This window comes from Symsagittifera roscoffensis, chromosome 3 (assembly GCF_963678635.1).
Source record: "Symsagittifera roscoffensis chromosome 3, txSymRosc1.1, whole genome shotgun sequence".
NCBI lineage: Eukaryota > Metazoa > Xenacoelomorpha > Acoela > Convolutidae > Symsagittifera > Symsagittifera roscoffensis.
In genome coordinates this window covers 69,007,107-69,079,195 of record NC_087064.1, presented here as the reverse complement: position 1 = coordinate 69,079,195, position 72,089 = coordinate 69,007,107, and the positions used below count along the sequence as shown (strand labels likewise).

Below are 72,089 nucleotides of genomic sequence, written 5' to 3'. Positions count from 1 at the left end.
CCTTTCTAATTCGCATAGTTGGTGAAGTGTTTCTAATTCAGAGAGTGACATTTCTTGAAAAATTCGGCTAATTGTGTAGTCTAATTTCATATCTAAGTGAATATCATAGTGGATATTACCGAAATATGTACTATTCATTAGTGATAGTTCTTGTAAACGTGTGCTTCTAGTGTCATGGGGCTTTAGATGTCCACCAGGTTGACCTTTACTTTTTTGAAAATTAACTGGTATATATGATGTTCCTTCGTTTATAGGATGACTTGTGGCGTATGGGTCAATTTTTATTTTTCCAGTGGTCATGTCGAATCCTTTTTCGTATTCAACTAATATTTCAGAGTATTGTGTTTTGTGAAGTGGGTTTCTGTATTTACATGCAAGTTCTGTTTCTTGATATATTTGAAAACCTGTCAATTTATTTTCTAAATTGTGTATGTTTCTAAAATTAGAACTTTGTTTTCGTGATGGTTTTACTTGTTCATATGGAATTGACTGTATAAAATATTTTTCGTGAAATTTTATCATACGAGCGTGTATTTTTGCTACTTGAAATGTTGTACATGTGTCTTCGGGGAACCAAACAATTGTTGCTTGTGTTCGTGTTGTAGGGTCCCAATAGCCTTGATCGTTTTTACAAGGTAATCTAATTCCTTGATAGATCATTGTGTTGTCAGATAAATCGCGTGTGATTTGTATTTTTTCGAGTTGTATTTTCCAATCGAAAAACATTATTTCTTGATATCCTTCATTTTTTGTGTCTGCTTTGCAGTTTGATGGGTTATTTATACAAATATGTGGTATCCAGTGTTTATCGTGTATGTCATAAGTTAATCTTCCGTGTGCGCCGTTGTATGGGTATTTTTCATCTAATTTTATATGTCCTTGATATCTTTCAAGTTCTGCTTGATGTACAGAATCCGAAAAAACTTGGAAATATACTAACTTTCTATCTGTGTTTTTATTTCTTGTGATATTTAGTCTGAGTAACTCGTTTTTACAATCTTCGGGATTGAGATGTAAAAATCGTTCGATATTACTCTGGTAGAATGATTCGTGGTCAAGTCGGTTTTTATTTCCATTAGAGACTTGTGAACAATGTACTTTCTTTTCAGAAATTGTTGCTGTGAATTTATATCCTATAACTGTTGTTGCTCGGGCTTTTAAATAAAGTGTCGCTATTACATTTGTAGTTTCTATAGCTTGTGGTTCTGTTTCGCATTGTGATACCTGATTTATTGCATATTTGTGTAGTGTTTTTTGTTCATTTTCTTCACAATCGTAATGTGTTACTAAAAAATCTTGGGGTCCTGTGCGGGGGGAAGGGTTTATGTTTTGATTGGAGATTACTAGAAAAAAGAGTTGGAGAAAAATTAATATTTTTAGAATATACATGTGTATGATAATCCTGAGTATGGGTTATAAAATGTGATGTAACCAATTGTCTTTTTGGTATATCTGTCGTATTTGTATATTACTTCAGTTGTTATAAATGGTGGTGGTAATGATTGAGCTGTTATATTTGGTGAGTTTAATGGGTAGGGATGTTGAGTAATGTTGTTTAATTTAACCGTGATTTCAAATTTTAATTGTAGACTATTTTGTTGGAGTATTTGGATGTTATGATCACGAATGTCTTCGTGGATGTCTTGTCTATATTGTAGTCTATTGAGTGACCAGTTGTGGAGTCGGTTACTTTCTGGGTGTTGTCCAAATAATGGTGGAGGTGCTGTGAATATATTCCAGTCTAGTCTTAAAGGAATATTTGTTGATGGTTGTTCTCGATATCTAGCGTCGAGGTTATTTGGGAAATTGAAGTTAAAAGGCGTTGGTGAAATCTGGCTTATTGATGGTGTTGATGGTAGTGATAATGTTTCTGGTAGTGATGAGGATGTTGTTGTATCCGTAGAAGCATCTATTGGATCATTGATTAAATTTGGTTCACCTTGTATGAATGAATGTGTTGTCCAATATGGTAGTCGTGATGTTTGGTTTGTGGGGTTAAAGGGATTTTCACGTGTTTGTTCAGATGTTGGTGTTGAACCTAAGTAATCTGAGGGTAGGCTTGAGGTGCTACGTTGTGAAAGAAGCGTAGGGGTTTCTGGTAATATACCGATGGGGTTTTCTGGAGTACTTTGTGATGGGGATTGAGGTATATCAAAATGAACTCGGGGAGTTTGAAAATTTCTGTTTCGTCGAGGATGTATAATTTGTCTATTTATTTCGACTGTATTTTGGTTTTGACTAGGATTTCGTATTCTACTTAATTCTTGTGGTAGTGTTGGGTATAAGTTATATGTTGGTTCACTTAGAGGTGCTTGTCGTTGAACTGGTTCTAGTGGTTCAGATAAGCGAGCGTGTCGTTCTCCAAAGGTATATGGGTTATCTTGAAAGGAAATTCGTGTAGATGTTTGGGGGTTTTGGGTAGTTGAAGGTGGTGTTGGGTTATCTTAGGATGATGTCGGTGAAGACTGACTGTGTGACTGTTGGTTAGCAATTTTTGATAGTTTTTGATTTATTCTTTTAGTGAAAAAATTTATGTTTATTATAGTATTCTTCTAGAAAAAGAATTAGGAGAATTGTTGCTAGGGCGAATGTGATGATTGCTTTCTTTATACATTTGCATATTGTCAAGATGAGGGATGATAGAAATGTTATAAAAATTACAAATAGTAAAAAAATATCTGTTCTACTAAAAATGGTTCGTATCATTTAGATAAGTTTTGTGAATCGTACCTGTGGATATAGTCAATAGCTTTTGAAAGTTGGAGGTATAGTTCAAATATGGTATAGAAAATTTAAAAAATATTGCAAAAAATGATTAAGATTATTACAAAAGATTCAAAGGTATCAAAAAGAAATATGATTAAAAGTTTAAATATCGTTAAAAAGTTTATGAGAATGTTAAGAATTATGTCGACTGGTCGAGAGAAGAGCATTTAAGAAATGGCTTCTCGATTGAATATTTTTTGTTGTTTGAGGCAATTTTCAAGTGTGGTCGAATTATTGATTGGTTTTTTGACAAGTGGGTTGAGTTTTGTGAAAAATTGTTGGGGGCAAATTTTATGGTGATCGGGAGGTCTTCTTTTTCTTTATTTTTATTTGTCAAATGATCTGGGGTATTTTGAGATTTTTATACTTTAGGCTAATTAAAATGGTCGTTCTTTTACTTTAGGCTAATTTAACATATTTGTTTTGGGGGGTATTTGAGGTCTGAGTTGGGGAAATATTGTTGATCTTTGGGTTATTAGATAAGGGAGGGTTATGATATTATGGTGATATTTATTTTAGTTGTCAAGTTGGAGTGGTTTGCTTATTTTTGACCTGGAGGTCGCAAAGTTATAGTTATAGATATGCCTGGAGTTTAATATCGTTCGTCTAGTTGATTTGTGTTAGAGTTAGAGAAGGTGACGGATTGGATGAATCCTATTGGCTAATTATGAACTAGAATCGCTGCGTGTTTGTCAGCATGTTATTTTGAAAAATGAAAGTTCAAAATATTTCAGAGGTGCAAAGATTATTAAATATAAAATTAAAGCTGTTTTTGAAATTCGACTTTCTTTAATATTTTAGATTGTGGGATGAATGTTTTATAGTTTTTACGTGGTTGATTTCTAAGTCGTGATGACTCTCTATGTTCTGATTTGTCGATTTGTTCTTGGGGTATTATTTTTTCTGTCATTTTTCTATTTTTTTTTCTTTTTGAGGTATATTTTGATCTAGCTTTTTTGTATTGTTTTTCGTTGTAGTTGATTTTTTATTTTGGTTTTCGAGGTGAATGTCATGTTGTTCCTTTGTTTTATTTTCCGTATGTGGGTTATTTTGAATAACTTTTAAACCTGTGAAAGAATATAATTGAGTTAGTTCGCGTAGTGCGTATTCTTTTGGGTAATAAGGTAATAGGTTGTTTCGATGTTGAACAATTCCTTTTTGGTCTGAGTCGGTGATTTTATATGTGACATCAGTGGGTTTGGCAATTATTTGGTATGGTCCTTTACGAAGGGGTTGTAGTTTTTTTGAGATTCCTTTTTGAGTGTTAAAATTGGGTATTAAAACAAATGTTCCAATTTTTAAATCGGAGGCTGGTGTGAAGCGTGAATTTATTTGTTCATTAATGTTTTGCCTTTGTAACAACTTTTTTGTTACTTTTTGGTAAATTTCTTTGTGTTTTTTATCTCTGTTTAAAATCCATTCGGTGTGTGTACCGGAGGCTAGTTTAAGAATTTGTGGGTGATGAAAATGATCTTCATCGTGTGTGTGTAAAGGTAGATTATAACAAATTGAGTCTTTATTCGGTTGACAATAACTTTGGGCATTTTTATGAGAGTTTGCTGTAAACATAATTGGTTTGCGTGGCTTTTGATTAAAAACCAATTCATATGGTGACATTCCTAGAGTTGTCGTGATTTGTGAATTATATGCTAAGGGAAATAGTTTTACATCTGCTGACCATTCGGTGTATCTTGTATCATTTCCATTGATGATATATCTAAGATATTCTTGTAGTGAACGGTTCATACCTTCGACTAAGCCGTTTGTCCAAGGTGCGTGAGATGTAAGTGGTTTGTGTTTGATGTTATATAAATGACATAGTGTGATGATTTCATTATTTATGAATTCCGTACCGTTGTCTGTAACTAAAATTTCTGGTAGTCCGAATTTGGCTATCCAGTGTTCATAAAGTGTTGTGTAAGCGTAATAAGCGTTACAATGTGGTACTGGGTTAAGTGCTACATAATGTGTAAATGCGTCAACAATTACCATAATGTAGGAGTTTCCTTCGGATGAGGGTGAAATTGGTCCTTTTGTATCAAATGAAATACGGTGGTTAAAGTACAAACTTTGTCCTTTAAAATCTTGTTTTTGTGCTATTTGTTTTTGATTTGGATAAGGTTTATTTAGCTGACATACTATACAATCATTGCATAGTACTTTTATCCAAATTGGTGCATTTGGAAAAAAAAAGTTTTGTATGAAATTTGAATATGTTTTCTCTGATCCAGAGTGTCCTTTAATGTTTTGTGTATGTGAAATATTAAAAGCTATGAGAATCATACTTAAAGGGAGACAGGGGACTGTAGATTCATTTAATTGGTATTCTAGAAGGTCTGTGTTTTCATTAATTGTTGTACTGTTAAATTTTCGAAAATATCGGAGGAGTGTTTTATTTCCTAAAATAGTTGTATCTGCCTTTACGGGTTTAGTTTTATATTTGTGCCATGATTTTAGTTGTCTTATTACTGGGTGAAGATTTTGATATTGTTTCGAGGTTGAAATTGTAATTTTTTCTGTTCGAGGGAGAAAAATGTTTTCAATTTCTAATTTAGATAAAGGAATTGTATCAAGTGGGTCATGGAGGTCAAAAACTTGATTTATTGTGTATTTTGAATCGTTTGTTTGTGGTCCTGATAAATTTATTTTATCAGTTAGATTTTCTTTTTCAATTAACGGAAAAAGGTCTTTTTTATGCGGGTGTTGTTTTACTCTTTTTTGTTGGGTGTTATTTTTTATCCATTGTGAATATGGAATTGGTTTAAAAGTTGATGTTCCAAGTAGTGGTTATTCGTAGTGGTTATTTTGGCAATCTAAATAAAGTGGGAAGTGTTGTAGATTATTTATCTGTGATTGTTCAACGTCAGTTTTCACTGCATATTTGCATTCTAGTCGGGGTGATGTTTCGTTTTCTGCAAGGTAGAATTTTATATTTTTGGGTATTTCAACTGTAGTTTTACGTGTAAGTAATTCAGGTAGTGTATTTCGACTTAAAGTGTCTGGTAATGCAAGATTCTTTCCTGCTGTCCAAACTATATGTAAGTTTGGGAATTTCATTAGAATTAATTGAAATCTATAAACTCGGTGATTTGGATTGGATTTTTGTGTAAAGAGAAAAATGATTGGTTTGTGATCTGTGAATAGAACTGTTGGATGTTTTGATCCAAGTATCAGAAATTCATATTCTATAATCGTATAGATTATGGCTGTACATTCTCTCATTAGAGTTGAGAGTCTTAGCTCTGCTTGAGTGAATAATCGAGAATTTGCTGATATAAGATTCATTTTGTTTGTTCCATTGTGTGATTGTAATAATGCTGCGCCGATGCCAAAATTCGAAGCATCGCACATTGCATAGAATGGTTGATTTGGATCTGGAATTGTATTCGAAATTTGTTCAGTTAAGAGTTTTTTAATTTCTTCAAATCGTGCTTGATGTTCTGTGTTCTATTCAAAATTATTTTGTTGTCTAAGTATATTATAGAATGGTCTTAGATATAATTGCATTTTATAGACATATTTGCTTAAAAAATTTAACATTCCAAGGAATTCTTGGATTTTCTTTTTGTTTGTTGGTGGTTGGAGCTTCGGAATAGCATCAATGCGTGATTTTAATGGAGTGATTGTTTTTCTTTCTATATTGTGTCCTAAGAATTTAACTCGTGTTAAAAAGAAGTGTGATTTATCGGGGGCGGCCTTCAGATTTTTGTTCTGAAGTATTTTGTGATAGTGTTCTAAAACATTGAACATTTCTTCTTTTGTCTGTGATTGCATAAAAACATCGTCTAAATAGGTGATTGCGTTTTTCTTGAGTGTTAGTGGTCTAAAAATTTTGCTCATAAAAGCTGAAAATGCTGCTGGTCCTATGGATATTCCATAGAATAGGCGGTTGAATTCATATTGCTGATTTCCAATAACAAATTGTGTTAAGCGTCGCGATTGTTCATCTAGTGGCATTTGATTATATGCACTATTCATATCTGCGGTTGTAAAGTATTTTCAATTTATTTTTGTTAAAATAACTTGTATTGGTTCAATAGGCCAATTGCATTTTGATTAGTCTATTAGTGAATTAAGATATCTAGCGTCTAGAACTATTTTTAATGATTCTCCTTTTGCTAGGATGATAACAGGGTTGATAAATGTGTTACCTTTTGGTTGTTTTTCTTTGTTTACCGGTGATATAATTTTGTATTGTTCTAAAATATCGAGTAATCTGTTCACTTTATCGTGTAAATGAATTGGTACTTTACTTGCTCTTTGTTTTTTGAAAACTGCGTCAGGTTTTAATGGGAGATGTAGTGATGAACTGATTTTGCCAACATCAAATTTGGATGTTGCATAGACTGATGAATATTTTATTAGCTGTTTGGCTAATTTATCAAATTCGTCTTGTGTTATTTGTGAATGTTGGAAGTTAAACATTGTTTAAAATTTCTGTTGATTCTCTGTATAGTTTTTTATGTTGAATGTATGTTTGAAATATGGGGCTTTTGTGAAATAATCTGTATTTCTTTTTTCATTACTTATTATATTATTTATGGATAATTCTTCATTAAGAATTGTGGATTGACAAATATCTAATAATTGGAGTATATTATTTACGCGGTATGCTTTTTCGTGTATTGGTGATATCGTAGCGTTGGTTTCGCAATATCCCAAAAGTCCTAAAGGTAATGTTACTTGATAGGGTGTATTGTTGTATACATGTAACGAAATAATATCTGAATTCGAGTTTTTCAAATATTTTATTGATGAGGTTGTGATTTTGAAAAACTTATGGATAGGTTTGAATTCAAAATCTGACATATAGAGTTGTTGTTTATTTTGTTTTTTATCATATTGGTGAACTTGTTTTATTGAAAAATTATATATGTTTCCTGATAGTGGTTTCAGGTGTTTTCTTTGTTGGTTATATATTGGATAAAATTTTGAAAAGAATGGTGGTTGTTTATTTAATCTTTGAAAAAATGTTAGGGATGTGTCTTTTGTTTTTGTGTATTTATCTTTGATTAGTATTTTACTATTCAAGATGTTGATTGTTGGTATATATTTAGAGATAAATGGTATTCCAATGATATTGTGTTTAATATCAGTGATATGAAATATTTGTTTAAATGGTTTATTTAAAATTTTATTTTGCTCTATTGTTCTTGTGGGGAGAAGAAATAATTGAATTTTTCCGTAGTTTACCAATGTTGATCCTTGTGCTGTTGCTAGTTTACTGGAGGTTTCAAGAGGTGTTAGTTTTGGGTGTAATGTTTTTATCTCATTCCATGTGGGAATGTTTATTATGTTTGATTCTGCTCCTGAATCAATTAAAAAATCAATTTCAAGATCTGGTGGTTGAAATTCTTTGTTTCTTGGACTTTCTAAAAGAAATGGTATTGTCCAAATTTTTTCTTTGGGTTGTTTTTTTTTGTATATTTTGATAGATGTGAATTGTATTCAAGCATTTTGTTTTGTCATTTTCATTGGATTGATTTGTAGTGTTGATTTCGTTAGTTTCTTGTGTCGTTTGTGTGGAATGGATGGGTTCAATATAATAATTGTGAAGGAGTTCTAATTGATTTTCATATATATGTGATGAAAAAAGTTGTTCATATATAATAGGTTCGTAGTCATTTTCGACTGCTATCATATTGATGGAGATAGTGTTTTCTATATCACTTTCTGAATCTGATGATCCACAGTTTATTTGATTTAGTTGTAGTGTGTCATTTACTGTGTCATCAATACCTGGGGGGTCTGATGTTGTTTCCGGATTTGATTGTACTTGATTAATATGTCTTTGATGTTTAGGTGTACTACTTCTGTGGCGATTGTTAGAATTATTATAATGGTTATTATTTCTGTGTGGTGATTGGGAATAATTTCTATAACGATTATTATAACTTGAATGTCGATTTTGTGAATTGTTTCGTGATCTGTTTTGATAATTATCGTTTGATCTGTTATAGTTTGATCTGTTATATGAGTTATTCCTTGATGGATTGTTCGGGTAATTCTGATTTCGGTTGTGTGAATAACTTCTATTTCGATTATTGGAGTAGTTTCTATTTCTATTATATGATGAGTTTCGTGACTGATTGTTTGGATAGTATTTATTCCTTGATTGGGAATTAGATCTAGAAACAAATTGTGTTGTATTTGAATTTGATCTGGAGTAGTTATTTTGACTATTTGGTCTATTGTAATGATTTTGTGACGAATTTTGTGTATTTCTTCGTTCTGGTGATTTTCCTCTATAACTTGAGTTATATGGTGATTGAGTTCTCGTGTAATTGGTATTGTTCGGAAGTGGTTTTCCTGAACTGTTGTTGCTGTATACATTTTTGTTTGGTAGATTTTGATCTTTCTTCATGTATTGACAGAATGATTTATTTGGTTCTTTATATTTTTGAGGTTTGTTTTGACTGTCCTGTTGTTTTTGTCTACATTCAGAAATACTATGTCCGTATCGTCTGCAATAATTACACCATTTTTTGAAAGATGTTTTGCCTTTAAAGTTTGGGTGTTTTTCATAGATATTGAGTATTTCAGTGATTTTTTCAACGAGGTCTGTATCTGATTCCTGTATATTGTTGATATTTGTGGTATTTGTTTCAATTCGGTTAACATATTGTAATTTCAGATTTTCTGTTTCTTCAAGTTTCATTGTGATTTCCGCTTGCTCTAGTTTGTCTACTAGTTTTCGAAAATCTAAATCGGGCTCTCGAATTGAGGAGGGATGGGATGCTCTCTTTTTTATTGCTATTTTCCTTAATTGAGGTGTTAAGGTCATCATTAAGATTTCTGTCATTTTTGTGTTTTTATAGTTGTGTGTATTTAATGAATATGCTTTTCGAACTAGTGTTTCGATACGTACTGCTAATTGTTTGATGGTTTCATTTGGTAATCTGCGAATTTCATTACATAAAACTCTTTGTTGTTGTTTGTTTCTTTCGGAGTCAAACATTTTTGAAAATTCTTGTGTAAATCTTTTCCAATTTGATTTTATTTCTATAGGCAATACTGAAAACCATTTTTGGGCTGCGCCGTCTAAGGTTGTCTGTATCAACGCTGTGCGTCGATGTATCCAATTTTGATGTAGTGGCGTATTAATTGGTTCAGGTCCTATATTTAAAATTAAATTTGCTGTTACTGCATTTAAATAATCTTCTACAGAATATTCAGGGTCTGTTCCTGTGAATACCATTAATGGTTTGTTTGATGTTATTGATGATCCACCCATAAGGTATGGATTCATTGTCATTTGTAATGATTCTGCTGCATTTGGCATTTGTGAAAAATTTGAAAGTTGATTTTTTGTTATTTCGTGTTGTTGAAGGTAATATGGGAGTGGTATTTCATTTTGCATTTGTGTTGGTTGATACGAGTGTGTAATCATTGGGTTTTGTGGCTGAATTGGTTAAAAAGATTGTGTATTAATTGGGTTTTGCATTTGTATTGGTTGTTGATTTTGTGTATCTATTGGGTGTGGAGAAAAAATTCTATGATATGTATGTGGTTTCTGCACTCTTTGTCCACGATATTCTTGAGTGTATGGTGCAAATATATCTGGTTGTAAATAATCATCATCAGAGGATAGATAATCCGTTTGATGAGGTGCTTGTTTTTTATTTTTATTCAGTTGAAAGAATGGGTAATTTTCACTACGATCCTGTGGAGGATGTGAATTAGTTTGAAAATTTACTGAGTTGGTTGTTGCCATTGGATTATCCCAATATCGAGATCTTATCTGATTATTATTATTTTTTTGTGGGGGATAGTTTGTTTTTGATGAATGTGTGTAATTATAATTGTGTTCCGCAAAAGTGTTTCTTGTGAACGTTCTGCGTGTTTTTGACGGTATTGTCATGGGTCTATATGTTTGATAATCCATTTGTGAATATTTTGGAGCAACCGAAGGTTTAACGGTTGATTGTAAGGTTACCTGTGCTAGTGAAGTATTTGTATTTCTTGGTGTTGTTAAATTTGGACGTATCGGTGAAATGCTTTGTTGTGTAGTTGTTGTTGTTTGGACGATTTCTTCATTTATGAAGTGTGATGGTGTCTGAATATCTTGTTGAGTGAGATTCCTAGTTCCATTAAGGTTTTCATTGTGTATGACGGTCGAATTTAAACTGTTATTTCGCGTATCAGGTAAAAATGTATTGTAGTTTAATGGTGTTGCATCAATGGTTAATGGTACTACTCTTACATATTCTCTTGCATAAGATATTGTACTTATTGCTTGACTTGAGATTGATTGTGGGATATTTATGAATGCATAATGAGACCATTCGGGGTCCCAAATGTAGTCTGACTGTTCTGTGATGGCGGTATCATCGTTTGAATTTTGAGGTCTAAAATTTTTTCTTGCTTGTGAAATTAAATCTATATTATGTGTGAAATAATCTATTATAAACCATGCCAAAATTTTTTGTAAGTCATGTTTTGTATGTTGTGAAACTTCATCTTTAGTGAAATTTTCTTTAATTATATGTAGGAAAGTTGAAAATAGTGTGATTTCATGTCGTACCCTTTTATGTTTGCATGTCTCTGTCGGTGAGACATTTGATATTGGGGTTTCGTTTTCTAATATTGAAATACAACTATATATTATTGCAAAAACTTCATTAGTAAATATGGAGTTTGCTCTTTGTGAGTTATGATATTGTATGCTTTTTATATATTCTAAGAATACTTTTGAAAATTCTAAGTCAAGATCGTCTGTTTGAATTACATATCTGCGGTGATTCGGGTTTGGTGTACTGAATTCTATGGTGTAGATTCCGTATTGTTTTGTTAAATTACATATATATTTCAGATAGTGATCAATAATTTGTCTTTTGATTTTTACATCTGGGAACTCTGCTTTACATGGGCTGATTCCGGGTTCAAACAAATTTAGGAGGAAATTCTTGCAAGGATCATGTTGTCCTCTATTATCGGGTGCATCTACGAGGAAGGGATAGATATCGTCATCATCTGGACTATCTTCACTTGGAGTGTGTTTGGCTCATTTTTTCGTTTAATGACTGTTAATAGGTAATTATCGATGTGTCTAATTGGTTGATTCCAATTATACAAGTGTACTGGTTTGTGTTTATATTGCTTTTTTATTCTTCTTTTTCCTCTTTTTGATGAATTTGAAGTTGTTTCTGAGTCAGAAAAATATAATTGATCGTGAATGGGGCAATTTTTATCAATAGATTCTTTTAATTTATAAAGTTCGTCTAAATTGCTGGCTTCTGATTCTGAAAATGCGTTTCTATTTTTGGAAAATCTTTTTCGTGTTATTTGTCTTTGTTTGGTTATTATTTTCTTTTTTAGTGTTTGTCGTTTTGTTCTAATATATCCAACTGTTTGTGTATGAGGTGTGATTACAAGGTCGTATTTTTTGTTATCTATTTCACAGTTGTGTAGAACGATTGTTTGTTTGTTTCCTAGATTTTTAAATGACATAAGGTTTAGGATGACGGATGCAAAAAGTTGTTAGATGATTTCTTTTTTCTCAAACTGTTAGTCCTTACGATTTTTTGGTTAGCTTAACCTGGGTCTACTCGTTCAGGGTTGGAGAGAAAAGTATATCGATTCCGAAGAATGATTTTTTACTTTCTCGTGGCTAGTATAAGCTAAGGTGTTAACTTATTTAATCTTACTTAGGGGTAGTGATTGTGTTCAAAGGTTGGAGAATAGTAAATCGATCCACAAGGTTTAGGTATAATTAGAACGCGAGTAGTTCGTTAGATACTAATTTAAACTTACTAAGTCTAAGATTTATCCTGGGTCTGGTAAGAGGAGGGTTCAAGTGAAGGATGAATAACCGAAGTTCTTCAATGTTTATCCTAATTTGAATGATTAGTTTTGTTCAAAAATTTCTATTAGTCTTGGGTTTTTTGAAAGGGTTGGATAGTGAATCGACGTTTGAGGTCGTTAAACACTAGCTAAGTGGGTGGGGGAGAACAAAATTGTTCTTTTTGATCCAAGGATAGGCCTTGATGATCAAGTTTTTAATTTAATTAAGTAGAAAATTAATTAAGATCCAAGGATAAGCCTTGATGATCTGATTTTAAAATTAAGTGATTTTAAGTTTAAAATGGTTTAAATTTGTTTAAGAAAAAGGTTTAGTGTTTTAATGATATTAGTGAGTTTATGATTGCTGTTATGTTTTAGGTGATGAAGCTGGGACAACTGATGATTTTATGATTACTAACAGTTTATTGTCATGCTACTAATTTTTGTTTTGATTTTCAATAAATATTTTCCAAACATGTTTTCTATAATACTGCAGAATTTTAGGAAAACGATCTGAGATTTTTTTATCAATCGTTATTGTATATTAATAGTTTTGTTTAGCGCCTGAAATGATTATGAAGATTGACTTCAAGATTTTATGTTTGCAAATGAAAATCTAAATTCATTGCTAATAAAATTCTAAATATAAAAGTTTGTGTTGGCTTTTGCCGTACTATCATATAACTATTTGGTAAGTTTCTACTTTGTCATATGTCGTCTCTGGTTCGAGGTCTTCTTCCAATTCCGGATAGTTCTGTTATCGTTCGGAATATTGGCTCTGATCTATTGAGTCGTAGAGCCATTTCGATTAAATTATCGTCGTATAACATTTTTTAAAAATGTTTTGTCTAAATTCTAATCTATTTTTGGTTAATTCTAAGCTATTAAGGTCTTGTTCGAGACTTATGGTCGCACCAGATGAGTTAGATTTTCTGGTCTTAACTCATAGAGTAATTTCGGATAGGGTACACCGTCTGCTCGTCACGCTATCTTATTTTCGGCCGGATAGATTCGTGCAACTTCTTAGTCTAATACCGATCCTAATCTTACTCTTATACTATCTAGTCTCAGATTGTTTAACTAGTCTCTGCTAGGCTCAATAGATCTAGGGTATACTGGTTTATTGCGGCTGCTGAAGTTCTCTTGGAGAGGCAACTAATTTCTAAGTTAAATTCAAATCTCTCTGGTGCTGAAATTACAAGTAATTTCAGAACTTACAAATAAGTGGGTTGTTAGTTAGATGGATCATGATTGGTTAATATTAAATACTTTACAGTGGTAAAATATCTAATTTATCCAATCATAAAATGTAGTTTAGATCAGGTTCCAAAAAGGAAAAAACAATCGACACAGGGGAGCGCTAAATATTAGTCAACTTTTTTGGGTCGACCAAATTGATTTTCCGAGCACTCCCAAAGAACAAAAAAAACCTGTTTTGGTCAAAATTTTTCGCCAAAAAAGCTCATGTAAATACATTTCATCGCTATTACATATGCTATAGTGGTATTTTCTTGAAGGGGCAGATTTCCAAACTTGTTCGAAATTTTTGTCGACCTTTTTTTTCAAGTTGAACAAATTGATTTGATTTTTCGATCATCGATAGAACACTAGAAAAACCCTAAATTTACTAAAGTTGTTGCGCGGCGGGCAAGTTTTGAAAAAAAACGGTAAAACAAAACTTTTTTGAGCACTTTTTGAAAAAAAATAAAATGACAAAAAAATCCTCACTCCCCTTCAAAATTTGTCTTTGGCACAGAAGGCGCCTTTATAAAAATTTAAGAGACCATCTGGTTGGTGAGGGGATTGAATCCACGAGGGAGGGAGGTAGCGTTAGCGTGCCCCCTTCTCCCCAAAATCCTCCTCTGTTAGAGACCATCAAAAAATGCTATGCAAAATTATCTGGAACCTCTGACAAGAATGCTCGGGATCAAACAACAGCATACATATTACACAGCAGCAATGAAATCTTTTCTTTCTAGTAACTGAAATTTGCTGTCTCAACCTGAGGACTAGTTAGGTGTAGTTTTGACGTGGGGTCACCCTTCGTACTATTTTTCGATATATCCTTTTTTGACTGACCGACAGTATAATTTCTATTGTACTGTCGGTCATGCTTATTAAGACCTCGATGCTTATTAAGACACCAATTTGTGTGGACGCGACAAAATTGCAAATTTGGTCGAAACTTTCAAAAAATTCGGAACTTCGCATACGGCGCAAAAAAGTTGAAAAAAAAACAACAACGCTTTTTCTTATCAATCCAGCTTTTTTCCGAAGTTTTTAAAAATTAAAAGTTTTGTAAATAAAAAGATTCGATAAAAAATTGTTTTATATTATGTTACAAATATCTATACTTAACGACGAATACAAGTTATAAATGAAACAAAGAGTTACGTTTAGCACCATTTCATATCTTCTCAATGGTAACGTTGGTAGTTGGTAGACCATACGAGATCCCACTAGTAAGATATCCAGATTCCATGAGAATGGTGCTTCTTCTCCGTGGACATTGCGGCTCCTCATGATTCCGCTGTATTACTGGACGTTGCTGCTCCTCGAGATAGGACTGAATGCAAGATGAAGGTTGTGTGATTGTAGTATTTTTAAGCTACATTTTTTAAACTTCAGCAAAAATCATTTTCAGAATGAAAATAAATATCACAAAGTCACAAACTATGATCACATTAGGGCAGATGGAATTTTTTGCAGTTTTAAATTTGGTTAAAAAACAGTTTTTAAGCATTTTTTGAAAAATTTTGACCAAAAAATTGCGTTTTTTCGGCGCTCATTCCCCTTCAAAGTTAGCATGTTTGGTGCCAAAGGCGTCTTTATAAAAAGTTAAGAGAGCCTTTTAGTTGGTGAGCGGGTCGAATCCCTGAAGGAGGGAGCGTTAGCGTTCCCCCTCTTGCCCCAAATCCGCCCCTGTTAGAGTCCATCAGAATATGCTATACAAAACTATCTGAAACAGCTGACAAGAATGCTCGTATCAAAAAACAGTATGCATATTAAACAGCAGCAATTAAATCTTTTTTTTTCGTTTAATTGAAATTTGCAGTCTCAGCGTGAGGACTAGTTAGGTGTAGTTTTCAGGTGCGGCTCGTCCACCTCATCACTCAAAAGAAGGGTCTCCCTTCTTACTTTTTTTGATCTTATCTTTTTTGACAGACCGACAGTATGATTTCTACTAAACGCGCCTTCGGTACTAATATTTACATCATTTTTTAAGGTGTGCGACAAAATTGCAATTTTGGTGGAATCTTTCCAAAAATTTGAAAATTAGCATACGGCGCAAGATTTTTTTACCCAGTAAAACACTGAAATGGTTTCATGAATGTCTGTGAGCTAAGCCAGCTCACTTATCCGAAGTTATTGAAAGTTAAAATTATTGAAAATAGAAAGATTCAATCAAGCAATTGTTGTATATTATATTATAAATATCTATACTTTATGACGAATACAAATTATAAATGAAATAAAGAGTTACGTTCAGCACCATTTCATATCTTCTCAGTGGTAACGTTGCTAGTTGGTAGACCATACCAGATTCCACTCGTAAGATATCCAGATTCCATAAGAATGGTGCTTCTTCTCCGAGGACGTTGCGGCTCCTCATGATTCCGCTGTGTTACTGGACGTTGCTGCTCCTCGAGACTGGACTGAATGCAAGATGAAGTTTGCGTGACTATAGAATTTCTACTCTGCGATCTCAATTTTTTTAACTTCAACAAAACGAAAATCAATTTCAGAATTAAAAGAACTATTACAGTGCCACAAATTATAATCAAAAGAGACCAGATTGACATTATTGTAATTTTAAATTTCGTTTTAATGATTTTTGAAGTTTTTTTTCCAACAGAAAACTGAAATATCAATCGAAAGAGAAACCTTAAAAAGAAATTATGAAAAAACTCATTCTTTTTTTTCTAAATAATAAATGAAACATTAACAAGATGTTTTCAGCTTTTATTAAAAACGGCGCCCGCTCAAAACCATGTCAGTTTAAACCTAGACATACTCACTTGAAAGCGTTGAGTGACTAACAATTTCAATTTGTTTTTGATACCATGTATGGCATAATACGCAACAAAAAACAAACTAGCGAAAAAGAACACTTAATTGACCTGAGCTCCTTAATTACTAATCAAAAAAGAGCAGACGGTTGCTGCGCAAACAGCATAGAAGTTCAAACCACATTAATCAGAGAAACTAAAATCACGTGTTACATTTTTGTCATTTTTTGACAGCAACGAGATCAAAGCTCTTAGTAAATTAATCATATTGGAGTACGGTTTTTTCATAAAAAGAAAACCAAATAATTGATCAAAATGTTTTGGATGTTTACAAAAAGAATTCATTGCCAAGACAGTGCTAATTGAAGCTTCAGAAATGTGTTTTGCTGCTAAAAAAAAACTTTTTTTGCAAAAAATACGGTACTGCGACAAGTCGTAACAAGAGACAACTCGCAAGAAAAGACAACTCACAAAATCTTAGATAAAAGACAACCATAAAAAGAAAACACTCATATAAAACTCGGAAGACTTGGGCTATTTTTGGTTACACTTTGCTCGTTCCTTAATTGCTCAATGAATTTTGATAAGTAGGGCAAGCAAAACCCACTTTTAAATAAAAAACTCAACGTCAACTTTAAAGCGAATTGTCGGTTTTTGAATTCATTTTCATCGCATTCTTGAACTGATTCCGGAGCTGCTGATTTTCAGTTATTTATGGGTAGAGAGATTCTATTGCCAACTTCAAGTCGTATTCAGGAATGAGAGCCAGCACAAAAAAGGAAATAACTTTCTTTCTTAAGTCTTTGTCTTGTCTGCATTTAACAACCGCTCATAATTCTTATATTTTTGTCATTAGGCCTGCGTAAAATTTAAAAAGTACCCTGTTACAGACGCTGTGGGGAATCTCGATTTGAAAGTAGAAAAAGCTGCTTTTTTCGGAATCAATAACAATTTATCTGTTGGAACTAATAGTGGGTTTAAGTCACCTACTAGCTTAAATGCTCGCTGTACTGCTGTTGCGTTTTCATTGTCACAGAAAGCAAACCACTCGACAGGAGCACTTGTTTATAAAAATTATGAACGAAAAATTTTTGATAAATTAACACGTTTGACTATTTTTAAATCGACCATCAACGTGTCAAATTGTGTAAGGCTCGAGAATGTGCAAATTCGTTTCATTGGCGTACACAAAAAGTCGGTCGCCACCCCCACCCCGGTTCCAAGTCATGGGCCAAAAAACTCCCAACCTTAGAGTCGTTGGAAATTTTTTGGGAAATCCCATGTCCCCATGGTCTTGAGCGAAACTCTCAAGTCTTTTTCGTGTTGAATCGCCTTTGCAACCAATTTAAGTTTGGGCATGTTTGTCGCGCACTCTTGAGAAACGACGCTCTTTTTGTTTCGATAAGTAGACTAGAGATGTTATTGCGTGTTGTGCTCTTGTTGCTATACTCTTTGCATGTCACTAATTTTCTATGGAAAGGTAACATTTTGCTCCCCAGAGGTGTTGCAAACAGTTGTGACTATTTTTTGAAACATAGTGTCAAATTTTGTTTTTGCGTACAGTCCCGCCACAAATTTTAAAGCTATGCATATTTAATTAACTGGTTACTTAAACCTTGTTTGAACTGAATTTTTAAAATTTCAAATAGAAACAATGAAAAAGAAGACACGTGTAGAAAATTGTTTTCCAACTTCTCGTTCAATGAGACAACAAAAAATGTAATTGATCCAATTTCAATCTATTTTCTACAGCTAAATCATCTTTTATGAATACTTAAGATTTTCAAGGTCTTTTGAGCATCTTCAAGTTGCAAACCCTTTTTTTTTTTCATTAAATTGAAAATCATTTATTTTTCATATTCAAAGATCAAGACTCGTGTTCCGGGCTGACTTGTAATGAAAAGCAAAATTATCCGAGCGAGTAGAAAGATGTTTAGAAACCAAAATGATCACTCACCAAGTAATTAAATCAGGGTTTTGGACTCAATTTTTTAGTTTAGGAGTAATTAAAGGATTATCTTACAGGTTTTGTCTTGCAAATCTAGATATTGCTTTTTCGGAGTTGTCGTAATTGCTAATTTATAGAAGCTATGTAACGTAATATTACACCGTGGAACAGCCTAAATAATAGTTAAAAACAGCTGGTACTCGTTAATAGACGCAAAATATCCAATCTAAGGCTGACGGCGATTAAGAATTGATTTGATTTTTATCATCAAGTCATCACATCTTATAGATTTTTTCCTCAGGATTGATTCTCAAGATACCAATGAACTTGAAACAAGCACATGCGACTATGCTGTTTTAGAGCGCAAATTGCATGTTTGGTGTTGCGTCCTTCTATTATAATACATACTCCGTTTGAAAGGATAAATGTGGAACATTTTCATGATATAGAATATTGAACTAATAATGAAGAAGAACACGGTGTTTTTTATCATGAAATTGTTCCACTTTTATTCACTCAAACGGAGCATGTTTATAATAGGAGGCCGCAATACCAAACATGCAATATGCGCTTTTAAACAGCATAGTGTTACGTGCTTACTTCAAGTTCATTGGTAACTTAGGAATCAATCATGAGGAATAAAATCTATAAGATGTGATGACGTGATGATAAAAGTCAATTCGTGATGATAAAAGTCAGTGATAGAAATCAATTCTATATCGCCGTCAACCTTGGTTTGTATCAATCAGTGTTTTCAAGGGAACCTTCTAGCTGATTATTTTATTTTACGTTTTTGCAAATCTTTCGAATTTTTTTCTTGTCTAGGCATGGAAAAAGCTATGTCGGCTTTATCTTCAATTTTTATTCTGAAAATTTCAAGCGAATATAGTCTAAGCAACTCATTTAAGTTGCAAGTTTTTTGAAAACGCCAATAAATTATATTTAAAATTCTCCACTTAAATCACCATTTGTACGAAAAGAATTCTGATGTATTTCTTGTTGGTTTTCATGTTCGGCGTTCGGTTGAGGATGTGCAACTCTCCCGTGTACAAAATGAATTTTAATTTAATTTTTCTGATTCCGCATGTACCTATCCGGACTGGAATTTCATGGAGAATAATCGATTAGATTGGATTTTTATAGTCGGTCTCAAAAAATTTCAAAATATTCGATTAAAAATGAATTGTAATCCAATTTTTTTAAATATCTTTACGTTGTTTCAGTTATTTTTAGATGTGGTATTCTTTACTAGAGGCCAAGAGGGGACAATTGCAGATATCGAATCTTCTTTTAACTCTGTTTGGTCACCTGTGTAAGGAAAAGGAAATTGAAGTTTTTTTTTAAAAAAATTAAAGTTAAACCAAGAAGTACAGTCCCCTCGCCCCCATATAGCCTAGATTAACGATATCAAAATTAACAATAATATTTTTAAAAAATTGAATTTATTTAAAAAAATTATTTCGTGTAATTAACATAAGAATGTAACCCCGCATAAAAAAATGTAAAAACTAATTTTATTATGATTTTATTTGTTATGAAATGCATATTTTATACAGATTCTGTTTAGCTACTGGTTGGCTACTTTGGTTCAACCGTACGTTTTATGATTTTGTTATGATAAGAAATTATTTTGAGTAATTAACATAAGAATAGAATCCCGCATAAAAAAATGTAAAAACTAATTTTATTATGATTTTATTTGTTATGAAATGCATATTTTATACAGATTTTGTTTGGCTGCTGGTTGGCTACTTTGGTTCACCCGTACAATCCCCTCGCCCCCCATATAACCTAAATGCTTTCAAAATTAACGATATTATTTAAAAAATTGAGTTTAATTTTTAAAAAAAATTTTTTTGTGTAATTAACATAATGTAATCCCGCATAAAAAAAGGTAAAAACTAATTTTATTATAATTTTATTTGTTATGAAATGCATATTTTATACAGATTTTCTTTGACTACTTTGATTCAACCGTACAATCCCCCCCCCCCCCCCCCCCCCCCCCCCCCAAATCGGTTAAGGGGAGAGAAAATATGAATTTTTCATAATCTTATTTTAAGTATAGCCTAGATGCTTTCAAAATTAACGATATTATTTTAAAAAATTGAATTTATTTAAAAAAATTATTTTGTGTAATTAACATAAGAATAAAATCCCGCATAAAAAAGGTAAAACTAAATTTATTATCATTTTATTTGTTATGAAATGCATATTTTATGTTTTATTTCAATTTTTGTAGTAAAACAGTTAATTTTGAACGAATCTAAGCCATACTCAGAGTTAGAACATGGAAAACACAATTTTTCTCTCCCCTTAATCGATTGGGGGGGGGGGGATTGTACGGTTGACCCAAATTAACTTTTTTTTCTAAAAAGTTTGGATCACAATGGACAACAAAGTTCTCTTGGGAAAACTACGCGCAACCAACGGAGGTTGTTTTTCTTGACAGAATTTTTTTTAGCTTATCAATCCAAAACTTCTCGTTCTTTCGCAGAGAAATGATTTATTGCTTTTCCGTTCAGAATTAAACATCTTCTGGAAAGAAAAAAAAACAGAAATAATTGAACTGCTCAACCGCAACGAGATAAACATGCTTCACGCCGTAGCAAACAATGCAAATTAACGCTTGTTATAACGAGTGTTGCTGTGCATTAGATGACATCATTAATCGCAAATGTCAAGTCATGTGGCCTAGTGGTTAGCCAAATTGTTTATCAATTAAGATAAACGAGGAAACTTATTTTCTAACTAGAAATAGCCTAAAAGTAACTAAGTTCTGAGCAGAAATGAGAGAAAATTTTTTTAATCAAATTCCTTCTTTATGTAAACTTTGCATAAAGAATTTCTAAACGGAAATTAAGTTAAGATATAAAGTATTTCAGGTCAGAAGTAAAGAATTTTTCGTTACCAACTTTCTCAATATCAAAATATGGAAATCATAAAAGGCAATACACGAATCTTATTAGTTATAATTAAATGCGTTGAAAAAAAAATTGATCGACACCTAGAATTAACTTTTGATTCGCTGTTCATTTGTTTTGTGTTGAATAAGTAAAAAGACTCCGAGGAACTGTTATTTGAAGAAGTAGCACATACTTTTATTTGATTACAAAATACTGCATGTGTCTGGCGTCATATAAAATGACAGCGTTTAAAATAAACAATTGGAGCGACAATGCAATCTGCCTCCACGGGTCACTGAAACTAATGCCAACTTCTATTCACTGAGAAAAAAAACACAGGGGTTTCACAACATGGATGTTGATATTCTCCGAGAAAAAATTAAGCTGACAATTTTAAAGCAGAGATCTCAAACAGTTACAATGAGAAAATGTTAAAAACATTCACGAAGAAACGAAACAAAATGGTTTTAAGTTTTAACATTCATCGAAATGTTTCTTTCCTACCAAAAAAGCATATAGCAAAACTCTCGCGTTACAGAGGGACTAAAATTTTTTGGAGACGATGAAGCTTAAATCTGAAACAAAGTGATGAGAAAAATAAATTAAAAAAGCTTTAGGACACAATGAAAAGTAAGATCTCGCAAAAGACATGCTATGAAATATTACTTTGTCGGAGTTTGTCCTGGTTGACATTTTGATGACACACAAAATAGTTTATGCATCCTCTGGCACCAGACAAATGATGGTAGTATTTCTGGCGACAAGCTAATGGAGACAAAACGCGTTTTGAAAGGTCCAGAGGCAAGTCAAAATCGAATCAAGTCGACTCTTGGAGGAGAGACTCTCTACGGATCCAAGCATTGTCTCGACAATTAGACACAGGTGACAATTGGTTGCATTTCAAGAAGTGAGCAACCAAACGGACATGCATAAATGGGCGTGGGCTTTGAGATGGAAAATATCGGAGAAACACTAAGCCTAAAAATTGAATTGCTTTGCAAAGAATTTTCCTCTTTCTTAATTGCGACAAATTTTAGTCTGCCACAAATAGTTGCCAAGCTTTTTTTAAAATAATAAGATAATTTTATGGGCTTTCTTATTTTACAATCATCTCGACTTTTTTTTACATGTGAGGGTTTTGTTCACCATTCGATTGCTTTCAAAATGGCGCGTGGACTAATTATGCAAATGCAAAAATGTGTTCTTGATAATTAAACTGATGAAATTACTCTTTACGCCTAAAAACTTATGCAGCTACATGCGAAAGGAGGGAAAAACCTTTTTTACATCTCCTTATCTTTAGGCTATATATGTTTGCCATTACTTGACTACATGTGCTGCTTATCTTTCTGCTTATCTTTAGGCTATATATGTTTGCCATTACTTGACTACATATTGAGGAGCGTAGTTTTAGTTGTTTCTTCAAATTGAAAAGCAATCTTTAATACAGAAGCGAAGCAGATCTTTGCACCACTTGCGATACAAAAACATTAAAACATGAAAAGCCGGAAAAAAAAGAAATTTTTAGAATTAAAAACTAGGTCATAAAAACTTCATATGTCTCGATAGAAATGCATTTCAGGCAAACATGCCAGACACTTAAATTTAAAACAGCAAAAACGGAATCAAATTTCCGAAAAGAAACAAAGCCGACAATCTTTGACCAGAAACAAGTTGAGCCGAAAATATGATTTTTAATAAAAAAAAGTTCAAATACCCACATTAAACAACAATGGACAACACTTCCACTTGCAACTAAAATAAAAATTGTTTACAGCACAAAAAAAAACAGTAATGTGGCAATTGAGCCAACAATATTTGAGCTGAAACCATTTGAACCGAAAAAAAAGAATTTATGAAATTTTTTTAAACAAATGTTCCAAGTCCTCCTGAAATTATACTGAACAACACTTGCACTTGCAAACACAAGGAAATTATCTACAGCATTAGCAAAATCCATTGTGGCAATTTAGCCGACAAAACTTGAGCAAAAAAAACTAAAAACCAACATTTCATTTTTCTCGGATTTTTTTTCAATTTCATTGATACCTAAAAAATCAAGGTCCGGCCACGACTCAAACTCCTGACCACAAGATGTTAAGAGAAAAAAGCATGCGATAGTGAAATTTGTAACCTAGCATGCGGTCGTTAAATTTGAAATTTCTTAAAATTGAGCATGTCTGCAAAAAAAATATTCAACTGATTTTGTTAAGCGAATTGTTAACTAAAAAATGTCTATATTCCTGTTTGATAACGATTGCTAATCGCAAGCGTATAAAACCAATGTCTTGTCCGTAAAATAGAATAGTTCGCTTTTAAACTTTATCGGGCACGAACTATGCAAACAAGAGCCATAGCCAAAAGAAGTTCGAAAAGTTTCCTTGAATTATAAGAAACAAAAAAGACGTTTTTTTTTTATAATTTTGAAAATTATAAATTTAGAAAAGATATCAATTAAATCAGCTTGATTTTCAAGAAATTTTTTGACTGAAAGTTTTTCATAATACGAATCTTTTCCCTCACCTGCGAGTTTTTACAAGTAACTCTTTTGTTCGCATTCTCTTATTGTTACTAAAATTGGCAAGTCAACTACTTAGGCGATGAGGAGCATATTTGGTCTTCTTAATTAACCTCGTAAAACCCTTGATTAAACCAGAAAGTTGATGATCAGAAAGGCGAGCAATAAGCAAAATGAGCCTATAAAACTAATTCAAAAAGAGAAAATTGGGCCAATAGATAACTGTTTTGTTCCTCTGGGAAATCGAAAACTTTAAACTATCTCGAAAGTGAAAGAAAATCACGTTTTTAGGCGGCTTTTGCACTTGAAGAACGCTTTACTCTTTTTTTCACTTCAGCTAAAGGATTAAAAAGCATCAAACTCATTACAAATCACATGTCAAATCGAATGTAATTATATTGCCAATGCAGCCTACTGATTTAAAAACACCACCAGAAGTAGTACCTTCAAAAGTGCCAACAAAAGTAGCATTTTTATTTGCTGACTTAAGTTGGAAAAAAGGCATTGTAAGGGTTGTCATTAAATATCTTCAATCAATGAGAAAACACTTAGAAAGTCAATTTCATTCAGGGTATTCAATGAAGCATGAGTTTTATAACGAGGTGTATCACAACTAATTTGGCAATTAATTTGAGTCATTTCAATTCAGTTTAGTTCGATCACTTGTGTCTTTTGACTAAGCACTGTCAGCTTGGGAGAAATCTCGTCTGGCCTTGTGATCTCACTGTAGCCTATGTCCTGAAACACAATTGAAATACCCAGGATGAAGGATGAATTTTTCTGCATTTACAAAAACTGCTTCAGAATTACTTGTTTCACACTACACATTTTTTCTATTTTTTTTTTCAAAATTGAAGGTTTTACAAAACTGAACATTACGAGGCCAAACTGTGTATTTTGTGAATTGTAATCGGATTCCGCAACAATGACGCGCTCTTTTGTTCTTTCGTTTTCTTTGATCGTTCCGACAAAATTCTAACATGTTTAAAGACTTGTCTCTGAACTCCAGAGACATACACACCAAATTGTGCGCTTATCCAGTGCACAGTTTGGCCTATTAATGAACTCATGAAAAAATGCTTTGTACTCGCTGTTTAAATTGAACACGCTTTCAAAAATAGTAAAAGACCTCTTCCCATATTTAAATTTGTGCTCACTTCAGCTCAACATAGTTCGTATAATTAGATAACCCAGGGAGTCTTTTCTGTCATACGCACCATTGATGCCAAAGTAACTCTTGTGCTTAGAAACAATTAATCCGAGAGGCGCCGAATTGTGTTCTTTGTTCACATGCTCTAATTGAGGATACAAAAACAGAAAAATAGCAGCCGATGAATCTTAACATGCCAAAAATGAAGTATTCAAGGTTTGTATGGCAAAAAAAGACACAAAGTTTGGTAAATAAAAGATTTGTAAAGCAAAAAAGAGATCCCATTTCGTTCCTGGTCAGATGGTTCCCAATCCCAATCCCTATGGTGGGCAAGGATAACAACCATCTCCCCCAGGAACGCCCAGTATTGGGTAGATCCAGGTGTAAAAAAAATGCTATAACAGGGATCGGACCTGTGCTCTGAGTTCTGGAATGGAGGCCTCTCTTTTGGTGTGTTCCCAAACTATCACACTCCAGCTGGGCTCAGTGTAGAATCTTGAGTCGATCACTCGCACCATCACATCATCCACACGCAGGTAGAACCTGCATAACAACAATAGACTATATACCACCCCTCAGCTCACTTTCTCCCAATTCATAGGTGTTTTATGTGTTATTATGGCTAAATGCGTGATGTTACGATGTAAGGTATGAAGAACAAACTTGTTCACAAGAGTTAGTTTGTTCACCATGCAAAGTTATGGCAAAGTTAAAATAGTATTTTGAAATTGAAATTCAAATGTGGGATCGGGGTTGTGGAAAAGAGCTCAACTATATACATAAAACAAGAGAAGAGTACCACCAGTGCGCACTGAGCTCACATTTATGATGTTCTTTTTTCTTTAATGATCTTAAATCCAGATTGGCTGTCTAGACTAGCTTATCCTTAAACTTAGTTATTTCTCCTTGCGTTCCGACTACAAAGTGAAAAAAAATGCATTCGGGTAGTTTTTACAGTTTTTAAGTCAACTTTCATGGCTTTCAACTTCATCTTGTTTCCTTTTTCCACATGTATCTTTCTAAGCTAAAACTTTTTCAACTACTAAAACTACTTTTTTTACTTTTTTGTTTTTAATAAAATTAGGTTCTTAATGCAATAAGGCGAAAGCCTTTTGATTAATGGTCACAGTGATACAACTATTGAAATTTTTTCTTAATTGCCAGTATGAATCAAAGTATGAAACCAGTCTCGAAAATTCGCCCTGAAAACCAGTAATAAGTTCTTCCAGAGAACTATTCTTCGAAAACATGAGACAACTTGTTTTCTGTTGAAATGACAATTTCAACACAGAGGCGAACGCAAACACTTGTGAGAACACGACCGAAAAGCAGCTCTATCATGTGAAATACAAAAAAGTAGAATTAAGCCTCGAATTATCAAAAACTCGGCTACATGTTGGATTGGAATCTGCGATCTACTGCACAATCTACAGATTTTGAGTGTCAGGCAATCCCCTCATCCAAGCCAGCTTAACAACCGACAAATACTAGTCACGAATAAAGCAGCTACATATGCTAATAAACTCCCAAGCCATTCAGCAAAAGTGGCACCAAATACAAATAGACTCAATTTTGCAAGTAATAATTTGGAATATAAAACTGAAGGCATGCACACTAACTTTGAATGTTACAAATCGCAAAGCATAAAGCAACATTATGTATAAATTATGCATTATTGCGAGATATATTGAGTTAAAAATTTCTGAAATCGAGTTTTTATTATTGTGATGTTGTTTGAAACAAATCAGCTTTTTTCGGTTCATTTGATAAATTGAAAATGCATCAACTGTGTTAATTTATACCTATTCGAATGTTAAAGCCCATGTTATGAAAAAGCTGAATTTGCGACTTAGGTTGGAAAAAAAGAAGGTTCGCACTAATACACTAGCTTCGCAAGTGTACTCATAGCCTAGAGATTGGAGACAATACTTTCATTGTATCCCCGGACATATTTTTAAATACTTTTACGCGGTTTTAAAGAACCACGAAGCATTATTCATTTGGAGTATAGATAAATGAACAGTAATTTGTTGCTACTTATTCGCCTTATTTACTTATCGAAGCAATTCAAGAACTGTTTTCAACCTGTTACCTTTGAAGAAATGTATTTTTCGAAGCAGTCCAAGAACTGTTTTCTACCTGAGTAAGAGAAGGAAGCATGTCTTCATGGCTCTGAGTTTGACATTGAGCATGGCGCAGCCGTTGTCCGACAACTCGTCTTCGAACAGAATGAGGTCTTGGAAGAAGAGGATGGGGTCTCTTCTGGTCAACTTCTCCACATTGATCACTTCCCACTCATGCTCCACGTCTCTGATCTAAATCATCATCACTTTTACCATCCAGATGATCCATCAAGACTGTTCACACGAAAAACTTCGATCTCTGATTGTGGTATTTGTCAAGCGCGTACTTAAAATTACCGAAAAAAATTTGAAAATTTAAACACGTTTTCTCAAAATAGCTTGAAATTATACAAAAAATGATAACAGCAAAAAGTTGGCTACAATTTTACCTGATATAATACAGTGCAATTTCTTCATGTATGCCAAGACACGCCAAAACTAGTCAAAGGTACGCCAAAATTAGTCTCAAATTTGAGTCAAGTCTCAATAAAATCTCGAATAACTCATGCGCCGACGGTATTTTAACGCAATTTTTTCTCGACTCGTATTTTAGCAAAGGCGGCAATCATGCTGATAGTTCTGAGACAGCGGTCAAACATCAGCAAGCAGATTTAGCAAATTTAGTATAAATTAGCGCCATAACGCCTTTAAAAAATTTTAGGGTTCGTCGCCAAAAAGTGGTGGTCCTAAAATCATACCAAAGGTGGACCTTTTGGTTGATGAGGGTCCCCCCATCTTAATCCGTTCCTGCCCGTAACCAAGGAAAAAGCGTCGATATCAAATATGGCAAAGATTAAAATGAGAGCTTGAAAAACTTTTCGTTTACTTGCCTTGTGAGGTGGTATATTGGAGAAGGTGCCAGAGTAGTCTGGTGTGAAGGTCCAGTCGAACTTCAATGTCTCCCTATCTATGTACTCACTGTCTTTCCTGAAAACACGAACTCATAATAGATGTCACTGGTGGAAACAACTGACCCATGTGAACAATCTCCCCCCTGAATAGACCAAGTGAACAATCTCTCCCCATCCACAAAAAATCTAACTGAAAAAAAAAAATTCAAGCCGTAAAGCCTGCATATACTATGCTTAAATCTGATTGGCAGAAAAATTTTACTTTTAACCAAGTGAACAATCTCCTTCTTAAAGGGGGCGGATTTTCAAAAAAAAAATCTAAAATTTTGTCGACCTTTTTTTAGGTCGACCGAATTGATTTTCTGAGCTCTCCTAAATCACTATAAAGACCCCATGTTTACCAAATTTTCTGCGCCGCAGGCAAGTTTAAAAAAAAAAAAAAACAGGCCATAAAAAGCGTTTTAGGCGCTTTATGGAAAACTTTGACCTCACGAAACAAAAGATATCTCAAAATAGTACAAAGGGGGACCCCTTGGATCGGCAGGAGTCGAATCCCTGAGAGGGGGAAGGAGAAGAGGCCGCCTCCCGCCCTCCCCCTAAATCAGCTACTGCATATTATATATATACTTAAAATTATGAGCCCATAAGAGAGTATTGAGGTTAACCATTCAAATAAATTTTTTGCACTTTTCCTGACATCTGGACTCTGTAATGTGGCCTATCTTTTCTAGTCCCCGACACGATGAAAAAATGAATCAATCCAGATCATATTTATTTTTAACCATTTGTAACGTCTGCGAGTTTGTTTAAATCGTATTCTGGTCTAATCTAACCTGGCTTCTCTCCATTTACTTGTGGCTGCTACTTTCACATTAGGATCTGGAATGAGACTAACTGTTGCCAGGGCATCTTTGGCTGAAAACCGGATCCTTTCTTCACCTTTGAAACTAAGAGACACTGTGTTGTCCAGAAACACCATCTCTGGCATCTGGGGCAGTCCTAGCTCCTCAACCAGCCTAAACATTTCAAACGATTTGCTAATTAAATTCCAAAATTCCTAAATCCCAGTATCCAGTTATCGTAATATATGAGGATAGTCATATTTGAAAACGAAAGCTTAAAACGCGGGATGATTTAACTTTTCTTCATTCATTAGTTGAATTACAATAGAACAAACTCTTTGTCCATTGTGTGCGAATATAGGTTAAAAAATAAGGTTGAACAGTTTAAACAATAAATTCCCCAGTAATTTGACATTTTTTCAAGAAAAACCTGTCATTACTGAACAAAAATTCGCCATTTTTTGCCCTTTAATTCAAAAAAGTAGACAATATTTTTAGTTTTTGAAAAAGCTATGCTTAGATTTCAAATATTTCTTTCATTAGCTTTTTATCAAGTAGAGTGACATTCTACCGTACATGTCAGTCTGCTTGCTGTCGGTCATCAGACCCTGACTGGCCTCCACCCTCCAACTACAGTCCCCCTCCCCGAACGAGTGATGCTCCACCCTCCTCCTTTTAGACGCATTCACCCCACACACAGCTGCCAAACTGTCCCCACCCCGGATTACAACCCCGCCCCGAGGGGGGTCAGAGTTGACAGTTTCTGAACTAATGTTACCGTCGACAGACATACTCGGTATCTAAGACTCTAACACTAACGCTGAATCACTGCACAGCATTCAAGTCAAATTTTCACAGCATTCGAAGCAACAATTTTTCAACTGAAAAGAAAACAAACAGCCAAAATAATTTTTGGACAGATCGCACTGATGCGCTTTTTATCGCACTGATGCGCATAAGTGATGACAAACTGATGCGCATTCAAAATTTTCTACCGATTTGCGCGATGCATTTGCCAGTGATGCAATCATTAACTGTGAGAATTTCCTCGTTCAATTGTGCACTTATGCGCATTTGACTAAACTGATCCCCGTAATCAAGATGACAAAATGGAACTAACTTTTGAAAAATCGACCAATCGATATTTTCTGCCAAAACGGAACTAACCTTTGAAAAAGTGACCAAGCGATTATTCCAGTTTTATCATCAGAGAGCTCAGTTTGAATGAAGCTTGAGATAGTAATTTGTTAGGCAAATTTTAAAAATTTAACCACCAAATAATAAAAGGAGCGAATAAATTTCAAATAATTTTAGTTAACACCTAAAAAGCTCTAACTTATCATTTGGAGCTGATTGACATTTACATAATCAGGCATTTGACTGAAAGGGGCACTTCAACGCTTTATCTACAACGCTAAAGCAGTACTTTTCAACACAGGCGAAGCCGAGCTTCGTATCTTTTACTCGACTAAAATATGCCAGTGGCGTTAAGAGTAGAAAATGACTGAAAAAACTGCCACTCTTTTCATATTTTCAGAAAATTACGCTCAGAAATCAGAGGATTCCGAAAATTCGCACAACCCAACTATTTCTTGACAGACAAATTTAAAAAACAATAATTCTGTGCTGTGGCGACCAAGCCGACAAAAAATAAAATGTCAAACAATAGTTCCACAATTACTTCTTCCAGCCAAAAGTTTTCAGTTTGCGACAAGAAACGGGTCCTAGCCGGACTCAATCCCTCGATCTCCATACTAACAGGTATAGACGTTAACCATAGTCCACGCGGACAAAATAAGATAGGGAAGTTAAATTTATTTTATATCAAATCATCAAAAGATTCTGTTAAACGTTGTTTACATGGAAAAAATCCATGCTCCGATTTGATAACGTTTGTTAAGCGCATGTGTATTTACTGATTCGAATGTCGAAAATTGAGACAGCAAATTAATCTTGTTCCGATCACTCAATGACTGAGAAGGAACTATTTCCTATGCTAAGTTTTCACGCCCCGTTTTGATACATCACTTAAAGCTAATAAAGGGTCAAACTGCCAATTAAGTCTTCATTTGGATTACAAAGTTATTCCGGAGTACTTATCTCAATGTCAAAAAATATGATTTTCAGACTAATTTAGAGCGAGAGGTGAACTGATTACAAACAAAAAAGGAAACACTTGCGAGAACATGACCAAACAGTAGCTCTATCAAGTGAAATAAGAAAAAGTAGAAATAAGCCTCGAATTAGCAAAAACTCGGCTACATGCAAGATTCGAATCCGAGATCTACTGCAATCAAGAGATTTTGAGTCTCACGCACTATCCACTCAGCCATGCAAGCTTAACAACCGACAACCGCTAGTCACGAATTAAGCAGCTACATATGCTAAAAAACTGCCGATGCCATTCAGCAAAAGTGGCAACAAAAACAAATAGACTCAATTTTGCAAGTATTAATTTGGAATACAAACAAACTGAAAGCATCCACACTATCTTTGCAGGTAACAAATCGCTAAGCATAAAGCCACATTAAATTATAAATTATCTTTCAAAATTCAAAAAGTTGCGAGATAAATTGAGTTAGAAATTTTCTGAAATCGAGTTTTAATAATTGTTGTTGTTTGAAACAAAAAATTTTTTTTCGGTTCATTTGATGAATTAAAAATGCATCAACTGTGTTAACTCATTACAATTCGAATGTCAAAGCAAATGCTATGAAAAATCTGTGAAGGTTTCCCAAAAGTGGCACCAATATTTGCGACTTAGGTTGGGAAAAGAGAAGGTTCGTACTATTACACTCGTTTCGCAAGAGTAAAAAGAGGACAAAATAAACCTGATAAGTAAACAAGCTTCAAAATACAAGCATAGCCAATTGGCACTTGGAAAAGAGCAATGAACGCAAGGAAACCGAAAAAAATGACTTGATTTTAAAAAAGGTATACGCCTTTGAAGCTCTTTGAATTTCACTACAATTGATGTTTGACCCCCTTTATGATAACATTAACCCATTTCGAGACAACTGGATCAAAAGATAACACTTTTGTTTCGATGGGAAAACTGATAATGAAATAGCATTTACGAAACTAGAAGTCGATCACGTTTTTCGTGACTTTTACACTTTTTCTGTTCGATAGTGGAGTTTGCCTTCCTTATAACAAAAAAATGAAATGAACTTAAGAAATCAAAAGTCAAATAGCAAAAAATAAATTTGAGCCTGAAAAAAATAACCACGACCTGTACAAGAGTAATCAATTCGTTCATGACTCTTAAATTCGTCAATCTTTTTTGTACCGAACCTTTAATGGTTGGGCTATAAAGAGGGAAACTACGCCTGATGCCAGTGCGGGTAGCACTGGAGTAACACTTCCATTCTGAAACGTATGGCTTCCAGTAACAAAAATTAGCCAACCGAAAGCAGGAAATGTGTTAAAGAAACGGGAAAAACAAAGAAAATTATTGAAACTTTTCATTTCATTTTTCGAAAAAAAACTGGCTTAAAGCATTTGAAGTTCAAGAACAACTTATAATTGACAACTTTATTGATAAAATTACTTCCATTTAAGAAAACTGGATCAATGGTTATATCTTTTTCTGCTGGAAAATTTAACAATCAAAACTCAATTTTGAAAATAGTCTTAATTTATTTTCGAGCTATTTTCACTTCCGTAATTGGAGAGCGCAATTTACATTTAGGCAGATGAATTTGAATTGAACTTTAAAGTTCATTTAAACTTAAGTACATTCATAAATGCATTAAGGTATGACTGCACTTCTGTAGTTCTTGGAGCATTGTATGACTTTTTGGTGAGAAAAAAAAAGAAACAAAAAATCATCAAGACTTCTTTCTAACTGAAAAACGGTTAATTGCGTAAGGATCACTCCCAATTCTGAACTTTCGTATTCTTCTTGACAATTGATAGCCTCATTACAGCGTTGATTCTTTCCGAATTCACTACCATTCGCTCGTTGCCAAATGGAACGGCCGAAAATGTACCGACGCTTAAAAAATTCGATAGCTCATATTTGAAAAAAAATCTCCTGGTATTTTTGCTTTGATAACAAGGAGATTCGCTATGATAACTGTAAACGGAAATAATTGGGCTACTGGCATAGCAACATGCTATGGTTGGTTTGAACTCATATTTTGCTATGTGCTTACATTCGTCGCAAATGCTCTAGGAGTCAATCGTCCGTGTTTGGAGCTACATGCAGTGCAAACAAAAAGTTGTCAGAATAAGAGATCTTATAATATTGAGATTTTTACTTTCTGTTGGCAATTATAAGCAACAAATAGACAACGTATTAACCTGATAGAGAAATCATTTAAAATTAAATTGAGGCAATCCAACTGGCGAACATACAAACGAGTATTTCGCTAGGAAATCTGAAAATTAAAATCCACTTTCGAAATTAGAAGTCGATTTAATTTTTCACCAAAGACAATAAACTGAACTTGAAAAGAAATCAAAAGTCAAACCGGGAAAAAAATTAGAGCCTAAACAAATTTCATGACTTTTCTTAAAGACCGAAAAAAAATGTCGCGACCTGTAGCATCTGAACTACGTTCATGGAATCTTAATAATTTGAACCCAACTTGAAAAAATTGGATCAATAAGTAGATAATTAATTCGCTTATTGTGGGGGTAAGACTCCAGTGCTACCCCCACTGGCATCATGCGTAGCTTCCCTCTTTATAGCCCAACCATTAAAGCTTCGGAAGAGAAAAACCTGCATAAGATCTTGAGACAGCTTCGGATCAGATTTACTACCTGCTTCGTTGCAAGAAAGCAATTGAAAATTTCACTTGAGCACGAAGATTCCAACAATCGACAACAACTTGGAAAACAATCGATTCAAAATTAACCATTGCCTTCAAAACTCAACCGAACTCAATGGCGACGAAAACTTTTGTCGGAATTCAAAATTGTATTGATGACTTCAGATAGACAATTGATCCACAAAATATCTATCATTCCCCGAAGGTAGGTACTTGGTTAACAAAAACAGTAGTTTTAAAAACAAAATAAATAGGCACTAAATAAAATGCCACCAAAAGCTCCTCAATTGCAATTAAAATAGGTTTACAAAACTATGTAAGCGAAGTTCTAAGTTCTAAGATTGGAATTCAATGCGAGCCTCAATTCTCCGGAGATTCGAGGTTAAAAATAGTTCGGAATTGCACATTAGGGTTTTGCTGTTGGTCTGAATTCAATTGACAGGGGTGACTGGCTCCTTGCTGATAGTTCAGCAACGCATTCTGTTGATGCATAATTGGACTCAATTGTTGGCTGTAGTTTTGTGGAAAATAAGCCGCATTTCCATTTACAGCCAACTGATATCCTGCTGAAAACTGCTGCGGGTGGTTGAATTGCGTAGTTTGGTTCGAACTAGGTTTCGCATTTTGTTGTAGGTTGGGTCTATGTTCAACCTTTCCAAGTGCCCCGCTGATCTTGAAGCCACTAGACTTCTTGGCGACAGTTGGCTGTTTGACTATTGATGACGTGGGCGTATTGGGCGAATAATTCATTTGCCTGAGAAGGTTTGAGTAATCGGGAACAGAACTAGGCGATGCATTATTCGGTGAATATTGATTAGCTCCCGAATTTTGGATCGGTGAAAGTTGGTTGGCAATCAAAATCTGACTTTCTAATGCCCGATTGTCTTGAAAAATTTGGTTATAACCCAAGTTATGTGCACCCAGCATCTGACTGAATGAAGTATTTGCGGCTCCCACAATTTGATTTGGCGAAAGCTGATTGGCTGCTGACATCTGACTAGTTGAAACTTGATTGGCTCCTGAAAACTGACTCCCTGACACATGGCTATGTGCAGTATTATTTTGGTTAGTGTATTTCTGATTCACTCCTAATTTCAATTTTGGAGATATTTTCTTGGAGGCGTTTTTCTCGTAGGCTAAAATCTCATTGGCTCTCATAACGTGACTGGGAGACGTGTTATTGGCTCCCAATTTTTGATTAGGAGATAACTGATTTGTTTTCAAATTCTGATGAGTAGTTCCCAGATCCTGGTTGACTCCAAAATTCTGATTTGGCGAGACTTGTTGGGATTCAAAGTTGTGGTTCGACCGTGAAGCTTGATTAGGAGAAACCTGACTAACTACGCGACCATTATTCAAACTTTTCCCCGGAGCGACAGATGATCTAGATGGCGTTGCATGTGCTTGAAGAGACATGAAATTCTCAAAACCTGGTAAACTTTGAACGTTGTCAACAGTTAAAGTATCATCCAGTTCCATTTTGGCATTCTTTTGAAACGAGGAACCATTTGCTAAATGGCCCAAGTTGTTCATGTAGATGTTTGCATTTTGGACACTGGGTGATTGTTGTCGAGATAAAATAGGCGATGACTGTTGATGACGCGGCGGGCTTTGCACTTTTTGCGAGGTCGCACTATTTTGCTGTTGCACCATTCTTTGGGCGATCATAGATTGTTCAACTGCCATTTCATTTCTTTCGCTATTTTTCATCATTTCAATTGATTTCATAATTTTGGAAAGGTCAATGTGACTAGCTATTGAACTCCCTTGTTCCACTTCTTCAATTCTTTGATTTTTAGCCGGGGGACTATTCAATGCAAACTGTTTACTCACACTTTCCAAACCCGTATTTTGAACCATACTACTCATGTTCGCCAAATAAACATTAGGACTCTCTGTATCATTTCCTGGTGATAAATGGTCAGAAGTTCCTTGCATCCCTGGGGGCGAATTCTTGATCGATGACCTTCTTTTGCTTCCTCTAGCTGTTGCCGATGATGACTCACTACCTCTTCGGCTAGCATTATTCGCATCAACTGTAAACTGTTTCTGACTATTGGCAACTGCAACACTTATCTGCTTTTGTAACTCACTAAGCTGGCTGATATAGTCATTATTCACTAAAGACTGATTTCCTATTGGGATCGAACTTACATCGCCGCCATTTTGAGTCTGAGATACACTCATTCTCGGAGGAGATAGCGATACATGTTTTACTAACTTCTCATAGCTATTTGTAGTAATAACATTATCACTCGGGCTAACTATTTCTATATTTCTAGAACCGTTCACTTTCGGAGAGATGTTACCATTGTTTCCATGTGGCTGTGTGAAAACATCACTTTTTCCTGCAGTCAAATTAAGAGTCGACCTTTTGATCACGTCTTCTTGTTTTTCACTTCCGTTGCACGTAGTTTGTCTATTTTGTTGTTTACTTGTACTCAATTCTGACATGATCAGCGAAGCTAGAGCGATGTCTTCATTTGAACTATCCAATGGGTTCTCGTTTTCTTCCTCTGTGTTCGCAACGATATTTGCACCCCCGTTGAAACTTGCAACTTGGCCATTAGAACCACCAGATTTCTGCTTAATCTGTTTAGCTTGAGATTGCTCGTTGCCACTCGACTTTTTCTTAACCTGAACATTAGACGTCACTTTGCTTGTTTTCACGGCATCTATTTTGGCGTTATTTGAGCTATTCTTTTCGTTTAGCAAACATTCGTTGCTTTTCTTGGCATCTTTAACCTGACCGGAGTCATCTTTCTTCTTGCCTTCGCCTATAGTTGAGGAAGTTTTAGCCCCGCCCACGTCTAATATTTTTGAGGATTTTGAGCTAGATTCTTGACTCTGAACGCCGAGCAGAAGCCGTGCTACTTGCAGCAGAGATTCAGAAGTTACTCCCCATTCTAAATAAGAAAACATCATTTTAAATTTTGTGACCCCTTTTAAAAATATCGATGCAATATACCAGGTTTTCAACATATTGTCTTAGTACCATGACAGCATAACTTGTTCATAGTTTCAACTAAGCACCAACGTTTTTTTACTTATTCGAGAAGTTACGCTTCCCATACAGCAGTGGGAAAAAAAACAGCTTACGTTCGGAAAATGATACCTTCTTTAAACAAGGAAATTTTTACTGACAGCGGGGTTCAAAACAGCAACTCTTTGCGGACCCATTTATGGTTCTGGATGCGAAACAAAGCAGATACCCGTTGAGCCGAAAAAAAAACGGTTTCATCAAAACTTGAAAATCAAAAAAAAAAGTTTTCAGATCCACCTCAAAACACCCACACAAAAACGCATTTAAGAAATTATTCTCTAAAACGACGCAATATGAGGCCAAAAAGCTTAAATATGTAGAAAGCTTTGAGGCCGATTCAAAAACAAAATGAAAATTTCAGAAAAACGGGTTTTTATTCAAATAATGCAGACATGCTCAAAATATTTCTATTGATTAACGAAATAATTAAACTATATATTGGAAGATAAGCTAAAAGTGGAGATTTAATTTAGTACCCGGCAGCAATACCCTTGCTTATCGCATAGGGCAATGATCAAAGGCATGATACTTGATCTTAACATTTGACACAGTTAATCACCAGTATTTGCTTTGTAAGCTAAAGTGATATGGGATCAGAGGATTGTCTCTCGCTCTTACTAAAAATTGTTTAGCTGACCGACCGCAAAATGTTGGATTAGGAGTTTCTCTCATTTAACCAAAAAAAATCAAGCATGGCGTACCACAAGGGTCAGTGCTTGACCAATTATTGTTTCTTATCTATACAAACGACCTGCCTAAGATTTGCAAGAATTCTAAACCTACTTTTTGCTGATGATACAGCTATCATTGATAGATCAATGAATGGCCATCTAAATAAGTATTTACCCGCCGAAACAAAGTTTAAATGCACCAGTCAATTAACATTGAATGGTTAAAAGGCTCTAACAGTTATTTTTTCCGAAATGTCATACATTAATCAACAAGAAAATTCCAAACTGTCCAGAAACTTGAGTATATCAAAATGAACACTTCTAAAATGAAAACATTTTGTCACAACAATTGCAGCGCAACAACATTTGCGAGTTAAGTTAAAAAAAAGGAGTTTCATACTATAACACAAGCTATGCTTGTGTAATAATGTTGATGAAATACTATACCAATTTAGCAAATTGGTTCAAAGAACTTTTTTGATAATATTTTTCTAGATAAACCAAAAACTGCATAAACTCATGTTTTGGGAAATTCATTTGTTTTTTATGTTGGTGTATTGCATTATTCTACAAGGACTACACATTTATAAACTAAACACGTGTGCGTAAACTAAACGCGTGTCTCAGATCCATTCATAGTGCTAGGTACTTAAGTTAGGTCTCAGTTCCTTTGGTCCCTGCCCCTAGACAAGCTCATCGGGAGTATATTTGAGCATATGCAGTAAGTAGAAGCATGAACACGTTTAAGAATCTGATGACTAAGTGCCAAGAATGATTTAACTTTTAGATCATTTGCAGCATCAAGATTCAATTTTTATTACTGAAAATTTTTTCCAATTTTTGTAGAAAATAAAAACATAGCCAACAGACAGCTGGAAAAGATTCAATGAACTCAATTAAACGGTTAAAAAACAGACTTGGTTGTTTTTTAAATTTCCTTTAAATTTAAACTTTCAAATTTTCTAGAAAAAATAGGTGGCCTGATGAAATTAACACAATTTGAGAAAACAGGAGCAATAAAAAAACGTTTCGTTATGAAATCTAAAAATCAAATTCCATTTTCCAAAATAGAAGTCGATCAAGTTTTTGGCGACTTTTACACTTTTGTTATTCGAAAGAGGAATTTACCTTTCTTTTACACAGAGGCGAAGTTGCACTTCGCATACACAAGCAAAATATGACCGATAACGCTGCTGAGAATAAGGTCTATGGAAAAGGAAAAAATTAAATGTTAATTAAAATAAAATGAATGGTAATTATGGCAAATAAGCTTCCTTCATCCACTTTGGCACTTTTTCCACGACGGATCAAATCTCCGCTTACGCGTTAATAGTCCGAAACATATCGCACATTATTTTCCCAAATTGACCAGAATGGCAATTTTCAACCCCCCCAAAATTCACGAAAAAAGATCACAGGTGAAATATCTTTATAAATTTCAGTTCAGGGCAACAATACCTTTTGACTGATATAAAAAATTCCGTCAAAATGGCTAGTTAAAAAGTCGAAATTTGTCAAAATAAAAAAACCACCCCTAGCACAAATATTCCGTTCCTTTCGATACGAAAGTCGGAACAAATAATAGTCGGTGTTAATATCCTTAGCATTGGCTGTACTTAATAGCTGGTTATTGATCAAAATAAACTTTCAAAATGAACACATTTTATCGCAACAATATTTGCGTCGCATCAATATTTGCGACTTAGGTTGGAAAAAAAATAGTTCATACTATTACACAAGCTATGCTTGTGTAAAAAAACGAAATGAACTGAAAAAAAAGAAACCAAAGTTCAAACCGCGAAAAAGTAAATTTGAGCGTGAAAAAATTTTGGACTTTGCTGAAAAAAATTCATCGCGACCTATAGAAGAGTCTGAACTACCTTCATGGACCCTTAAAAAATATGAAGTATTAGATATAGATGTTACTATGTACAGTTCCTTCACCCATCATTCGAACACGCTCTGATACTTTGAGAGTATTTAGAGTTAATTGATCGAAGATTTGATGTAAAAAAATTTTAATTGGATAAAATTTAAAAAACAGTATAATTGTTGCCATCTTTTATGTTCTTAATTGAATAATTTGAGTACATGATTATTTACTTGTTTATCAAGGGCCAATGTCTTAAGGGCACTGAGCCTAGTGTTGCTCCTAGACAGACAACATTTACCGATTAGAAACTTAGTTTGCTGTAAATGTCATTGATTTCTGCTGGAATTTATCAAATCTTATTTTAATTTCATAGTCATTACTTCTCTACACTTACGAGTAAAATGCAAATCAATTTGATTATTTAACTACTTCTCATATATACCACGGATGTCAAAGCTCACCACTTTTCTTCGCCTTTGTCTCCGTTTCCCCACTTGCATCCTGTGCTTCAGTTCCCATTGCTTCATCTTTACCAGTAGTATCCACTCCGCCCGATGGTGTAGTAGCAGTTGGGGGTTTGGGAGGCGCCCAGAAAGGAAGCAGTTTGCGAGAGAAGTACCTTTTCAGCACAAGGTCTCTGGAACCGTGAATCGCCTCAACGTAGTAAGTCTTCAGATAGTGCTCCAGTAGTTCTTTCAAAGCCTCCCTAAAACCCTCTATGTTTTCGAAAAAACCACTAAATTTCTTAAACCATACTCGATTACCAAATATATATTTCAACAATCTTTAATCTTTATTTCATAATAAAATTGAAAGACTATAAAATATTCAAGATCTTTATGAAGAAGTTCATTATTAAAATTCTAGTTATAGCATGCAATCAACGAATGGTTGAGTTTGAATGACAAGTAATATTATGGGATTTCAAGAGATGAAGAAGTTCATTACTAAAATTCGTATTCAATTAGCATGCAAGCAACAAATGGCTGAGTTTGATTGACAAGTAATAATCGGAGATGAACTGACTTGAACTGTTTGGAGTATGTGAACTTCTTCTGGGGCATGTCTGGGTCTGATTGGGTGGCGACCGAGTGCGCGAATTGGGGTCTCTTCTCCATCAACTGCTTCACTTTCTTATCATAGAACCTCTGCTGGATCACCAGATCACGCGCAGTTACTGAAAACACAAAACAATCAAAATAGAATAACATGCAGAAATCTTAATGATCATTCGACTTACAACAAACAGAGATACCCTTTGGTTTGTTCCAGCAGACCCAAGAAAATAAAAACTGTTTTTTTTTTCACACAAAATCAAGTACCAAAAATAGCACACCCTACAAGATCGAAGAATATTTCACATCAGGGTCATTTTAGCCGTCGGGCTGACTCCAAAAAGATACTTAGAAAGTAACTTTTGTAGCTGAGAAAAGTTGTTTACTGGATATCCAAATCAAGCAACATCAATTTGGATTACTGACCTTTCTCTAGCTGTTGGACAAGTTCTCTGGTTCGAGTAGTGGCGGCTGCCCTGGCTCCAGTCAATCTGGCCTTGAACAGTTCCCTGCTACTCACACTGTCCAACTGGGATGTGATCAGCTGCTCACAATTCCCTACAAAACCATCACCCAAATAACTTCAATATAAATTTGCAAAAATTATTTCAGCAAGATTCGAGCTTCAGATTTTCACAAGGAAATGGCTATATTGAAAAATTATCAAAAATAAAATCAGTATTTATTCGCAGGACAATCTATATGAGTTGCCCTGTGTCTCTATACATTATACAAAACTCAAAGTCAAAATTCCCCTCCATGTCGAGTAAAATAAAGAAGACAACTGAAAGAAATATATCATCGATTCTCCAGTTAATTTTCTACTTCTTTTTCGTTTAGTAACTGAAAATGAGAGCACGCGAAATTAGCGTTTCATTCAAAACCGAGCTTTGGAACTCAAAAATAGCGTAAATAGTAGAGTGGAAATTACATTCTGTAACTAGTCTAGAAGTACCTTTGACTTTCCTGTAGTACTGGAGGGCTAGAATGTGTGGGAACAGGAGTGGGGCATGTCTGTCCACCACCTGCATTTGCTTCTCCTCATCCCCCTCACACTTCCTGTAGTTCTAAACACGACACAATTAATTGCACAAATAACCTTCACTCACTAACCCTGTGCGGAAGGGCGAGCAGAGAGTTCAACTCTACGTTTGATCCTACTAAAATGGTTACAACTGCGCTTAAATTAATCATCCTTAGTGCAGGCGTAGCTGATGCCCTGTTAGCCTCCTATGATATCAAGCAGGTACCCTACTATTCTTAAAATTTTATTAAATTATACTTTTTTGAAAATAAATGGAATTCAAATCGTTGTTTTGGCTCTTTTCCACTCCCCCAATACGAGACCAAACTGTGCACTGGATAGGCGCACAATTTGGTGCCTGCAGGTCAGTGGAAACCAGAGACAAGCTATTAAAAATGGTCCAAATTTAAGTGGATTCCAGGGGGGGGGCGTAAAATTAATCCCCTTTAGAGCAAGCGTAACTGACTGTTAGCTTCCTATAGATAGATATAGGCTCATATAATACCACGCTGTTCACCTATCATTCCTAAATGAGTTTAAACGGTTTTATTGAGTACATTGAGTATCATTACTCGAACGGGTATCAATCGTTTCTCATTTTCTATGAGTTAACCGAATGGGTTTCTTCAATACGTTCGATCAGACTTTCTATCTATTTCAAACAAAATTAAAAAGGTAAAAGTCGAGCAATTGCATATCACTGAATTCAAGAACCAATAGTTCCTAGGTTTTCTGGAGTTCTAACTTTGAGTTTACCGCCAATCGCCACAAGGTTTTCGTATAAAAACGTTTAATCGTATAACTTGAATCAAAATCCTTAGTAAACTACAGCAATCTATCATGAGTTCTAACACGGAGGCCAAGCTGTAATTCGTAAATACTAGCAAAAACGGTTAAAAGAAATTTCAAAATTAAAAATAGATGGCCAACACACAGCTGGAAAATTGTCAATTAACTCATAGAAACCAAAAAATGATTTTTTTTCTTTCTGAAATCTATTGTCGAATTTTGAGTTTCAAAGAAAATATATCAACATATAGATCATTAAAAAACTTCAAGAATTTTTTTTATATGAGTGTTTTGAAAACAGCCAGCTAATTAGAGAAAACTGGATCGATAGGTTAAATTTCTATTTCCACTCCAAAAACTAAAATCTAATTTCGATACCTCAAAATTGTTTTTTTTTGCAGGACATGCTTCGCACTTTCGTCAAAAACTTCTTGTAACACCCAAATTGGATCCACGATAGCTATAAAAGTAGACTGCATTATTTGGAAACTAAACTGATATAGCTTAAGCCGATAGCATTAAGCCGCAAAATCATCAGCAGAAAACTTATTTCAAATCGCGAACATAGCCAACAGACAGTTGGAAAAGAGTCAATGACCGCAAGAGAACATTCTTGTTTTTTTTTTTAAAAGTAAAATAACTTCCAATGAAAAAATGTCCTTAAAGCTCTTTGAATTTCGGGAACAATTTAGGACTGGAAACTAACACAATTACAGAAAACTGAATCAATAGAATAAATTTTTATTTCGCTGGGAAATCTGATAACTAAATTCCACTTTCGAAACTAGAATTCGATCACGTTTTGCTCGACACTTTTGCTGCTCGATAGTCGAGTTTGCCGTCTTTTAACAAAGAAAATGAACTTAACCTAAAAAGAAATAAGATGTCAAAACCTAAAAAAGTAGACTTGAGCATCGACAGATTTTATATCTTTTCCTGAAACAAAAAAAAAGAAAAAAATCATCACGGCTTAAATGAGAGTCTGAACTAATTTCATCGACTCATCAAGTTATTTTATGATTGATTTCTTTTGAATTTCGAGCTCTATAAGACAGAAATGCATGAAACTGTACTCATTTTAGACTGCACCTGTATGAATAGTTTGATTTTGCGTCTGGACAGAGTGGGTATGCTTCGGAGGTAGTCCTCGAACTCGGAGGAGGCCTTCGTCTCCCTAATCAGACTGAGAGGCATCAGGTCCTCATCACACTGCTGTGGCATCTGTGGCCCTGATAAGAGATCTCATCTATTAGGATGTGTACTGCATTATTGAAAATACCAATAAAATGAATTAAATTTAGGGAAATGAATTGAATTGAACTTTACTCGTCCTGCATTGGAAATTTTAAATATTTTGAAACTAGAAGTCGATTGCGTTTTTTGTCACCTTTACACTTTCGCTGTTCGATAGTAGAGTTTGCCCTCCTTTCAACAAAGGAAATAAACTGAACTTGAAAAGAAATCAAAAGTCAAACCACAAAAATGTAACTTTGAGCCTGAACTAAATTTAAGACTTTTCCTGAAAACGAAAAAAAAAACTGCAAACTATACAATGAGTCTGAATAACGTCCATCGACTCTTAAAAATTCTGAAAAATTTTGATTTAACTTCACTTACATTTTGCTACATCTTTTGACATTTTCCCCGCTGTGTTTTGCTTCTTGGATCCATTCACACTACTTATACTTGAAACATTCTTGTTGTCAGCCTCCGCTCGTATGAGGGATGCTAACGAACAAGAGTCGTCGCCCGAGTCGTGCTTCGGTTCCGGCCGACAACTACTTCCATCATTTCGATCGTCCTCGTCTGCTTCATCTTCGGTTTGGGAAAGAATTATTACGCTTTCCTTATCTTGTGAGTTAGGAATACTAGATACTTGGGAGCTTGTTAGGTTGCTACTGGCCGCAGAAATAGCATCCGTCTGTGCTGCTGTAATGGCCGCTGCTGCTGCATTTGCAAGACGCCGCTCTTGCCGTCTAAAAAGACAGTTGCTCCACATACGATAGCATTAATCTGCTCGACAACTTGTAATTTAAATCAAATACAACTTTAACCGTGATTGAACCTACATTATACACTTAAAAGCTCAACTAAAAATTTATGCGTTGTCATAAATGAGCAGGTGTATCACTTTTTTTTGGGGCGGACGAAGCTTTTAAATCAGAAGGTATGCTCGTTCTATAGGATACAAAATTCGAATACCAAATAGTCAACAGAAAGTTGATGAGTTTTTGTTCGAGAAAAGTTACAAATGAACTGATGCAAATGAGAAAAAAACGTAGTTTTTTATTAATTTTCTTTCGAATTCCGTAGAAATTAGATGAAGTAAAAGATCTTTTAGTTTCAAGCATATATTGTTATGGACTCTATTTTATATCAAAATGACCCAATTTTAAAAAAAAGTGAGTCATACTTTTGTTTTCTGAATGCATTGAGAGCCTTCTTCATCTGATCCACAGTCCTCTGAGGGAAGTGGAGTCTCTGCACCTCCTCCCAGTCATTCTTCAGTCGCCGCAATCCCTGTCGCAGTGCCTTAACCTGCATAACAACACAAAACCATGAGAGGCCTCTAACACGAAGGTCGTGGTTTCGAATCCCACTTCAATCACGGTTGGAGTGGTCCCAGTATCACCCGCCTCCTCAACAACAAACAAAACCACCACTCATTCCACGCAGAAACAAACATTGTGCAAGTTGAGCAGAATGTTCCGACCTCAATACTTTTTTTTGAAAAAAAAACTACCAACATCGGATTGGATTACATAGGATTAAAATGATATCCAGTTGCGAAATTAGAGATTAATTCACTTCTGTGATACATTCAATTTAAAAATTTAGGGTCTTTTTCGTCCGCAAGCGAAATTCTGTACCAGTCGGACGATTGAAACAGAAAATTTACTTATAAAAACTTTCAGCCGGGTGAAAGGAAAAAGAATCAAAGTTTGATATCCTTGTCACCTGTGTTTCAGTCCAGTCCTCATAAACATAGTTAGGCACTGTTGGGAGACCAGACCCATCTACTTTTGCTGCAGCTTTCCCTCCCCCAGCGAGGTGAGATCTGGCAGCAGTCGAGACACTGTCCCCCTCTGAAGCCTCTAGGCTGCCAGTGTTCTGTTTCTTCGAAATCACAATCTCAGATATATCCTGTAAAAGCAAAAAAGAAATTAGTCAAATACTTTGACTGAAAATATCCTTATTGTGATTGCAGTAACCGCACTATTGCTAAAATACAACCATAGCTTGTTAAACCAATGTCAGTTTCGAACGCTTTTGTGCTGCTCTAGAGAGCATTGGAAACAGGAAACAGTCAAGACATCTTAGCAATAACCGTCTGTTTAGTCCATGATTCCATTGCTTCTCGGAAACGTCGCAATTTTTCTTTACAAATGAATCAAAAATCATAGCAGAGCAAGAAAAAATTTGCTTTTCAAGGTCATAAAAGTCACCTCGCAGTCAAATTTCTTTTCCAAATCTAAAAACTAATCTACCAAAAACAAATCTACCAAAAACAATCAACGACAACACAAACCAAGAAGAAAAAGAAAACGCTCAACAATGACTTCGGGTGGATCCGGTCAAACTTTTTCGTCCAATCTCAACTATTTCTCAGACGAGGGGGAGCAAGGGAAAAAATCTAGAGGTGCGGGGCATTTCTTGGCGAAGAAGGCGAAAAAGTGGAAAAAGAGTTTGGGGAGAAAGATGCGCCGCATGTCCTACACGCCTTACCCAGGCCCATACAACTTCAACATGCCAAGAGGCAAGTCATCCTTTCAAATAACTGCTTGCAGTATCTTATTTATTATTTATTCTCATCTATGTTTGTGTGACTGTAAGCCCAGAATGGTATAAAGCGGAATCTAAGAACAATACAACAATAATTGCTTTTATGAACAGCTTACCCTTCATTATAACCATTAGCTTGTAATATCATGCGTTTCAATCATAATTTTACAAGTTCAAAAAGGCGAATTTCCATTTTAAGCCTCAAAATAACTAACTCAGACCGCTGTTTCAGGTTTATTATCAATTGCTCTTTATTGCAGGGGACTTGGTGCCGGACACTCTGGATTATAATTTACCGAGTAGCCAGAAGAAGACTCGCGAGTGGTTCGACAGCAAATACCCCGAGGGATATCCAGACTACGACTTCCGGTATGAACACAGCACCGGCAGTCTTCCTTACCCACCGGTAAATATTATATTGAGAGATACCAAATTTAAGATTTTTCCTTGAAACAGAAATTTAAAGCCACGAGCAATCTATTTTCTCATTAACTTTTTTTTTCTTCTTCGATCATGTTGTAAGTACAAAACTATGCTTCAACGAAATGAGTTTTTCCTGAAAAAAAAGCCACGCGACCTTATTAGGTGAAAAATCACTTGACTGATCAATTTTTCACTTCACTCATTAACACCTAAAGTAAATCTACGCCTTCCTTTCCAGAGCTCCCCCTTGGACGCCGCTTGGGGGTGGGAGGCCGAAAAAGAGAAGTGGGAGAGGAGAGTGATAGAAAGGGAGACAGCTCAGTTGAAGAAGGAGCCTGACTACTTCAAGAAAAGACTGCACGAGATGAAAACTGTGTGTGATAACCACGCACAGGCTAACCAAGTGTCACTGGCCGACATATTCAACCCACCATTAAGTCAGTTAAAAACTAAACCGTTCCGTTATATCGCCCCAAAAACGTTTAAAAAAGAACGTTGTACCAGCTTCTGTTTATCATGAACCTTCAGCTTTCCCTAATATGATTTATTTTCAACCAATAAAATTCAAGCATTATGAGCCAATGTTCAGTGCAACAGAAGCATCAAATATGGGTCATTAACCCTGCACGATCTACTTTAGCCACACAACATTTGGGAACTATGATACGGGTCCACGAGTAATTTTTTGCTGCCATATTTCATGACTAACAAAAAAAAAGTTCTCAGAAAAAACTGCTTGAAATGAAAAAAAAAAGACAAATCGGACCGAAAATGTTAAATTACTATCTTAAATTGACAAAAGAAATCAGGAAAAAAAAACCAAAAACACCGAATTCGTAATAACTGTTGTCGACTTCAAGAATATATTTATTGCTGGAAGAATTTCATCGAAAAATCTCTTTATTTACAGGCCAAGTCGGCACCTCGCAGGAATTGGGCGAGGCCTACTATCAGTGGTATGAGTACAAGGACAAGTTTGACGAGGAAAAACGAGCGAGGAAAGAGGAGGCGAGACGACGTCAGGCAGAGGGAAGTGTCCCTTATGACACCTCAGGGCCATCTACTTCTAGAGGAGTTGGGAATGTCACTGAACACATGCAGAGTATGCAGTTAAGAGATGGACAATAAACTATTGTCAGCTGAATGATTGTTTCAACTAATTTTTGTTCACTGAAGCATACGTCTTGGAAATATTGTGACAAAAACTAATGTTTGTAAATAAACGTTGCTGAATTTTTTTTTCTCCCCACAGAGCTGTGGTGCACATCGCAAATACACGCAAAAGATTACACCAATTAAAAAAATTACAAACTTATTTACAAAAAAATTGAAACTACTAGCAAAAAATGATTAATTTTTCGGATAGCAGTGCATTAATCAGATCAAAAAGCTTACCTACATTTAATTTAGAATGTTCTGTGCTGGTTTATTTGCAGCCTACGGTACAAGTTAATAGTAAACTGGTTACAAGGAGCGCATTGATTTGGCATCTTAGTTACTATGACAATATTCAAAACTGAGAAAAAATTATCATGTCTTATGTTAGAATTCAAAATCAAAACATCAAATCTTTCAGATAGTATCAAAAGTGAGAGTAAATAAACCAGTAAAAGTTTCAACCAACCGAAAATGCGCAGAGTACATAAGCCGAAATTTACGTCATATGAATGAAATTTGCATGAATTTCGTAGCTGTTATATAATTGTTACATAGGTATTATAAAACAACTGTGTATTTTTGACACTGGTATTTTATACAATAGTCTGCATTACCTCCATCGACTATAAATTATCGCTAGGTTATATGCATATACTGTAACAAGGATACCCGGTTACTGTGCAAGTAGCACAGAATGTTCCGACCGGTCTTAAAAAATACAAGAATATTTCTTCAAATCATTGTCGTTTTTTTTTGGCGTGGTATGATAAAAGGAGCTGAACAAAAAAGCTGGGGATTTTGTATTTTCGACAGCCATACTAAAATAAGCAAATTGAAAAGCAATTTTTGTAGAAAATTTACTAGGAAAACGAAAAACATCAAAAAATTGTTTTTGATGTTTTTTTGAATGTTTGAAAACTTTGATTCCAAAAAGGTGCTAAATACTCAAAAAAAAACTAACGTTATTCAAGTAAAACAAAATTAAGCTTTCATTTTGAACTAAGTTATTGTAAGCTTATAAGCAACTGAAATAAGACTGCTCACTCGCTTTATTCGCTCGAAATAAGACGAAAAATCAAGAGTTTCAAACCGGTTTTTCTGGACACTGGGAAAAATTTTTTGAAATTTTAAAATATGGTTCGAATCACGACTGTAAGGGCTTTAATATCATATATTCTTTAATGCCCATTCCGATCATTTTGTGCTACCTGCTTTTGCGTGGAAAACATAAAAAACTAAAACAGACCCGAATACATAGTTCCTACCCGTTTTCAATGGTCGTAACAATAAAACTGGACACTGATTTTGATCAAAAATACGCGACAAAGATTGAAAAGGCGAACTCGTCAGATAACGCAATCTGTTGATTGTGTATTCAGTTGTCAAGTTACTAAATCTGGATCTACTTACCAATCGCCCTCCCTTTGGTACCTACTAAAGAATTATCACCCCCATAAATAAAAGCAGTGAAATAGCACAAAAGCGTTGCATTTAAAATTTGAGTTTTGCTGCTGCAATCTGGTTTGTCAAAAATTTGCTAACTTAATCTACTTCACCATTGCCTCCCACCTTTCTTGAAGGGGGCAATTGGTAAGTAGATCACTAAATCTATTCGGTCATACCAGGGGATTTTCTCGAGGGGGGTTTGGGGGATTTTTATTTGGGTGCCTTTTTTTAAGTCGACCAAATTGATTTTCCGAGCTCTCCCAAATCACTAAAACTTCCCTGTTTTGGCCGAAAATTTTGAATAAAGAGGCCAAAATAGCGTTTTTAGACCTCTATTGAAAAATTTCACCAACAATTTTTTTTGCGCGCGTTTCCCGTCAACATTAATATATATTGGCGCCAAAGGCCTTTAAAAAAATTTAGGGTCACTCGGCCAAAATAGTTTTCATAAAAAGTTCCAAAAGAGGGTCGGCAGGGGGTCGAATCCTTGAGGGGGGCGTAGGCCCCTCCCCCATTAAACCCGCCTCTGGGTCATACCATATCTACGGATCTAGGATGCGTGCATAAGCATTTCGGCATAGTTTCAAACCAAGGGTCAAACCGAGAAATACGGGCATCGAACAGTGTGGAAACTATTACTGTACTCGGGCTACAGCAGAACTTTTTTCACAATTTTGACTATTATTCAAAACAATTGCAACAAATTGTATCATATCATATTAAAAATTTGTTTGATAAAAATTTCCACTTCATTGAACAAAACAATTGCTGAAAACTATTTATTGAGGCTTATACCAATAATTCTCTCATAACATGTTTCTGTGGCGAAATTATAATCTTAAACATGTTATCAGAGCATTTAATTGTATTTTCGGATATCGGATTTTTACTCAATTCACTCTTGATTTTAAAATATGCATCGTGTCTCTCTCAATATTGACCATTCGGCATTTTTATTGGCTGCAAAAGAGCATAGTTTTTTGCCTAGCAACATTCAGTTTTCAAATTTCAAACATACAGGCGAAGCGGAGCTTCCTACCACTTAGAATAAAATCGAAGAAAACGAAAACGACCCAATATGAATTCACTGAGTAAATAAAAAACATACTGAGCCGAAAAAAAAGCTTTAGACGGATATTTAATAAGCTATTATGCTCAAATTTTGTCTGTGGTGGTAACGAGACCAAAGGATAAGACAAGTCCAAGAAATGAGTAAGTCGTGTGAACAAAATTATTTACGGAAAAAAATATAGTACCCGGTTGCAATACACTTGCTATCGCAAGTATAAAAACAGTCACGAAACACGCCAAACAACATTAAATTAAATTTTCAGTTATTACCAAGCGGCCACTCACCGACAATACGTGGAAAGAAGCCCATTAAATCGAAAACTGAAAAAATGCCATAATAAATTGTCATAAAAAATTTGAGCATCTAAGTTTTAAATCTTTAAACTTTTGCAACACACACTATCTAAACTGAAAAAAAAACAACCAATTTTGCCCTGGAAGCGAAACAAAAAAAGGCAACTAACACGAAAAAAATCAGCCAAAACCAGTAAGGCAGAATAAGACTGAAAAGCAAAAAAAGAGGAAAATCAAGGCTATTAGGTTTAGAAATTACAGGAGCAAATCAAAAACACTAGCATATATGATGAAAGTTGCTGACAGTACAAGATTAATTCTCGATATGACAAGTTAGCCGACAAAACAGAGCGACAAACGAAAGGCCCCGAAACAAATTATCAATTTCAATTATATTGAAAAAAAAACAAGGTCCGGCTAATTAAGGGAGACCCCAAGAATGCGATCTTCTTCGACTTGGGAAAATTATCCCGCAAATACATTGAAAGGCGGTTAAATACTATGCAGTAAATATTTAAGGCACGTGTTTTAAAAAGCAACAAAAAAATAACAAAGCAACAAAAAATAACAAAAACAATAAACAAAAAACTGGATAATTACCTTAAATAGCCTAAAAAAAAACTAAGAAACTAAGGGATCATGTCCGGCTATGCAGGCAGAACACCCAGGAGTGCTGCTGATAGCGAAGATGACAGATTGGATGATCTGATGACAAATTGGTACAATGGCTCCTCCTCTCCAACCGCACACTCTTTTCAGGACATGGACTCGGAGGCACTTGAGAGACAGGAAGACTACTTGGTAGAGAGGGCTAACCAAGTGAGGAAGATGAGACAAGGGGGACGGATGAGCAGAATGTTCAATAGGGTGAGCTATCCAGGGTCATACGGGATGGGGCTGCAGAATCAGAGTAAGTCATTCCGCTAATATATCTGTCTTGAAAACCATCCAAGCCCATTTATGACAAAAATAGCTTTGCAACTCTGCTGATGTTTACATAACCAAATGCCTTGTCAGATACTTTCGACAAAATCCCGCTTGAAACAATTTCTAGCATTGCGGCTACCGTTTATTAGGTCCCTATCTCTCAGACCCTGACGGAAACGTGAACTACACTTCCAAATGGCTTAAAGGACATTGCAAAACCCCAGAGCAGTACAAGGAAAAACTTGGACGCTGGCAAGATGCGGTCGCTTACTCCCAGGTGACACAAGCGCATAAACCGAGGTGGCTCCAGGACCGGAGGCACTGGGTCGCCATGACTGGCGTCAAAAATGACAGATCCAGTGGGTATTCGGGATTCCACGAAGCTGAGAGAAATGTTCCCTTACGCACAGGCAGAGAAAAGTTAGACAACGAGTCATTTCTGCAGATTTGAGAGAATTTGTGTTAAAATCTGGTGTCTAGAGGAATGAAGCGGTATTTATAAGAAAAATTGCATAATTCCTGTTCGATATTTTCATATTACCTGTTCGGTAATATAAAAATATTTGGGATTTGGTTGTTTTCTTTTTTGAGACGCTTTAGAAAAACTTCACTTTTCTCGAAAAAATTAGTTTAAAAGTGGTACCAATGGAAAGATCGCCCACTCATCTGAGAAGACTGCCCACTCGTTACCATACTTCACTGTCTATCTGAGATTTTTCTTTTAATTTTCCCAAAACTAACTAGCCAAATCTGAAGTTTTCTTTTTCCCAAAACTACATTGCCAAGTCTGAAAACTTTTCATTTTCCCAAACTACCAGCCAAATCTAAAATTTTTTCATTTTCCCAACACTGTCCTGCCAAATCTAATGTTTTTCTTTTTTTCCCTATCCTGCCAAATCTGAGATTTTTTCATTTTTCAAAACTATCCTGTCATATCTGAGATTTTTCCATTTTCTCAAAACTACATTGCCAAATTCGATATTTTTTCATTTTGGAAAATGAAAAAATCTTGGATTTGGCAATGTAGTTTTGGGAAAATGAAGTTCTTTTCCAGTTCCCCCCTTTCAAATTCAGTTTTGAAAAGTCTATTTAACGTTTTCATAATGCAATGAAATTTGGCGTGGTGAACAAATCGACAATTCTGAACAGATTTTTTCTTCATACTTTACAGCGTAACATCACGCATTTAGCCATAATAACACGTAAATCGGTATTTTGAAAGGGGGAAACTGGAAAAGAGCTCATTTTTCCCAAAACTACATAGCCAAATCCCAGATTTTTTCATTTTCCCAAAACTACATTGCCAAATCTGATTTTTTTCTTTTTCCAAAAACTATCATTCCAAATCTGAGATTTTAAATATTTTCAAAACTACATTGCAAAATGAGATTTTTTCATTTTCCCAAAACAACCCAATCAAATCTGAGAATTTTACATTTTCCCAAAACTACACTGTCAAATCTATGATTTAGAGTAGAGTCCAACCAAAAAAACGGGTTGTTGGAAGCTCGGCTCTTTTTCATTCCCACCAATTTTCAAAATATCAATTTTTATGATTGTTTTATGTGTTATTACGGCTATATGCATGATAATACCTTGTGACGTATGAAGAACAAATCTGTTCACGGCTAGCAGTTTGTTCAACATGCCAAAATTCAAAGCATTATGGCAACCTTAAATGAGCTTTTCAAAATTTGATTTATAAGGAGGTGACTGGAAAAGAGCAGGAAGCTGGGCTCTTTTTCCTTTTGCCTCCCACCTCACACAAGCATCAATTTTATGGTCTAAGGGGTGGTTTTACAAGGTTGATTATGAAGATCAAATATGTTTTCATGGTCTAATTAGTCTGCATGTCAATTTTCATGACAATGTGAACAGTAATTTGAATTATGAAAATTTGCAGGTGGGAGGGAGGGAGGAAGAAGAGCCGGAAGCTGCCCTATCAGCGGCTACGCCCAATTTGTTTCCATAAAAAGTAATGACCCTCGGAAAAATCAAATAATTCTCGAAACGTTTCTCGAAAACTACCCTCCCAGAATAATTTGGGTTCAATAAAAAGAACAAGTTTTTTAAAGCTCCCTTGCATAAGCGGCTACGATAAAAAAATGTCACACAAAAAGTTCTAGTTCTAGAAAAAGTCATATTTTTAGTTTTTCAATTTTTGACATTTCTCAAAAACTACCTTCCCAAATCTGAAATTTTAGTTTCAATCGAAAGAGGGGCTCTTTTCCACTTTTCCCCACGTCTAAATTTCAGTTTTTAAAATTTAAATTTCCACCAGATGTAATTTTCTCCCCATAATGTAATGAATTTTAGAATGGTGAACAAACTAACTATTGTGAACACAGTTGTTCTTCATATCTTACAACGTAACATCACGCACTCAGCGATAATAACACGTAAGACAACTGACAAAATGGAAAACTTTAAATGTGGGGGAAGTGGAAAAGAGCCAGAACAGGTTGTGTAAAGCTCGCCTGCATCAGTGGCTATGTCCAATTTTTTTCCACAAAAGTAGAGACCCTCGGAAAAAACTTCTCAAAGCTACCCTTCCAAAAAATTTTGGGTTCAATCGAAAGAAAAAAGTTGTATTAAGCTCCCCTGGATAAGCGGTTACGCTACAAAAAATTTCACACAAAAAGTTATGGCCCTCCGAAAAGTCAATGTTTTTAACTCTGACTTTTTTTAGGTTCAATTGAATTAACGGGTTGAGGGAAGCTCCCATGCATAATCGGCTACGCCCAGAAAAATTTTTACACGCAAAATTGACCCTCGGAAAAATCAAAATTTTATGTAACCGTTTTTTCACACTTTTTGACTTTTCTCAAAACTTCTTTCCAAATGTGAGACTTTGGGTTCCATTAAAATAAATGATCGAGAAAATCTCCCCTGTGTAACGGCTAATACCAAATTTACTTACAAAAAGAAAAATAAAAAAAGTTATGGCCCCCAGAAAATTCAATGTTTTGATTTTTTGTCCGTTTTTTGAAAAATTTTGACTTTTCTCGAAACCTACCAAGTCGAATCTAATATTAGCGAGGCAACAGGTGGGGAGAATCCTCCGTGCATAAGCGGCTATGCCTTAAAAATGGTCAGAAAAATGTTAAATCCTTAGGAGAATTCCATTTCTCAGAAAATTTCACTCGTACTTATTTTATTAGGAACAAGAGAAATTATCCATTTCATCACGCATCAGTACAATAAATTCAGAAAGTATCATACAGGTACCTCCTGCTTTAGCATAGACAGCAGACTGTTAGTAGCAATGAAGAAGACTTTTTTGATCTAATTAATCCAAATTGACAGCGCTATTCTTAATTAACACTTTCACAATTGGAGAGCCAACCTTTGATGACTTTTTCATGAAAAAAACTACCTACACAAATATATAAATAAATGATAAAACATAGCCAATCGAGGATTGAAGAAGAGTAATGAACGCAAGTCAACATAAAAAAACGCTGACCTTCTTGAAAAATCTCAACTTTCGAATTTCAAAGAAAAAAGAGATGCCCTTTAAGCTATTTGAATTTCTAGATATATTTATGATTGGCGCTTTTTTGATAACATTAACCCAGCTAGAGAAAAGTGGATCAATAGGTTAAATTTTTATTCTGCTGGAAATCTTAAAATTAAATTCCACTTTCGAAACTAGAAATCGCTCTCGTTTTTTCGCGCCATTTCCACGTTCGTATTTGGAGAGTGCTATTTATGTCACTTTCAACAGATGAATTTAAATTGATCCCAAAATTGCAAAAATACCTAAGGTCATTCATAAATGCATCAATATTGACTTTAAAGACTTTTCCTGAAAAAACAAAAATCAGCAAGACCTATATAAGCGTCTTCACTACGTTCATTACTCTCAATCACTTTGTTCAGCAACATTTAATCAGGTGAGCAATGACAACGAATTACCCTTTTTCAAGCGGATAAAACAGCGGCTATCAAATCGACTAATTGAATTCACCCTGACAGACAGAAATTGAAAACAGAAATAAATCACTCCGAAACTTGCTACTTCGGTTGAAAGATTGGACCGATCTTATGACAAATGTTGCTAGTTTAAAACTCGGTAGAACGTCTTTGCTTTACGCGTTTTGTCTGTTTTAAGGTACGACACACTGCGTACCACAGACTGGGTGAATGACGAGGGCGCTTATATGGGAAAATACCCGGTGATAAACCCACGACCTGCTGGTGAATCCTCTGAAGACGAAAGAAGTGTCTCTTCCTTCCACCGATTCTCGGATGGGAGTGGTGACCAGGAGCGACTAATGAATAGAAATAGGAGACAAAAGAAGGTCCGGAGAGACTCGATTGTCGAGGATTCTGAGGAGTCGCGGTTTGGTGACGACAATGATACAGGCGAACTTGGACTCTACAGGTATACAAATTGTCCGATTGTTACGAACATTGTCAGGCTGAAAAATTAGGCCATTGCAAACAACTTTGTTTTTTACTTCCCCCACGCTATTCCTAAAGTTGATGCTTATGCGAAGCGGAGCAACCAATTATTCCGCGAAAATTCAAATCAACGGCACTAGCGGACCCAAGACTTGGCCCAAAAAATAGGAACGTTTTTTTTTGGCGCTCACTTCCCCTGAAACTTAGTGTTTACTGGAACGATTGTTTCGTCAGGTTTTCGAACTCCTAAAGAAGGGGTGCTTAACAAGTTGGTGCCTCCCCATTCCAACAATATGTTTGACTTAAACAATTTCCCATGTTCAATCACTTTAGTGTTGAACAGGTTGAGTCACCATCTGCGGAAATTGCCACGGGAAAACCGGCCCACTACCAAGGTGTCCGAGTGGATGGACACAGATGAGAGTAACTCAAATCCCAATTCTGAGGTGTTCTATTGGATGGGCAGAGATGGGAGTCATCCAAACTCAAGATGGAACCAGGAAGCCGAACTGGACCTGGATGTTCCAGAAGCTGCCCAACCACCCAGCAGCTATTCGCAGCAGAGGTGATTTTACATAAACCAATTTCTAAACATTTTAGGTATGATCTAAATACTTTTTCGGGAATTGTTTTGTCGAACAAATCAGAAATCTCAAAGATAAATTTATTACTATTAAGAAGCTTCGGTCGTGCTCCAAAAATTAAGCGCCAAAATGAATTCTCCCGATTACTTAGAGTCACACGGTGACCGCAAACATCCTTTTCTCTTCACATGGTGACCGTAAACATATTTTTCGGCCTGAGTTGGTAAAACAAACTAACAATTAACTATCGAAAAAAAATAAGTTATTTGTTACATTGTTAAATAATTCAACACAATCAGAAGCATCAAGTTTTTTGAGGAGAACTCGACGCCAAGTTGGGCTCTGAGCTTCACATACGTGAATACATCACGTTGAAGAGTTCCAAAATAAACCGAAATTTCGAACTGAAAAATTCAACGCTCATAAAAATTTATATCAGACCCCCCCCCCTCACTAAAAAATAGCTAACATCACTGTTAGAAAACATAAATAGAATTCTAAATTGAATGTTAAATAACAATGTAAACAACTTCCCAACCATGTTTTCTTATAGTGGTCCTTTTCATCCAGAGCTACTTCCTAGTGACCAAAGCGATTACAGACAAAAGGTGACTGACTGGATGGACAGAGATGGGAGTAACTTAGGATGGAACGCGGCAGCCGAACTAGACCTCGACTTTCCAGAAGCTGCCCAATCACCCAGCAGCCATTCGGAGCAGAGGTGATGTTAATATAGATCAATTTCTTTATATTTTTAAGCATGATCTAAATTCTGTTTCGGGAATTGTTTTGTCGAAAAAACCAGAAACCTCAAGATAAATTTATTACTTTGAACAAGCTTGACTTCGGTCAAGCTTCAAAAATTAAGCGCAAAACTAATTCTCCCGACTGCTAAGAGTCACAGGCTGCCCGCACACCTCAAACATCATATTCTCTCTCATTTATCATTTAAAGCCTGCAATTTTAACTTGATTATCAAAAAAATATATATTTTTTCTGCATGTCAAAATATTTTTTGTCTAGTGGTCCTTTTCATCCGGAGCGACTTCCGAGTGTCCGGAACGATTACAGACAAAAGGTGGCTGAATGGATGCAATCGAGAGAAGCTAGGAGACAAATGGAACAAGCTTCAATTGATTATTTCACTAACCTGAATGTTCCCAATCCGGGTCCTTTCAACGGACCAGATTACCACAGGACTGCCACACGAGGACCGAGGAGGAGACGACACGACGCAAGCCACCAATAACCAACCACGGTCAAATATGACAAAGTCAATCATAATTTGTCTCAAGTATTCTTCTTATACTTAATTCAGCTTTTGATATAGCTTATATAGCTTGTAGAAATAGCCATGGCTTTATACGTGGCACATACTAGGCTTTAGTAACTCCTTTTTAGCTATACCAGTATTCTCTCTCTCTCTCTCTCGGGTATTCACCCTGTTAGGGTCCCCCATGTCGCTTTCTACAGCTCCTGGTCATATGTCTCGCTAGGTTGGTTGCTGATACCAATTTGTTGCACATTGGACATTCCTTTGTTGCCGGGACGTACTTGGTTGGGCTTGTTGTTCCTCGACATTTCTTCTCGTGATTCTTCAGGTTTGTTTTCGTTGGGAATTTGGCGTGGCATTTGATGCACGTATGTTCTGCGTTCTCTCTGTGCATTCTTCTTATATGCACTGCCCGACCAGCTCTAGATTTGCAGACTTTTTCGCATTGGCTACACCCGAGATTGACGCTTTCCTCTCTTTGTGAGCGTTTTATTATGCCTCCTTCCCATCCATTCTCTTGGGATTCCTCCCATCTTTCCAGATGTGTCATTCTGTTCTTTATAATTGTTTTCCATTGCTTTCTGTCTTTTGCCATCTCTTCGATATCTAGTTGGTCAATTCCTGCTTCGCACATCAATTTGATCCATTGTCTGGGAGTACAACGGTACTTCGCTCTCGGTTTTTCAGTTTCTTCTAACTTGCTTAACCAACCAAAAGTTACGTGCTTCACTCTTCTGTCGTCGGGCATACGTATCATATGTCCTAGGCGTTTCATACTCCGTTTTTCGATTTTACTTCTGACTGATTTTATTCTGAGTTCTTTCCTTACATTCCAACTGTTTTTGTGTTTTTGTTCCATTTCCTTCAGCGGTGGTTGGGTTTTTGAACTCCAAACATAACGGTAACATTGGTCTACCTTCCTTTGGATTCTGTTTATTTCTGACACATTCCAGGTCCGTACTTGGCAGTTGTACAACATGGTGCTTTCTACTACTGCCTCAACTACACGCGCTTGCGTTCTTTTAGTTAACCTTGAGTTTTTGAGGCGTCTTTTGACCTTTGTCCAAGCTCCCATCCCGCGTTGTAATCGTACTTTTGTGTCTTCAGCTTCTCCCAGCCAAAGGCCCAAGAATCTGGTTCCTGCCGCACTGGTTTTACCAAGAGTTATGTTTTCCTCTTTAGAATCGTTTGTCTTTTCCTCGAAGAGGCCCATTACTCTTTTGGTGGTGTCTCTTGCGACATCCATACTTTCCCTATTACTCAAGATAGTAGTGTCATCAGCGAACAAGGCGTATTTGAGGTCTATATGCTTCGCTTCAGCATTTTGTTTGTCTCTCCTTTGTGTCATGCAGGTGTTTCCAGGTACGTAAGTGATTCTTATTCCATTGTCTTCCCTTTGTTTTTCTGCTGCTCTTATTGTGATTTGATGAAATATGTTGAAAAGCATTGGGGAAGAAGGACATCCCTCCCTCAATCCTCTTTGAGGTATCCATTCGGAGCTAACTTCCTTATTACCTTTCACTTTGTAAGAAGTTACTTCGTGTAGTTCCTTTAATCGTCCTAGGAAATTATCTTCGAACCCATAGCTTTCCAGTATTTTCCACAATAGTGGTCGATTGATTCTTGGATAAGCTTTTCTCAGATCTAATAGGCACGCTCGGTCTCTATTCAGACTTTGTGATTCGCATATCCTTCGGTTATCTTCCTGTAGTCTGACCATTATTTGGGTGGTGTCGGTCGTAGATCTGTGTTGTCTGAAACCATCTTGATTATCATCTAGGGCGCCAAATTCCTCGCCCCAATCCCGGAGTCGTGTTGTTAAAATTCTAGCGAGAATTCGGCTCACCATGGATAACAGGCATACACCGCGGAAATTATCGGGGTTGTCCTTCGCTCCTTTCTTGTGCAGAGGAATAATGATTCCCACTTTGACTATATCATCCCAATATTCCGCTGATGTTGTGAACATGGTTTGTATCATTTTTACTATTCTCTTTTGGAATTCTATTGGAGCTGACTTAAGGTAGATCATTCGGATGTCGTCCTCGCCCGGTGCTTTTTCCTTAACCTTCGCCCACTCTTTGATAATTTCTTCTTCTGAAGGCATTGTACTGCACTCCTTGGCCTTTTGACGTCCCTCTGGTGTTGTTTGAGCGAACTCTCGTATGAGCCTCCTCGACTGGATCTTCTCTGTCAGTCCTGCACTTTTCTTGCACTTTCTGGAAGTGTTGCTTAAAAGTTTCCGCTGGGATTACTGTTGCTTTAGAATTAGGTACTGCGTAATCTCTAAGTCCTAGCTGCTTGAGGATGCTGTACATCTCCCCGATATCTTGCCTACGCATAGCTTCCTCGCATTTGACTAAGAGAGCTTCCCACCATTCTGTTTCCCACTCTCTGAGTCTCTGTTTATACTCTTTTCGTACTGTTTTAAGCTCTTACCTTGCATTGTACCTTTGCGCCTCGTTTGTTGCCTCGTTCCGTTTTTTGACTGCCCTTTGAATTCCGCTTTTGAACTCTCTTGCTTGGTCTTCATGGCCTACCATCCATTGACTGGTTTTGCTTCTTGTATCTTCTAACCCACAAGCAGCCTTGGCTGCCCTTTTCATGGTTTCTGCTAATTCTGTCCAAGAGGGTTCGTTTGAAAGGGAGGCCTTGCTTATGTGTTCCTGATACGCATCATGATGTTTTTCGATGCGTAGCTGCCGCCAGTCTAATTTCTCTTGCTTTGTACGGTTGAATCTTTCCTTCTTTTCTCTGAAGCTCACTTTAATCATCTTGGGCCTATGATCGGACCATCTGTCTTCCCGTACCACCTTCATATCTTTGATGATTAAATTTCTGTGTCTCTTAGCTAAGAAGTAATCCAGCTCGTACCAATTACCTGTTCTTGGATGACACCACGTACCTCTATTATTCTTTCTAAAGTAGGTGTCCACGATGTACAGGTTATTGTTTTCCGCCCACTCGACGACTTCGTCTCCTGCTACCGAGTTTGCTCGTAACCCGAACTTTCCCAGAGTCCTCTCTTTTCCCGTATTATCTTGTCTGCCTATTTGAGCATTGTGGTCTCCTCATATGAGCAACATTTCGTCCTTTTTCCTACACGATATCGCTGTCTCTAGCTGTTTTCGGTATTCGTCGATTTCTATATCATTCGGCGATACTGGCTGGTAGACTGCGATCAGCTTAACGTTGTTCACTGTTACCATGGCTACTCGTTCGGTCAACCATTTTTGGCTCCCTTGCTTCTTCCACTCTTGGGCCCAATGGTTTCTTAAGATAATACCGGCTCTTTTCCCATGGATTAGGACTGAGTCCTCTTCGTACCACCATACCCCCTCCTCTTTTGAGGATATTTCCGACAGCAGGATAACATCCCATTTGTTCTCCTGTACTGCTGCTAGGATATGCTGAATTCGACCTCGTCCATCCACCTGGATTTTGCACCTCTGCAGGTTCCACGTGATTATCTCAGAGTCAAGGTTGGTTCTCTTTGAGAATTTCTGATTCACTTTCCTTCTCCACTGTTCTTTCTCTTTCTTTCTCGCTTTCCCCGTTAGGTGCTCCTTCCCTTCTTTGCTCCGGTTTGCTAGCATACGCGTACATTTGGAACCTCTTTTTTCACTGCGTCTTTCTTTCCTCTTCCGTGCTCGCATCTCCCGAAGCTTCTGTTCAGCCCACCTGTTGATGTCCACTGTCCTCGGCCCGGGGTTCGGATGTATGTCCATCAGGCACCATTTTACAATCCTAGCCTGGTGTCGTTCGTCAACCTTGAGCACCCGGCCGTTGAGGCGACTTTTATAGCCTACAGGTTGTTTTAGGAGGTGCTCGGTTCGGCTATTGCCGGGCCGCTCCCTTCCCAAAAAGGGTCCTTGAAACGATTTCCTTGCGTAGTCGTTTCCTCTTCTCCTTCTTGAGGTGATGTTGCTTTTGTGGTATCGCTTTCCACCGCGCGTAGGTACAACATCTGGGAAGCGCTATACCAGTATTACCTTCATAAATTTCTACATCGTCTATCTGGCTGACTAACTCAAAACTTTTCTACAGGCGTATTCTGTGTTCGTATAAGCACTAACTATTAGTAGGAGAGGGGAAGACATCTCGGAAGGACTTCGCTTATTTCTCCGAAAACTTTGACCAGCCATATAGTATCATGAACCCGCTATTTTCCTGAATGATAACACATTTCCTAATATTTTAAGGAGCCTAACAACAAATTTAGTGTCATTTACAATGAAACAACTTCGTTATTGCGGTTAGGATCCATGATAAAATATGAAATAATTTACTTCGAAAAAATAACATCTACTTTAACAGACCATTGCTCTAAAATAGTTGACAATATTTCGTCGTAATGAACATTTATTTTCACATTGCTGTCACATTCTACCTTTCGTTTCCTCTTCCGTTTTTTCTCTTTATCCTTGTCCCCCGCTCCTCCAATAGGCGAAGTAGTCTCATCTTGTGAGGTCAGCCCACCCTCTCCTTCCCCGTCAGATTCTGCTTCTTCTGACATTTTGAAGTAGAGTGGCTCGTCGTTCACGTAGAAGCCTCGGTAGGGTGCAACCATTGTGGCAGGAATGTACAAATCGACCTGATATCAAAGCACTCAATCAATAAAAAGGGACTTTTTCCTCCCTCCCCTCACCCCCTATTTCGCATTTTATGGTGTAATGAGTGGTTTCACAATGTTCATTGAAAACAATCGGATAATAAGAAAATATACAACTTATTCGCAAAAGTAGGTGGAAAAATTGGCAAGTATAGGTAGAAAAAATCCATACACAGCATCCTTTATTGTAAGTCAAGACAAACTCAAGGAAAAAATTATAGAAGGACTCTTTAACTACGTATCTACGGACCAGTGAGAAATTCAAAAATGATCGATTTTTTTAAAATATATATATGATCATACAATATGCTGGCAATGAATATATTACTGTTGCTGGTATTTTTTATAGGATTTCAGCTTTTCGTGATTTCAACTTCGAAATTGTAAAACTCTTATGGTGCGGATGAGGTGATACAATTAAAAGGGCCCAAAATAGCTAAAGAAAGACTTAAAAATGATTTAAAGCTGCAGTTAGATAGAGTTTTGTGCCGAAGACTAGAAGAGATTAATTTTAAAAATGACCCATATCTATTCCGCTGAGATTAATCAAAAGTCTAGAGCCATTTCCTTGAGTGGTTCTTGTTATTTTTCTAAATCAGATATTTAACAAAGAAATATGTGCTAATAAAACTCTTCAGCGAGCATGAATCGTATTCACTGATTCAATTTTCTATTCAGGATTATCTCCAAAATTAAGCACTTTGATGAGCAGGCTCTCTAAGATCTCGTTTTTTACCTACTACACGCCTCTTGCGTTGTTTGAATGACTATATTTATATCTATTGATTATCGGAAGCAAACAAAAGTCAACTAAAATATTTCTTTCTTTGCTCTTACCATGTTTGTGTTGTCGACGAACTCCCGGTCTTCGGTGGTGATCTCGTCCTCCGTGCCAATGGAGCTGAGATCAAAGCTGGCATAGCGACCCGCCAAATCCTTTAAAAGAAAATTATTGTCAGGATGTCAGCTGCGCGAAAAGAGGAAACACTTAAGAACATTTACATCTAGCTTTATATTGAAACACAAATTATTCAATCAAGAATCAAATTTGAAAAATAACTTTCGCACTCAACTGCTAACTGAAATTTCCTTGAAAATTCTCATCTGGCATAAACTAATTCGTTCGATTCCGATCATGTTAGTAACAGTGCTTCTACTATTATCTAATATAAGTTAACCAAAGCAGGTAGTACTAGCCTCAATGCGATCACGTCTGATGGTCGAAGAATATTTGGGAAGCTGAAACATGGAAAACCTGTTAAGACAGTAGTATACTTTCTGCATGAAAATTGATTGATATATAAGAAACTCAACAAACTACATTGAAAATTGATAACTAGCCAAACTTACCATTTTAGACTCCAGAAACTTCCAATAGTTGTGCATCGTTACATATTCCTCGTTGCCTTCCAGATCACCCTCAGGAACCTGAAAATTTAAGTTAAACGTGAACACACATTGCTCATCAGTATTTAATCATGGCAGAACAAAAATGATTTGCAGCTGAAATTTTTTTGGCTACAAAAAAAACTGCGACGCTCATTGAGCCGAACAAAAATATTAAGAAAATGTGGTCATTAGAAAGCTTTTGAGCGATTAAGTTTAAAAACATTAAAAATTTAACAGGCATGAATTGTTTACTAAAAAAACAATTTTCCATTTCCCCTACAAAAAACGACACAAAATAGGTTCACTAATCCATTAAAACATAAGCCAAATTTATTAAGACCGAATAAAGCTTTGAAGCGAAAAAAGAAAAATATACTAAGTTAAAGGGATCCCACGGAATTTAGAATTCAAAATTCCCTGACTAGTCCCTGTTTTATCAAAAAACTGACAATTTTTTATATGAATTATGTAGAAACACTGAATGTCAAGGGGTATGCATATCAGAGTTGCTATACCTCCTATAACATCGTTTACTGAAGAGAACACCACTCATCCAAAAACACCGGACAGTACAGCAACTTCCCTGTTCGGAACTCAAAGCAATACTGTGAAAACAAGACCTTAAGTCAAATAAATGAGACGTTATTATAATGTTTAAGTACACACATAAATGTTGAAAAAATCCATGACTTTTCCAGGTTTTCCCTGACCATTTTCAAATTCCCTGACTTTTCCAGGTTTTCCTTAATTTCCTTGAACGGTGGGACCCATGAATATGCCAGAGTTAGCAAATTTACATATCAACAACAATTGCACTAAGGGACCCAGCTAAAGTTAAAATATTGTTCGAAAAATTTCTCTATATATATTCATTTTTCGAATCAATTTTGTGGTAAAAACTTTCTATGCAACTTATATAACAACCAGCTACCCTTGTTAAGAATTGTGTCCTACAATTTAAGAAGTTCGCACGTCAGCTTAGACAAAACCCTGCCTCTGATACAACCCCTCGTTCATCTCATAGTCTCTTGAGTAAAACATTTCAAACAACGGAAAAAGGAAACAAAAAAAAGTAGCCGAAAAAACATAAAACCAATAAATAACAGGGATAGCTGGAAGCTCTGAAGTAGCACAGAATGTTCTGATCACATTCATGGAAACAATTTCCTTCCTTCTAATTAGTGTCGTTTTTAGAGCATGGTGTGATTAGATAACTTTTTCTGAATCTTTGCACATATTTTTAACACAGAGGCGGAGTTGCACTTCGCATACACAAACAAAAATATGACCTATAACACTACCGGGAAAAACTGAATGAGTTAAACTTTGAGTTTACAAAATTTCTTAAGTGACGCACGCCAATTATGAGTCTAATAATTGCTAAGAGACACATGCCAATTATGGCACATTAGCGGCACCAATCAAGTTGAAAAAAAAGAAACTTACCACCTAACATGCCTCGATTTATAGAGCGGACGTATTTTAGCTAGTATACGAAAAAGTTCATTAAAAACATCTGACCCTGCCCAGGTTCGAACCCTCTTATTTTGATGCGGGTCTTCTTTCCTACCTCTACGCTACAGACCCATGAAACCTTGAAGCTAAAGAGCTATTTGTAATATAATAGTCAGTGTTAATATCCTTAGCATTGGCTGTACTTAATAGCTGGTTATTGATCAAAATGAACACATTTTTTCACAACAATATTTGGGTCGCAACAATATTTGCTACTAAGGTTAGAAAAAAAAGAGCTCTGCTTGTGTAAATATCTATACAAAACCTCTATTGGCAAGAAAGCGCTAAATTAAACTTGCAAAACTAGTTTTATTCCTAGTAAAATCAAGTTACCTAAGCATCGACGCCTACTAACAGTTCAATTTTCATATAACGAACGGTACTCGATCGCTTTACTCGCTGGATTTTGAACTAAAATTCAAAAAATTTAAACCCGCTTTCTCGAAATGGGACAACTTTGATACATCACTCGACCCATTCCGATGATTAAACTACCAGAAAGGCAAAAACTGGAACACACATGAATACAAAGTTCTCCATTTTCCATGGTCGGAAGAAAAAATAGGTATACTATCTGACCTTGCCGAACTTGTCTTCATACAACTGCAAAATTTGAACTTCCTGTGTATTCTCGTATTCGCAAATATCTTGCAGCTCAATTTCAAAGCTCACGCAGGTTTCCCCATGTGGATTCACACCTTTCGATGCTCCGGATTCAGCAGGGACTACACTAGCTTTAGGCGCTTTGGTCGTATTTGGAACATCTGCCACAGATTGTTCCACTAGCTCAGGCACATTAACTGCAGTCGAATTTTCATTAGCGCCAACGGAAGGAATGAGCGCTGCGAGCTCCATTGATAAAGTAGCGCATACACGTTCAGATCATTATTCTGAAAAGAAATCAATTGATAGAACGCTGCGCAATATATCGATACAACGATAACCAAGTATTTTTAAAAAGTAAACAGGAAAAGGGACTCAGTGAACAGCCTTAAAAACAGCCGTTCACAAACAGCCTAAAAACGCATTAGGAATCCCTTATCGAGCAGCAACTATGAAAACTTTTCAAGGGTAATCAGAAGATCAAAAGAATCATAGTAACCGAGGTTACATTCAGGAGTCCCTTCATCACGTATTCCAGTCAAAATCCTTGGAATTATCTAGATATGGAAGTGATAATGATAAAAGAAGATGACAAGTGTTGATGACCTTACAATTAAAATCGATACGGGTTACGTTTCTTCCATAAGAACACGCAACTCGACACGAGAAAATATAATATACAATCAGTTCAATTCAATTGTGCCAGTCGGTCATATTTGGAAGTTTTACCTTGAGAAAACGTTTAGTCTTGATTTTGGGATGAAATGCAATTTTTCAAAAAATCGAATTAAGCATGTCATGCTCAAGGTTCTCGCGACAACTGAAATTACCAGAAAAATAAGATCAGAAGAATCGAACAACAATCGCGGGAAAGTAGTCAAAATAGCAGCGGGAAATTGCTATTCGCAATTTCCAATACATAATTCGAACGAGAGTAGAGCTGTCTTATCCTTGGCAGAAGGTGATCGCGAGTGGAGGAGAAGTAAATTAGAGTGGACCAGAGTGAACCTTCGATGGAAAGGTGGACAGCTGAAGCTGCCCAATGGTCCAGACCAAAAACTTGTTTCTTCAGTTAAAACTTACTTATTTCGAACTTCTCGAGTTGAACTTAATTACCCAATCAATTTTAGTTGCTTTATAGTTTAGTTACTCGATTCTAGAGGTCGTGTCGGTATGTGAGTACCCAATTTAATTTTCTTGAGTGTGTTTTATGTTGTTATGTTGAGGTAGGGAGAGTTTTTAGGTTGATCCATCTGAAATGGATGAAAGGTCCACTGTCTTAAAAAAGTAACTATACATAAAGTTCCGACCCAGTTTTTAACGGCGTTCGCGTATTTTGAGACCTGAGTATAGGGCGTTCTTATTTTCTAGACTGGGGGTATCTTGGTAGTGGCCTTTAAGCTGTAACGCAGGTTTTAGTCTCATGTCGCAAGTGAACCGAAATGGCTCAACCGCTTGAGGTAGAAAAACACAAGAGATAAGGTCCCTGACTCTTGAGCAAATGGTTATAGGGCCTGTTTTTCTTTAACCTCATATGTGACTTAAGTAGGCGACTGTTACATGGTGTTTTTATGGCGCTCCTGGGTGTTTTCACGACATCAAGACTACGGGATCGAACCCACTTGATACAGCTCCGGGCTATATAACCATTCTAGAGTACCGGTGGTGCGGTTCAAGGGGAACGTGTCCACCTTCTGGTTGTACCGGGTTAGTTTTTTAAGAAAACTTGAGGAAATTTCTTGGTGCGCTTCCCGAAACGAGGCTTAGCTAACCGACTAATAGGGGCAACTAGGGGACAAAAAAAACAAGTTAAAGACGAAAAACGAAACAAAAAACCAAAAAAGATTAAAAATACGAACACAAACTGTAAAAAATACAAAAAGGAATGTGGCTTTGACTTCCAGATTAGTAGGAGCAATGCTTAATATTAATTAAAATAGTATACCCATACTGTTTTCCAATAAGACCGATCGTATCGATCAAACCAGCAACGTTGTACAGGTGCCCAAGTGTGGGGCGTTGTAAGGTTTTCAGATAGCTTGTGACATCAGCGGACCACTGGAAGACTTGACTGGAACAGGTGACCAGCGATGCGGGAAAATGGACAACTGGGAGACTTGACCACTGGGAGACTTGACTGAAACAGGTGACCAGCCCAGGGGGAAAGTGTGACCATCCAGCAGGTGAACAGCCAGCAGTGTGATCAAAGCAGAATAGAGCAAACGAAGGAAGGTACACAGAGGTGTTCTGTTTGGTCAACCGGGTATCGTTAAAATTCACATTACATTAAATGAAATAAGTGTGAAATTGGATGAGCGGATACCCACTGTTTTGAGGAAAGGTTTTTACTTGAGCAGAGCTTGGAAACAGGGTCTACGGACTTTCTCTCGAGAAGTTTAGCACTCATTGCGCTTAAGGGTAATTTTCAGCTTAAGTGGGGGACTAGATAGGGGGGAGGTTAGAAGGGGGGCTGGTAAAGATAGAGGTTGGTGGTTAAAAATTGAGGAAAGGGGGGACACATTATAGTAACTATACAATCAATTTCTTCGATTGAGTTACATTAGTAGACCCAGAGTCTAGAGCGATCCATCTATAGACTCAGAACAAGAGTTGCAACGCAAAGAGATCCAAGTTTAAGAACGAATTAAATGAGGTAACTTTGTCAGATCGGGTGGGTGGATCGGAAATAGACAGTTTTTGGAACCCAAAAGGAGGATACCCAATAAGACCGCTAGTAGGGGGGAGGAAAAACGCGTGACAGTCAAGTACCAGACATTTTTTACGAAAGACGGCATAGGTCGGCTATGAGTTTTAGGTATACTTACCTTTCTGGTTTTTGTAATTTTCATTTTTATTAGAATTTTTGAATTTTTTACATTTTTAGACCAGATTTCAAAGAATTTTAACGAACCGGCTAAAATTATAGACTAACAAACAAGTCGTGTTTCGACTTGCATCAGATTTAAACAGGGAAAGCAATTTTAGGGGACTTAGTAAAGAAAATTTTGTTGATCAAAATTGGGTTTTGGGGATTATTTTTTATACTAGAGCTCCAGAGGTGGTACTGGGATAGTGGATCAGGTATCACAATACTTGATATAAGGTACGGGGAAATTCTTCAATCAAGCGAAGAAACACTTGAGCTGCAAGGTGGGAAGAGGTACAAGAGTCTTGCCGGCAGTCTTGGGATAGTGATCCAAGTGTTCCATCACTCAGTCTTGGGATAGTGATCTAAGTGTCCCAACACTTGGGTCTTAGTACAGTGATCTAAGTATCCCAACAGTTTAGCGAAGGGTCCTAGGAGAGTGCAGAAGAGTCATGGGACAGCAACGAAGTGTACCAAAACTTGAGAGAATGGTCCTAGGAGGGTTCAGAAAAATCCTGGGACAGCAACGAAGTGTACCAACACTTGAGCGAAAGGTCCTAGGAGGGTTCAAAAAAGTCCTGGGACAGCGACGTAGTGTACCAACAATTGAGCGAAGGGTCTTAGGAGGGTTCAGAAAAGTCCTGGGACAACGACGAAGTGTAGCAACACCTGAGCGAAGTGTCCTAAGAGAGTTCAGAAAAGTCCTGGGACAGCAACGAAGTAAACCAACACTTGAGCGAAGGGTCCTAGGAGAGTTCAGAAAAATCCTGGGACAGCAACGAAGTGTACCAACACCTGAGCGAAGGGTCCTAGGAGTCTTCAGAAAAGTCCTGGGACAGTAACGAAGTGTCCAACACTTGAGCGAAGGGTCCTGGGAGGGTATATAAGTGTACTAGGACAGTACCAAAGTACACCAAGACCCCATCGAAGTATCCCAACACTTGAGCGAAGGGTCCTAGCAGAGTACCAAGAAATCCTGGGACAATACTAAAGCATCCCAAAACTAGAACGAAGGGTCCTAAGGCCTGAAACTGATTTAGACTCAAAACTGATTTAAGCTAATTAGACTGGTTTTTTTTAATACATTAGGGAATTTTCTAATAGTTTCAATCAGATTTTACAGTAGGGACTTGTAACTATTAAAATTGTAGATAAAGAAAATTGTATATAAAAATCATGAGGAGAAAAAGGGTATCGATAACTGAAAGAAGGGGAACAGGACTTAAGCAAAACCAGACCCCAGCGCAAAAAAAACCAACAACAAAAAATCCGAGAGTAATGAGGAAGAATATTTCAGTGAATATGGTCAGCACGAGAAGCAACAAGGAACAGAAGGCAAAAAAAACATGGAAGAACAAAGCATACCAGTAAAAGAGACTGACCTAGAAACAACAGATCAAAGTATAGAAGGAATTGGAAGGAGGGAAACGGAGTCAACACCGATGCCAAATACAGAAGAACAGGAAAAGAACACCATAGAGTTCTCACCAATAGGCAATGGAGACGAGGCGACCTACACACCGGAGACGAAAAAAGACGACTCACAAAGAATGAGAACGTCATTTACCGAGAGGATTGCTGCGATGGTCGGAATGAAGCCAAGAGAGAAGGAGGAGACAACGACAGTGACCGAGAAAAGCAAAACCTTTGGGACAGTCTCCACGATAACGACGGTAGCCAGGAAGGAGAAAGAAGAAGTCACGCAAGAAGCAACAGCCAGCCAAGATAAACGAGCTGATGGAACGAAAACAACTTTAGTAGAGTTGGGAGACTCAATGACAAAGTTAAATGAAATAGACAAAAAGTTGAAGTGCAGTGAGGAGGACCGCCAAGATCTGAAAAAGGAAATAAAACACAACAAAAACGAGAACCTGGATAATTACTACGTCTTAGCAAGGGCCACGGAAGAAAAGCTACAGCAGATGTCGGACAATGCAGAGGCTACCGACAAAGAGAGAGAGAGAGAAACATATCAAGAAGAATATGGAAGAAATGAAGAAACCTTATGACATTGTGAATGAGAAGTTGTGGAATTCAGAGACCAGAATGGATACGATGAGTAAGGATCAAGCTGAAAATTCTTGTGCCATACATTCCAAACTGGATGCACTCTTGAGAAACTCTATAGCACAAGCTAAATTAGTGGCAGACAAACCACAGGGAACTAGAGTCGATTTTGTAGAACCGCAACGGAAAAAAACGAGAATCTACACAGTTACCCCGGATTGCAGCAAACATTGGGGCAGTAGGGTCCAAGGCTGCTGTGAAGGGTGGAACCAAAGAATCGACGAATGCACCGGAGGACTCGAGTACACATACATGTGTAACACCTGACGCCATGACGTGGGCGAGTACCAGGGAAATAATGAACAGAACACTTGAAGCATTTGCTAAAAGGAATACAGATTCGAGTGACAGAGGAAGTGGTAAATCCTGGACGACCTTCACGAAACCAAAAGAATTTAAAGACGACTCGGATGGCTGCATTGACACCTGGGTAGAAGTCATGAGACTACATCTAGAACAGGACAACCTGAATGACAAAAGGCAGGCCTGTACGGCAATACTAAGCAATATAGAAGGCACAGCACTAAAATGCGTGGTAGCAAAGAAAGAAGAGGAGCGTGATACAGCGGACAAAATCTTCGAGATGCTGTTGAATCGATTCGGATCATTCCAGGAATTCGGATCATACCAGGAATGAAGGGTCATCAAGCGATGATGAGATTTGAAAAAAAGAAGACAAAGGGTAGACGAGTCAATCGATCGATTCCTGAATGATCTTGAGAGCTTGAGGAGAAGAAGCGACCCGGAAAAATCGACGAACAGAAGAAACGTCAGCATCGCTTCAAAGTTTATTGACGGGGTGAGAAGTGACGACTTGAGAACGATGTTGGCAACGTATTATACACTATCAAAGGATAATGCACCAACCCCAGAAGGGATGAGACAAAAGTCAAGAGAGCATATGTTGATGAAACCAAAAAAGTACTCCTTCTCAGAAGGCAAGAACATGCAGGGGGGTAGCCAACTACAAAGGTCGTCATGGTACAAGCCTAGAGACGACATGGAAAAACGTAGGCCATGAGCAAATTTTGGATCAGCGGATCACCCAGTGGCGGATTGCACGACAATTTCTCTAGAGATAAACTACGAGAGAGCAGCTGCAGAAGCAATCAACAAAGTGAAGCAAGACTTGGCGACCAAAGAAATCGAACAACGGCTGAAACAGGAAATAGAAAGAGAGAGATTGAAAGAAACACTCTGTATGACAAGACCAGAGCCAGAGACCGGATAGAACTCAATGAGTAGGAGCAATTGCAACAAATTAAAAATGGTGACTGGAAAACCATTTGGCATCACGAAAATTGGGGCACGAATCTTGTCAATAATCACAGTGGGCGGCCACGAAGTAACAAGAAACTTGAGTGAACCGAGTGATCAGTCAATAATGCACATAGATGTGTACGCCGATTACTTGAGCGCAATAAGCCCACAAACTCCTTCTAGAGCTTTAAGGGCATCACTCACGAGAGGTGGTAGTAAATCAGTTCGCATAGACAACAGATACACGGAAGCCTATGGTCCACATGAGGTCATGCTGAATATAG

The 72,089-nt window shown here is 36.3% G+C and overlaps 2 protein-coding genes across 2 annotated transcripts; both read right to left on the bottom strand.

Annotated features, from left to right (window-relative positions):
- Nucleotides 1-24,433: 24,433 nt before the first annotated feature.
- On the bottom strand, nt 24,434-29,774 carry LOC134841942 (TIP41-like protein). The gene is made up of 6 exons (XM_063858039.1): nt 29,474-29,774; nt 28,889-29,071; nt 28,035-28,131; nt 27,221-27,396; nt 25,495-25,624; nt 24,434-24,669 (listed from the first exon to the last, which is right to left on the bottom strand). Exons 1-6 carry the CDS (start codon nt 29,686-29,688, stop codon nt 24,577-24,579), a joined length of 894 nt encoding a protein of 297 aa, XP_063714109.1. The 5' UTR covers nt 29,689-29,774; the 3' UTR covers nt 24,434-24,576.
- Nucleotides 29,775-33,801: 4,027 nt separating this feature from the next.
- LOC134841995 (uncharacterized) lies at nt 33,802-65,895 on the bottom strand. The gene is made up of 14 exons (XM_063858124.1): nt 65,589-65,895; nt 63,456-63,533; nt 63,303-63,344; nt 62,943-63,041; nt 61,884-62,087; nt 45,086-45,271; nt 44,541-44,665; nt 43,745-44,103; nt 43,217-43,356; nt 41,270-41,381; nt 40,741-40,872; nt 40,286-40,436; nt 39,721-39,965; nt 33,802-36,578 (listed from the first exon to the last, which is right to left on the bottom strand). Exons 1-14 carry the CDS (start codon nt 65,862-65,864, stop codon nt 34,033-34,035), a joined length of 4,695 nt encoding a protein of 1,564 aa, XP_063714194.1. The 5' UTR covers nt 65,865-65,895; the 3' UTR covers nt 33,802-34,032.
- Between the last annotated feature and the right edge of the window lie 6,194 nt (nt 65,896-72,089).

Excerpts from the sequence above, each read along its gene's own strand:
- LOC134841942 (XM_063858039.1), bottom strand. The coding sequence starts at position 29,688 with ATGTCTGTCGACGGTAACATTAGTTCAGAAACTGTCAACTCTGACCCC. Across the intron at positions 27,397-28,034 it reads CCAATATACCACCTCACAAG|ATCAGAGACGTGGAGCATGA; the intron begins GCAAGTAAACGA and ends ATGATGATTTAG. Across the intron at positions 25,625-27,220 it reads TGCTTCCTTCTCTTACTCAG|GTTCTACCTGCGTGTGGATG; the intron begins GTAGAAAACAGT and ends GTTGTTATGCAG.
- LOC134841995 (XM_063858124.1), bottom strand. The coding sequence starts at position 65,864 with ATGGAGCTCGCAGCGCTCATTCCTTCCGTTGGCGCTAATGAAAATTCG. Across the intron at positions 40,873-41,269 it reads GTACTACAGGAAAGTCAAAG|GGAATTGTGAGCAGCTGATC; the intron begins GTACTTCTAGAC and ends ATGGTTTTGTAG. Across the intron at positions 39,966-40,285 it reads ACATACTCCAAACAGTTCAA|GGAGGCTTTGAAAGAACTAC; the intron begins GTCAGTTCATCT and ends AGAGGGTTTTAG.